General features: G+C 45.6%; 1 protein-coding gene and 1 long non-coding RNA gene across 12 annotated transcripts; both read left to right on the top strand.

Moving 5' to 3' along the window:
- Positions 1–20,511: 20,511 nt before the first annotated feature.
- Positions 20,512–27,940, top strand: LOC140642793 (uncharacterized). 3 transcript variants are annotated; one of them, XR_012039192.1, is made up of 5 exons: positions 20,512–21,262; positions 22,336–22,516; positions 26,544–26,647; positions 27,190–27,351; positions 27,605–27,940. It is a non-coding gene; the product is annotated as an uncharacterized lncRNA (long non-coding RNA). The 3 variants fall into 3 exon arrangements; XR_012039195.1 differs by lacking the exon at positions 22,336–22,516 and having other exon boundaries at positions 20,518–21,262; XR_012039193.1 differs by lacking the exons at positions 20,512–21,262; positions 22,336–22,516 and adding an exon at positions 25,815–26,382.
- A 17,814-nt stretch (positions 27,941–45,754) lies between these two features.
- Positions 45,755–51,878, top strand: LOC140642877 (leukocyte immunoglobulin-like receptor subfamily B member 3). 9 transcript variants are annotated; one of them, XM_072844115.1, is made up of 14 exons: positions 45,777–46,029; positions 46,184–46,219; positions 46,402–46,686; positions 46,819–47,121; positions 47,344–47,640; positions 47,848–48,150; positions 48,431–48,481; positions 49,369–49,497; positions 49,821–49,866; positions 49,945–49,982; positions 50,184–50,236; positions 50,994–51,020; positions 51,100–51,158; positions 51,238–51,878. In XM_072844115.1, exons 1-14 carry the CDS (start codon positions 45,996–45,998, stop codon positions 51,266–51,268), a joined length of 1,692 nt encoding a protein of 563 aa, XP_072700216.1. In that variant the 5' UTR covers positions 45,777–45,995; the 3' UTR covers positions 51,269–51,878. The 9 variants fall into 9 exon arrangements, with proteins under 9 accessions (XP_072700226.1, XP_072700178.1, XP_072700171.1 ...); XM_072844070.1 differs by having other exon boundaries at positions 45,773–46,029; positions 49,824–49,866; positions 50,994–51,158; XM_072844060.1 differs by having other exon boundaries at positions 45,775–46,029; positions 50,994–51,158.
- The last annotated feature ends 534 nt before the right edge of the window (positions 51,879–52,412 follow it).

Genomic DNA, 52,412 nt, shown 5'->3' with positions numbered 1-52,412 from the left:
GCAGAGCTGTGCCCCTTCCTTGGAACAACCTTCTTCTAAGCTCATTCGAGGTCTTGGCTGAATTCAGTGCCTTGTAGCCATAGGACCAAAGCCTTTGGCTCTTGCTAGCTGCTGGCTGGGGGCAGGTGTGTAGAAGCTATCTGAATCCTTCTTGTGCTTTCCATGCAGCTCCCCTCTCATGGTGGTGTGTTGAATCCTTCTGAGGCTTCAAATCTCTCTGATTTCCCATTCTGTTCCATCTCTCCTTTGCTTCTAGCCAGAGAAAGTTCTCTGCTTTTAAGGCCTCATGTGATTATATTGGGCCCACCTGGGTAACACAGGTGTATCAATCCGGATTCTCCAGGTAACCAGAACATGTCCCACTGTATATACATACACACATATTAAGATATATGTATTATTAAGATATATAATTTAGATATTTATATAGTTAAGGTCTATAAAATATTATTTTTTATTGATTACCAGGTAATCATATAGATATATGATTTATCACAAGGAATTGGATTTTGTGCTTGTAGGGGCTGGCAAGCCACAAATCCATAGGGCAGAGTGGAAATTGTCAGGCAGGAGCAGATGCTGCAGTCTTTTTATTATTAAATATTTTATTTATTTTTTTTAACACACACAGAGAGCGAGCATAAGCAGATGGAGGGGCAGAGGGAGAGAAGAGAAGCAGGCTTCTTGCTGAGTGTGGAGCCCAATGACAATAGGGGCCTCTATCCCAGGGCCCTGGGATCATGACCTGAACGAAAGGCAGGTGCCCAACCAACTGAGCCACCCAGGTGCCCCAGATGCTGCAGTCTTTTTTTAAATTTTTTTATTGGAGTTCAATTTGCCAACATATAGCATAACACCCAGTGCTCATCCTGCCAAGTGCCCCCCTCAGTGCCCATCACACAGTCACCCCAACCCCCTGCCCACTTCCCCTTCTACTACCCTTGTTCATTTCCCAGAGTTAGGTGTCTCTCATGTTTTGTCACCCTCACTGATATTTTCACTCATTTTCTCTCTTTTCCCTTTATTCCCTTTCACTAATTTTTATATTCCCCAAATGAATGAGACCATATAATGTTTGTCCTTTTCCAATGGACTTATTTCACAGTCTTAAAGCAGAATTTCTTCTTTCTCAGAGGAACCGTTGTTTTACCCAACTGATGGTATGAGGCCCACCCATGCTCTCAAGAATGACCTTTATTTAGAGTCAACTAATTTTAGGTATCAACCACATCTACAGAATGCTTCCACAGCAACACCTCGGTTAGTGTTTGAGTGAAAACCAGGCACTGTAGCCTGGCCAAGTGGACATATAAGATCCATCATCAGGAGCACCTGGGTGGCTCAGTGGTTGAGCATCTGCCTCTGGCTCAGGTTGTGATCCCAGGATCCTGGGATTGAGTCCCGCATCAGGCTCCCTTTGCATCTCCCTCTACCTATGTCTCTGCCTCTCCGTGTCTCTCATGAATAAATAAATAAAATCTTTATGAAAAACGATTCACCATCACACCAGGGTAATCTATTTTAAGGTCTGTAAGATAGTTTAATCATATCTGCAAAGTCCCTCTGCTATGTGATCAACATATTTATATGTTTAAGGCATTCATGCCTGGAGATCTTTAGAGGTACATTCTGTCTACCCCAACAACCCTCAGAGGACAGGTGTTGGGCAATGGTGGCGCTGCCATAAAGGTGAAGTACATGGGGTGGGAGGAGCAGGCCAGTGAGACAGACTGGGGATTATACCCAGGAGAATTGGAAGCATGGCTGGCTTTGTGGGCAAGTGGTCTACAGTTCCTTGTGGCCTCATGCTTAGAAGGGCTCTGCACTTGGTTTAATGATTTACTGTGACCATCTTGAAAATTTTTTTTTTAATTTTTATTTATTTATGATAGTTACAGAGAGAGAGAGAGGCAGAGACACAGGCAGAGGGAGAAGCAGGCTCCATGCACCGGGAGCCTGATGTGGGATTCGATCCCGGGTCTCCAGGATCGTGCCCTGGGCCAAAGGCAGGCGCCAAACCGCTGCGCCACCCAGGGATCCCCCATCTTGAAATTATTAGTAATTTTCAACTAAGGACCCTACATTTTCACTTGCAATACACCCCACTGATTGTGTAACCAGTTCTAGATTGAAGCACAGGAAGAGCAGAGATCTGAGACAAAGCATCTGAGAAGAGTGACACTGGTGGGACAGAGAGGAAAGGAAAGTGGACAAAGTTCTGGCAGTAACCAAAGAAAGAGAGGGAGAGAGATGGGCTCCAGATACTCAGGAAAGTCACACAATCCTTCCCTGCAGTCCCAAAGCAGGCCAACTATGATAACAAGATTCACTGGATTCAGTAACAACCCAGAGACAGCTGTGTCCTGGTTAAGCTACAAGGGGGCTGGCAGCGGAAGCCAGATTGTGGTGGTAGTGGGGGTGGGGTGGGAGAGAGGAGATGCAGACCCCAGGAGGAATCCAGCAGTGAAAGGAAGGAAGGAAAGATAAGGTATCTGGAAAGGTCAGAGAAAAGAGTTTTGTTTCTTTGGTTGGTTTGGATACATTTGGTACTATTTTGTTGGGTTTTTTAAAACGTAAGTTTTAGTTACACAATGCATGAGTACATCCTGTTTGTAAAGAGAGAGAGAGAAATAAACCTTGACTAGTAAGGTTTTGATGACCTCCTCCAATCCAATCTCCATTTCCGGTATCCCTTGAAATTAGTTTGGGGTGTACACCTCTGAAACAGGCTGAGTCCTTGCAAACATATAGACTGGCATTTTCCACCTCTGTGCCATTGCCATTTGGGGCCAGAGCATTCTTTGTCATGGATGGGCTGTCCTGTGCATGTAGGATGTTCAGCACATCACTGACCTTTACCCACTGGATGCAAGTAGCAACTGCCCTCCCCAGTGTGGACAACTAACAATGTTTCCAAATGTCTCCTGATGGTGGGATGCCTGGGTGGTTCAGTGGTTGGGCATCTGCCTTCAGCTCAGGGCATGATCCTGGGGTCCCGGGATCAAGTCCCATATCGGGCTCCTTGCATGGAGCCTGCTTCCCCTGTCTCTGCCTCTCTCTGTGTCTCTCGTGAATAAATAAATAAAATCTTTAAAAAAACAAATTATGAAACTGAGGGCTTCCTAATTAGGAAACAGAGAAGGGTCTTTTCAAAATTAATTTCAAAATTAATTTTAATTTTTAGATAACTTAGCTAAGCAGCTATTAAGGTGTGCAGGTGGGATTTGAATTCAGGCAGGCTGACCTTGACAGAGAAGGAGTGATAGGAGATACAGGAGAAGCTATGTTCTATAAGGGAGAGACCTCCCAGAGCAAGGAAGACAGGGATCTGTCTAACAGAACTTTCTGGAATGATGAGAATGTCCTATTATCTGCATTGTACATGTGGCTGCTGAGCCCTTAAAATGTGGCTAGCAGAACTGAAGAACTGAGATTTAAATTTTACTTAACATTAATTTTTTAAAAGATTTTATTTACTTATGAGAGAGAGAGAGAGAACAAGCAGGAACAGAGGGAGAAGGAGAAGCAGGCTCCCCACAGGACCCCAGGATCATGACCTGAGCTGAAGGCAGATGCTTAACCAACTGAGCCACCCAGGTGCCCCTAAATTTTACTTAATTCTTTTTTTTTTTTAATTTTACTTAATTCTAATTGATTGAGGAGGAAATAGCCAGTAGCGGCCAGTGGTCTGGTACTGGCTAGTCCAGGTCCAGAGCATATGAAGTGGGTTTAGCCCAGGGTAGGGGGGCTGCTTCTTGAAAGAGCATGTAGAAGGTGGAGGGATGACTGCAGCCTAGGCCATCTTATGTGGGGGTGGGGTAGGCGGTGGGTAGGTGCTAATGAGGCTCCCCCCACAGACCTGGGTCCAGGCACCAAGGAGGCTGGGGTGGGCAGACAAGGTGTTGGCTCAGCTGTGCTGGATAAGAAGAGGAAGCAGGCTCAGATCTGAGCCCCAGAACTGCAGGACAACATCTGTTGAGCTTTTGCTATGTGCTGGGCCCTGCTCTAAGCACTTCTCAAATATCATCTCATGTAGTCCCACATCAACCTATGGGGTAGGTACTATTATTACATCCATTGAGCAGATGAGGAAACAGAGGCCAGGAGAGTCAGAGGTCATAAGGATGCAGTGACCAATGCACAGGCTATGGGGATTTCTCCAGCAGTTCAGGGATGTGGGCAGGGGAGGATGACCCAGGGTCAGGTTTTGCCATCAGAAAGGATTTCCAACACCCAAAAGGACTTTGAAGCATCCCCATCTAGATTCAGAGGGAAAGGAGAAAGGCCCAGAGAGGACAGGGACACACACACACACACACACACACACACACACACACACACACAAACACAGCGAAAAAGAGAGAGATGGCAAGAGAAAGAGAAATCCCAGAAATATGGAGACAGAGAGAGAGAGAGAGAGGGAGGACCATGCCAGCAGAGGGAGCCCCAGGAGAACCATCGCACTGGGAGTGAATTGATCCACAGCCTCCCAGGACAGCTGTGGTCTGTCTCTGATCTCCCTCATGAGTTTCACCTCCTTCCACTGAGCTATCTCCTGATACCTCATGCAACTAAGACTGTCTACAATTCCTTCCTCCTCTGACCCCCAGTCCCACTAGGAAAAGTTCTCAGGAGCCTACTGCAGGTTCTGTGAAAGAAAGGAGCAACATTTCTGGTACAAGTGGCAAAGCTGAGGAAGGAGCGAAGGGCCAAAAGGCGTTGCAAACTCCTGGCCAAAGTACTATGAGCCTTGGTCTTTCCTCTGGGGTGGAGAAGGAGATTCCTAAGTTCCTTCCCTCCTTGATGGTAAATCTGGGCAGGTGGGATTGTGGCAAAATCCCATTCACTGGCATTGACAGGTTTGGCTTTGTGTCCCACTTCTACCAACTTTTGCCCATGTGGCCCCAGGCTAGTCACTTTCCACTCATAGCTCCAATGGCTTCATCTGTGTCAGCTCTCAGCAATCCTAACAGTAATCTATAAAAGCAGCTATCATTCCCAAACACAGGCAGTTTATCAGGCTGTGTCTAGGCATATAACCTCTAGGGTGATGATGATGATGATGATGATGATGATGGTAATAATGGTAGGAATGGCTCTCTTTTTTGCATGAGTGCTAACTATATGTGAGGCATTTTACTGCATGCATCACACATAGAAACTGTTCAGTTTCTTACCAAAACTCTACAAAGTAGGTTCTAGTATTATCCTCATTCTATAGATGACAACACAGAGGCATGAGGGTGATTTTCCCTAAGTCACATAGTTAATGGAACAGAACTACTATCAAATCCACGGCTGCCTGGCTCCAGATCCTGTCCTCATTGCTAAACTTTTTGCCTTTTGTGAAAGGCGGAGTATAATAATCTCTGGCCATCAATCTTCCAAACAGTCACCATTATCATTGCTATGTTACAGGAAAGAAAAGTGAACCTCCAAGAAGTGAAATGATATTCCCAAGGACACAGAGTTAGCAAGAGGCAGCTCTAGGTTTTGAAACCAGTTTGATGTGCCCCCACGTCTGTTATCTTTTGGTCATACCCAATAGCTGATGCCCTGAACCTGGTCTGGTAAGAGACATTCTGAGGTAGATAGGGAGAGCTGACATTATATGACACCACGGGCTGTTCCAGTGTCTAGCATGCTGTGTGGGGCCAACATCCTGAGCTTCTAAATTCTATCTCTGTACAGGATGCACAGATTGTGAAGGGAGTCTGAATTAATGTCAACCATTGCTGTCCCCCTGTATTTTTCCAACTTACTCTCAAGCTCTGATGGAATATTTTCTTTATTTATTTATTTATTTATTTATTTATTTATTTATTTATGATAGCCACAGAGAGAGAGAGAGAGAGGCGCAGAGACACAGGCAGAGGGAGAAGCAGGCTCCATGTACCGGGAGCCCGACGTGGGATTCGATCCTGGGTCTCCAGGATCGCGCCCTGGGCCAAAGGCAGGCGCCAAACCGCTGCGCCACCCAGGGATCCCTCTGATGGAATATTTTCTATTTGACTCCTGCATGGGGACTATATAGGAGGACCAAAGGTGAGGGCGAGGGCTTGATGAGGCAAATTTGCCAAACCAGATGTCAGACTATGGTAACTTTTTGCCCTCAAAGACTCTGGCCATGTTACTGAAATGGATCAAAAGCCAAGTCCCGATCGGCACCATGGACAGCAACCACGGAGCCCACCTGATGGGGGTTGGGTCCTGGGATGAAATAAGCAGGATGTCTATACACAGGTCCGGGGGTGTTGGGGACTCCCAAAGGAGATAGTTTTGCAGTAGGCAGAGAAACTCAACATGTAGATGAGGATGAGATTGACCACAGAACGCTGTCATCCAGGGAAACAATTTCTTTTCTACTGTACTCTGTGGCAGGTAGAGAGACAGCAAACATCAAAGCACCCTAGACTTGGTTTGGTCATAATGTGGTCCTTTCTGGATACAAGTGTACAGTCTAAGTGCGATTACAAATGCACCCATAAAATGTCAGGGCTATGCCGCCTGCTTTACAAACAAATATTACATCATTCATTGCTTCCCCCCAACCCATTGTAGTAAAGTTCAGATAATGTAAAAATTGACCATTCACTAATTTATAAGTATACAATTCAATGGCATCTGGCACATTCGCAGTCTTGTGCAACCATCACCTCTAACTAATTCCAGGGTATATTCATCATCCCACAAGGAAAACCTGTGCCCATTGTATCAGTCAGGGTTTGTTCCAGAAACAGAACCAAACAAGATGTGTGAATCTCTATCTCGATCTCTATCTGTATCTTTATCTCTATATCTCTATATCTATCTATCTATCATCTATCTATCTATCTATCTATCTATCTATCTATCTATCTATCATCTATCTATCAAGAGACTTCTTGTAAAGAATTGACTCATGCAATTATGGAGGCTGGCAAGTCCACAATTTGAAGGCTGTGCTGGCAAGCTGGAGACTCAGGGGTGCTGATGCTGCAATTCAAGTCCAAAGGCCATCTGCTGGTAGAATTCCTTGTTGCTCAGAGGAGATCAGTTTTTGTTCTATTCAGGCCTTCAATTGATTGGATGAGACCCACTCACATTATGGAGAACAATCTGCTTTACTCAAAGTTCAATAAATAAATAAATGTTAATCCCATCCAAAACACTCTCACAGAAACATACAGAGCAATGTTTTATGACACATCTGACCGTGGGCCCAGCCAAATTGACACATAAAATTAACCATCATAAGTCCACCTTTGTCAGCCTACCATCCATATGCTTCTTAAACAATATTTAATCTTCAGATAAATATGATGATGAGGTCATACTTCCAACTGACATGATACAATCATCCTGTATAACTGGAAATACACCAACCCTTTCCTCACAAGAGGAGGCAAAGTCCTTAGGTGATGTTCACTCTTTTTCTTGGTATCTCATAACTCATTACTATGGTATAAAGTTAACAATATTTAACTTTTCAAGTAATTTGTTTAATACTTGAACAAACTCAATAATATAAACTGACACATCTATCTTAGATGATAAGACAGGAGAGGGAAGAAAACAAAGATATAGATAGATAGATAGATAGATAGATAGATAGATAGTGATTAGCAACACATTGTTAACAAAATAAAGAGGAAATACTAATGATGATTACAGCCTTCATGTCTCTAACTGGTCACATGGTCACAGCTGGTATTTATAACTACCTTTTTCCCACCCATCATTCCATATTCTCTTTGCCTTCAGTAAGCACTTCAGTTGATTGTGGTTCTTAACCTGGTGTGATGATTCAAATCTACACTGCTGAGGGGTTTGGGTCATTAGTAGTCCTGCCTGGAATGGATTGTTGTGGTTTTTCATTTATCCTAACACAGGGCATGCCAGAGCTGAGAGATGTCCTAGGGGATCTCCTCTGTTGCAGACATGCCCTTCCTCACCTCTGTCACAACATACCGTGTCCAGTCTCCTCCCCTTACCGAATTCCTTGGTAATCAGTAATTCCTTTCTGTGCCTGTGGTTTCCAGGCAGGAGAACCTGAAGTGGCCTGGAGGAGTCAATAGAATCATTGTTCTGTCCCCCAGTAGAAGCATTTGAAATAAGAGCTCTAGGTCAGTAAATCAAAAGGTCACAGGGACAGGAAAAAACATTTTGCTAGTATGTCACTAGGAATATTAGTGAGTGGTGAGCCATCCCCTTTTCCAGCCCTCGATTGGTGGAGTCTTGAGTCCTGGCTATTGGAGGAACAGAACGATATATTAGATGCTGATTCAGAGCATATACAGCCTAGAAAATAATGCCCCAGTCCTATGAGGTATTGACATCTAGCTAATGCTGTAACTTAATCTTCAAAGGCCTTTCCACCATTCTATCAAGCCAAGTGCTTCAGGATGGTGAGGAACATGGAAGACCAGTGCATTCCTTGAGCGTGAGCCTACTGCCACACCTCTTTGCCTGTGCATTGAGTTCTTTGGTCAGATGGAATGTTGTGTGGAACACCATGATAGTAGTCATAGCATTCTGTAAGTGCACCCATGGTAGTTTTGGCAGAAGCATTATGTGCATGGAAGGCAAATTTGTATCCAGAGTAAGTGTCTGCTCAAATAAGGACAAAATGCTGCCCCTTCTATATGGAAGAAGTTCAATGTAATCATCCTGCCACCAGGTGGCTGGCTGATCCCACTGGAGAATGATGCCCTATCAGTGTTGGTCTCGGCTGCTGGCAGATTGGGCACTAGACAGTGACCATAACCAAGTCAGTCTTGTTGAGTGGAAGTCTATGTTCCTGACCCATGCACAACCTCCATTCCTGCCGTTCATGCACCCAATGACAGGAGTGATTGGAATCCACAGAACTGGGCCTCTTATCCACTTGATTATCAAAATTCTCCTTTGTTCAGGTCATCCTTTTGTGAGCATTCACAAACATCTTCATGTTTTTTGCCCATTCAGAGAGGTCTAGCCATATACTTCTTCCCCAGGCTCCTTGTCACCAATTTCCTAATCATGTTTTTTCCAAGTCCCTGACCATCCAGCCAAACCATTGGCCACAGCCCATGAACACCAGTATGATCTCATGTCTGGTCATTTCTCCTTCCAAGCACAGTGAACAACTATGTGCACTGCCCACTGTGAGGATTTCCCTTCACAACGTCCTTCAGGGATGTCCCAGGGAGGGGCTACAGTGTTGCAGTGTGTGCTTTCAGAGGCTGCCTGCATATCTACAAGACCATCATTTAACATGTCCAAGATTTCCCTTCCTCTATAAACTGATCATATGGAGCACCCCATGAGGCCATCAGGGAAGACTGTGAGAAAGAGGTAGGGTGGCAGGTGTGGTGACTGTGTAAATTTGGGCCACTTCTTCATGTAACTTGCTCCACCTGTGGGGTCTGTTTGACCATCCCTCTCTCTTTTCCCTTTCTCTCTCTCAATCCATCACTATCAATAGCCACTAACAGCTTTCAGTAATTTGAACATTTCGCAAATATTTTTCTGAGATCATGTCGAACTCCCATGGAGACACTATAACTGTATTTACAGATGAAGTGATAATCACTTCCTAGCAAGGAGGTGGCTGTACCAAACCTTTGTCTCAGGGATGAGATGCTCTCATTGCGCACCTTTACAGACTGTGATCATAGGAGCTATTGTCCTGGCAAGAAATCACATTTGGTAAGTGCATTTTCTTTTAGATAGAAAGACATATTCTTAGAGAAATAGAATGTGTCTTTGGAAACTTTACAAAAAAACATGATGTGGATGTACAGTTTCTTCTCTCCCTACATTTGAAACTAAACACAGAGAAATATTTCTCATTTTTTTGTCCTCAGAAATGCTTATCTGTACAATTTTCCTGCTTAGAAAACACATACTGCTTTCTTTAGCTGTTTACCTTGAATATTTAAAATGTTAATGACAGGGGAGGTGGGTGGGGGGATGGGGCAACTGGGTGATGAGCACTAAGAAGGGCACTTGATGGGATGAGCACTGGGTGTTATATTATATGTTGGCAAATTGAATTTAAATTAAAAAAATTACAGAATGGGTACCTACAGTAGGCCATCTGTTACATTACCAGTTACAAAGCTTTTAAAAAAAATTTTTTTTTTTTAAATTTTTATTTATTTATGATAGTCACACAGAGAGAGAGAGAGAGAGAGAGAGAGAGGCAGAGACACAGGCAGAGGGAGAAGCAGACTCCATGCACCAGGAGCCTGACGTGGGATTCGATCCCGGGTCTTCAGGATCGCGCCCTGGGCCAAAGGCAGGCGCCAAACCGCTGCGCCACCCAGGGACCCCTTAAAAAATTTTTTAAAGATTTTCTTTTATTTCTTTTTTTTTAAGATTTTATTTATTTATTCATGAGAGACACACAGAGAGAGAGGCAGAGACACAGGCAGGGGGAGAAACAGGCTCCATGCAGAAAGCCTGATGTGGGACTTGATCCTGGGATTCCAGGATCACGCCCCGGGCCAAAGGCAGGTGCTAAGGCAGGTGAGCTATCCAGGGATCCCCTCAGTTACAAAGCTTTATGTGGCATTTTATTCATAGGACTTATATGTATTTTAATAGCCCATAGTATCAACCCTCATTTTGAAGAAATTCAAATTTTGAACTTTTTGGAATTATTATTCATTCTGAAGACTTGGGAAATGCAGAGTTATATCTACCTTTTAGGTAAAATATACATTTTACAGCAATTTACAAAATTGGCTTTTGTTTATAAGCCTCAATTTGAATGATGTGTAAGTAGCCCTTTATATTTATATGACCATAAAATAGTAACTGTAATTTTCCTTTAAATTAGCTCACAGTTTATATGCCTAATGCCAGATTTGCTTCCTTTTTTTAAAAAAAAAAATTATTGGAGTTCAATTTGCCAACATATAGCATAACACCCAGTGCTCATCTCGCCAAGTGCCCCCCTCAGTGCCCATCACCCAGTCACCCCAACCCCCCGCCCACCTTTCCTTCCACTACCCCTTGTTCATTTCCCAGAGTTAGGTGTCTCTCATGTTTTGTCACCCTCACTGATATTTCCCATTCATTTTCTCTCCTTTCCCTTTATTCCCTTTCACTAATTTTTATATTCCCCAAATGAATGAGACCATGTAATGTTTGTTCTACGATTGACTTACTTCACTCAGCATAATACCCTCCAGTTCCATCCACGTTGAAGCAAATGGTGGGTATTTGTCGTTTCTAATGGCTGAGTAATATTCCATTGTACCAATTCTGTGAGTTAATCAATTTTCATTAGTTCTCTGCATGTCTTTCAAGTATCATGACTATAGCTATTTTCATACCTTTTAAAGGTTTTGTGATATTACTTTGATATATTTCTAGAGTTGTAGTCATGTTAATTGACTCCGAAGAATAGAGGATATCTTCTCTGAACAGTCAAGTTTTGGATTCTTGGTTGGGACCTGAGTCTGCTTTGATTCTCGCAAGGTGATTCAAAATTAAGCTATTGATCTTCAAATTGAGCTTCTTTTTGTATGACTAATTAAATAACTGTACTATAAACAAAGACTAAGTCAACTGAGTCAATCCTTAATATACTATGAAATATAACAAAAACTAAATGGCACAAGAATTGATAGGTTACATATATTTTTATTTTTATTTTTTTAATTTTTTAAAAGATTTTATTTATTTATTCATGAGAGACACACACAGAGAGAGGCAGAGACACAGGCAGAGGGAGAAGCAGGCTCCATGCAGGGAGCCCGATGTGGGACTTGATCCCGGGACTCCAGGATCACGCCCTGGGCTGCAGGCAGCGCTTAACCACTGAGCCACCCAAGGATCCCCTACATATATTTTTAATAAACTAGTATATCATAATAAAACAAAGAAAGTAACAGATTGCAAACAACTAAAACCTATGTCAAAGGTATTAACTTATAAAAAGTATTATTGACATAACAGTGAAATTTTAAAGTGCCAATTTATTGTTATCTGTTGTTCAATAATGGTACTTGTAATTTAAATAGATGACACATTATCAGGTGTCATAGTAAGTTAAAGTGTATTTTTAAAATAGGGGTGTTATTTTGAAAATAACTTCCTAAGCCATTGTTAACACTGTGTTTTTGAGAATTAAAGAGAATTTGGCCTAATGGTTGTTTAAACAAATTCCTGTGCTAATAGCATTCTACCACTGTAAATAGCGCTCATAATATTACATATTTCAGGAAAAGTGAAAAAATTAAAAAATGTTAATGACAATATCCTTTTTAAAATTTCAGTTTATGAAATATTTTCCAGTATTCTGAGCTTATCTTTATATTTTTGTGTCTTTCATGCCCTCCTTCCCCTTTCTGTTCTATCTGGGCCCTCAGGGGATGGAGGATACCCACCCAAATGGGGAGGGTGGATCTCTTCACTCAGGGACTGAATCAAATGCTCATCTTTCAGAAACCTACAGACTGACCCACGAGTTATATTTTCCCAGCTCTCTGGACATGCCTTAGCCCAGTTGGGTTGACCCCTAAAAATAACCATCACCGTCAGAATGGTTGTTTCTCCCTTAAAATCTGGCTTGTTCAACTCTGACCTGAGCCAGATTCCTTTTAATTTTTCTGTATACCTTTTTATTGGAGTTTGATTTGCCAACATATAGTATAACACCCTATGTTCATCCCATCAAGTGTCCCCCTAAATGCTAGAGGAGAACACAGGCAACACCCTTGTTGAACTTGGCCACAGCAATTTCTTGCAAGATAAATCCATGAAGGCAAGGGAAACAAAACCAAAAATGAACTCTTGGGACTTCTTCAAGTTAAAAAGATTCTGCACAGCAAAAGAAACAGTCAACAAACCTAAAAGACAAACTACGGAATGGGAGAAGATATTTGCAAATGACATAACAGATAAAGGGTTAGTATCCAAGATCTATAGAGAATTTATGAAACTCAACAGCAAAGAAACAAACAATCCAATCATGAAATGGGCAAAAGACATGAACAGAAATCTCACAGAGGAAGACATAGACATGGCCAACAAGCATATGAGAAAATGTTCCGCATCAATTACCATCAGGGAAATACAAATCAAAACCACAATTAAAATGGTGAAAATTAACAAGACAGGAAACAACAAATGTTGGAGGGGATGTGGAAAAAGGGGAACCCTCTTGCACTGTTGGTGGGAATGTGAACTGGTACAACCACTCTGGAAAACTGTATGGAGGTTCCTCAGAGTTAAAAATAGAGCTACCCTATGACCCAGCAATTGCACTACTGGAGATTTACCCCAAAGATACAGATGCAGTGAAACGCCGGATAACTTGCACCCCAATGTTTATAGCAGCAATGTCCACAATAGCCAAACTGTGAAAGGAACCTTGATGTTCATCAAAAGATGAATGGGTAAAGAAGATGTGGTGGTCTATATATACAATGGAGTATTACTCAGTGATTAGAAATGATGAATACCCACAATTTGCTTTGAGGTGGATAGAACCAGAGGGTATTATGCTGAGTGAAGTAAGTCAATTGAAGAAGGACAAACATCATATGGTTTCATTCATATGTGGAATATAAAAAATAGTGAAAGGGATTATTGGGGAAAGGAAGGAAAACAAATGGGAAATATCAGAGAGGGTGACAGAACATGAGAGACTCCTGACTCTGGCAGACGGGCACTGAGGCAGATTCTTAGCAAGGTAAGGGTAGAGAGCCTGGTGTTGGGAGACAGAGGACTCCTGAGTAGTCTACTCCTGCCAGAGGAAGAACGGCTGACCATGTCAGGCATCTGCTCTGGTGGAAAGGAGTTCCATGAGTCCAGGCAGTGAGACCACAGCGGGGAGCAGACACAGTTTAGGGGAAACTGGAAAATAAAAGCAAAATGAAGCTCAAGGCTCTTCCATCTTGGGGGCTTGGTAGGAAGAGGAGGAGAGAACCTTTCTGCTAGAAGCTGTGGACTAGTCTTTCCTTCTTGACCCTCCAGCCACGACATGTGGGTCAAGACTCAGGGACATTGGGGTAGGGACAGTCCCACAGGATGGATGTCCCTCATGCTCCGTGGCCTGGAGGGCGAGCCACATTTAGCATTCCTGGTGGGTCAGGGTCCCAGGCAGGGAGGGAGGATGTGTCTTGCCCTGGGACTGCCTCCAATTCCCCTGAGATGTGCGTAGGGGGGTGAACTCCAGGAGGCCCTGGTGAGCCCCTCATAGTGAGAGGAGAGATCCCCTGTGGGCCACATGGGGCAGAAGCAGGTGTCCACACACATCCACTGAACCCCTGGGATAAAAGGGACATTGAGATGACCAGAAGGGTCCCCAGGTCCGTAGGGAGCAGAGAAAGGCTGGACCCTGTGACCCCTGAGCATAGACATCAGCTGGGCCTCCAGCAAACCCCACAGATCCCAGTCAGCTCAAATCCAGAGACCAGCAGGAGGATGCAGAGCATCTCCTGGGACACCATCCTGGGAACAAGCATGGAGGTGGGCAAAAGATATGATATGGGAGTATTTGCAATGATTGGGAGGGACTGTGTGTGAGTGTAAGTGTGTGTGTGTGTGTGTGTGTGTGTGTGTTCCCTGCTTTAGTGAGGGCAGCTCCTGAGAGACCAAATCACTGAGGGACAATGACATTTTATTTTTTTCTGCTGAACTGCATTGCATCCTGCTCTGCCACACACAAACACACACACACATGTGCACACACATATGCAAGCACACAAGTGCACACACACATCCCCTAACACACCCATGGTACGTACACTGACACGCAGTACTCTGTAATTTCTCCAGGTTGGAATTTCCTAACGAACACCCTTGATGGAATAAAGCAGCCTCTGTGCTATTGTTACAAAGTGCTCCACAGTTTTCCGCATATATATCTATTTTTCTTTCCAGCATGGGTAATAATCTAGAGGCCCTCCTCCAACTGCTTTGTCACTTAAACCCAGCAGAGGCATGCTTGCACACGTCAGCTTCCACAGCACCCTCTCATGGCACAGAACACAGCACTGTGACTAAGGGAGGTGCTCCAGAGCTCCATCCCTGATGATGATGCTATGAGTCTGTGTCATGTTTTTTAAATATCTTATTTTTAAGTAATATCCACGCCTAATGTGGGGCCTGAATTATAACCCTGAGATCAGGAGTCACATGTTCTACTGACTGAGGCACCAGGCCGCCTAGAATGGGATGTTTGACAGCAGGAAAGTCCTCCTGTCCTGCATCTTCTTGCTGTCCTGCAGCCCCGTCAGTGCCCCCTAACCAGAGCCTAACCTGACCAGGTGGGAGGCAGGGGTGAGTGTGCAGAGCACAGCCCAGAGGCACAGGATGCAGAGGGGTGCAGAGGCGAGAGCATCGTACCTGAGCAGGAGCCAACAGACTGGAGGGCATGAGGAAGACCTGGCCTGAGTGTTCTTCTGATGTGCCACCTGCTTCTCTGTGCACCCTCTGCCCCCCAGAATGACATGAAGTCATCGGAGAATTTCAGATCCCCTTTTGCATTTGGGAAATGTATAGTTTGAGAATAGTCAGCCTGTTGGGACCAGAAGCAGAGCCGGAAACTTCCACCTTCTGTGTCCCACACCATCTCTGTAATGAGATATCTGTGTCGTATCTGTCATACGTGTGTGCATATCTACCATCATGTGTCCCTAGGTATCCGTTTATGCATCTGCTCATCCCCCGTGGATGCATCTGTCATTCTCCACCGTCCCATCATCTCCCTCTGTGCATTTGCCTATTTGTTACCTGCTACCCATCATCCTTATGTTTGTATCCATATACATGTACGTACGTATGTACCATCCATGACTTTATCATCATCTGTCTATCTCTTCTCTATCTACCTATCATTTCTCTGTCTCTATAATCACCCCTTAATACTAGGTGGGTTCCATGTGGGCACGGGTTCCACCTGGTTATGTAATACCTCACTAGAAATGCCTTTCAGAAACCAAGGCTTCTCTATGATCCAATGGAGGAGGGTACAGTTGAGCCTGAGCCCCTGCCCACTTCCTTCCTGTGAGACCACAGATAGGACCCTCCACTCTCCTTTCCTGCTCACTGCCTGACCCACAGGGCCTGTCCTGCCACCCTAGAACGAGGACAGAACAGACCTGGACAGGCCGGCCATGTCCCTTAATCCCACCTGTGTGCTGGGTCTTGGTGAGGAAGGAAGGTGGGGAACGGTGGGGGGAGACTCCAGTGGGGACCAGGCTTCTCTCAGGTAGCCCCTCTGAGGACCTGCGGGTCCCATGGGAGGACTCTCCTTGCAGGTCGTGAGGCTCTGTGCCTGGGGCCTAAGCCAACAGTTACAGGGACCAGAGCCTCTGACGTGTGTCCCAGAGGTTGGGATGGGGTGGGTCAGACATTAACAAGGCCATGAGGGGGGACGGTGACTGCTTGGAGTCACCTGGGAATGGTCCTGAACTGGCTACAGGGGAGGAACTGTGTCAGGGAGTTCACGTGGCTGAGGGGAGGTTTGCAGGCCCTCAGCACACTGACCCCCTGGAAGGAGCTGGGCAGCTTGTTTCTCACTGGGGCTTCTCCTGCAGTGCTCTGCCTGGGCCATGTGATCCCCACCCAGGAGGGTGAGTCCTCTGCACCTGCTTCCTGTTCCTCTCACCCCAGGGCAGCCCTGCACGGGAATCCTGTTTCTTCTGGGAGGGACCCAGACTCTGAGGTCCACAGAGGAGAGCCCCCCAACAGCTCCCGCAAACACCTGCAAATCCCTGAAGAGCTTCCAGCTGCTCAAGTCCCACAGAGACCGTGGACACAGACTCTCATCCCCTTGAACTGACCCCTCACTCCCCTCTCCTGGGAGCCACTGGCCAGGACCAGAGAACACAGTTGTCCTGGATTCTCGGAGCTCAAAGCCCTGTGGGTCCTGCCCTCATGTCTCAGGTCAGCCTGCACCTCCTGTGGGCTCCATCCATGCTAGACTGCTCCACAGTCAAAGTCCTGGTGTCTCTACCGTCCCCCCATCCCCACACTCCCCACACTCCCCACCATCCCCACCGTCCCCACCATCCCACCTGTCCCCACCGTGCCCACCGTCCCACCTGTCCCCACCATCCCCATCATCCCCACTGTCCCTCCTGTCCCCACCATCCTCACTGTCCCACCTGTCCCCACCATCCCCACCGTCCCCATACTCCCCACACTTGCACCGTCACCACCATCCCCACTGTCCCACCTGTCCCCACCATCCTACTTGTCCCCACCATCCCCACCGTCATCACCGTCCCCACACTCCCAACCATCCCCACCTGTCCCCACCATCCACACTGTCCCACCTGTCCCCACCATCCCCACACTCCCCACCATCCCCACACTCCCCACCGTCCCATCTGTCCCCACAGTCCTCAGCGATCCCACCATCCTCACAGTCCCTACCATTCCCACCATCCCACCTGTCCCCACAGTCCCCACCGTTCCACCTGTCCCTGCCTCTCCAGCAGCGTGGGGCACTGCAGGGGCTGCTGCACTTCTACTTCTCTTGTCTCTCCGGCCAGGATCTGCCCATCCTCCACTCTCTCCCTGCAGGTGGGTTTAGAGAACACCCATAGGATGGTTTTACCTCCCAGCCACGCCCCTCCAGACTGAATAAAGGTGCAGGGGATCCCATATCAAAATCTTTCATGACCACATCTATCTCTAATCTGCCCTGCTCTGTCCAACTCTCTTATCTCCAGACCCTTCGTTCTCTTTCTGTCTTTCAGACATGCCACACTCACCCTGCAGACAGTACCCTCTCCCATGCAGGGTCTCCACCTCCAGCACCCGGCTCCCTTGCCTGCCATGAGGTAATTTTTGCTCGTCTTTCAAACATCTTGTCCTCATCTGACACTGAGGAAGGTCTCTTTATAAAGAGTGCAGGGACCTCGCCATAGGTCTGTCTGGCATCCAGGCCTTTTCCCTTACTCCATGTCACCTCCCCAAACTGCTGCACCCGATAGAGAGTATTTTGGTGGTCTGTTTCTGTCTCACAGAAATGTGTTCTCTGTGGAGTCTGGTAGCAGTCTCATGGTGCTGTCAGTGGTCTTGCGGTGGCCCCAGCAGGTCACCAGGCCTGCAGGCTCCCTTCTCTGCTCCATAGCTTTGGTGCAGGGCCACCAGCACCGGAGTTACCTTTTGATGCAAGGTGGCTGCCAGAGCTCCAGCTATTGCATGTGCTTGCAGATTGGAAGGCAGAGAGAGGCAGAAATGAGGAAAAGGCCCTCCAGGCTTAACTGCCACCCTTTAAAGCTGCCTTCTCGGGAATTCCACCAACCAGGCTCCTCTGTGTCATTTCACAGACATGGTCACAGGGCTGCACAGAGCAGATCTGGAGTTCTCAGTATTAACCTGTGATGCTCTGTTGAACAGTGACAGAGAGCCCAGATGTTGAGGGCAGGAGCCGTCTGTATGACCTCCCTCCCACCTCCCAGGGAAGGACAGGCTGTCTTCAGAACGGACCCTGAGAGCCCAGTCGGCTTCCCTCCTAGGGGTCCTGCCCAGACCCTCCATCTGGGCCGAGCCGGGCTCTGAGATTCCCCGGGGGCAGCCGGTGACCATCGTGTGCCAGGGCCCTGCTAGGGCTGAGACACTCCACCTGGAGAAGGAGGGAAGTGCTCTACTTAATCTGTGAGCGACCCAGTGCTCGAGATGCAGGCCGGATTCCCCATCCCCATGGCACCTGCGGGGCTCTATCGCTGCCTCTATAAAAAAGACAGCGCCTGGTCTGACCGCAGCAAGGAACTGCAGCTGGTGGTGACCGGGGAGGACATCTCACCTCTGCCCTCAGGTTTGCCCCCAGCTCCCTGGACCCTGTTCCCTGCCGCATCCCCTGTTCACAGGCTCCTCTGCCCTCCTGGCCTCTTCAGGCCCTCTACTCCCTCTCTCCCTCTGCACGCCTGTCCCTCTGCCTTCCACCTGGTGGCGTTAGGTCCCCGGAGCCCTGGTCTCATCTGGACACATGAATGGCCTGGACGCTCAGTCCCAGCATTGGTCGGGGAGGCACAGAGCTTGGCATGGGGGCTGGGTGGGGAATGGGCTTCCAGAGACTGAGCCCTCTCACTAAGGATGGTGTTAAACTGTCCTTTCCTGGACGGGGCCAGGATCTGTGGGGCCCCAGGGCATGTGCCTTGCTTGCAGGCAGCCGTGGTCTGAGTGGGGCAGGGTGGACTTCCCCCAAGTGCATAGTGCCGAGTGCCGGGGCTCCCCATGTCCTCCCAGCTCCCACACCAACGGAGCTGAGGGGACTCTGTGCCAGGCACTGAGGTGGTGTGTCCTCCTGATAGGGACATGCACTGCTCCTCCGCCTTGTGGGGGAAGAAATGAGGTCGTGACTGTGAAAGGCCCCCTGGGCCCCGAGTAGGCAGCCCCAGACTCAGACTGTTGATCACCCATCCCTCCTGTCCCCGCTGAGTCTGCACACTCTGGCCCTAAACCCATGACCTGGGGAGTGAAAGTCAAGGGTGGTGTTGGTCATGAGGAGAAAGCTCAAATGCACCAAGTCAGGCCCAAGCATTCATCATTGCTTTCTGACTCCTAGCAGCCCCCCACCCACGGAAGGGGGTTCCAGACAGCTGAGTCACCTGGGAATGTGCCCAAGGGCATGCTGGGTGGGGTCAGGTCCTGGCACCCAGTCCCAGTGGTCCTGGGCTGGGTTGGGTCTTACCTACCTGTGAGTGACTCTCCTGCCCTTGTGCTTCCAGCAACCCCCTCCCCAAATTACACAAATTACACGGTGGGGAACTGTGTCCCCCTGAGCGTGGCTGGTATGGTCCTGCTGATCCTGGTGGTGATTCTGGCAGAAGCTTGGTACAGCCAGAGCAGGAGCCAACAGGGAGTACAGGGATGGAGCCAGGAGGTCTCCCACGGGGGCCTCAACCCCAGGGTCTCAGGGGGGACACTCCCAGGGCGCTGAGGTTCAGGCTGGAGTCCAAGGTGACCTGGCACTGCCCTCGGGCCATGCGCCCTCGGAGCCCATCCTGGGTAGTGAGTGCAGCGGTGCAGCGGCCATGCCTCCTGCCTCTCCAGCGTCTGCCCCTCCGTGTGTCCCAGCTCTGTCTCCAGGTCTGACCTGCACCATCAGGCCAGCCCTCCCACCCACTGCTTCCCGGGCACCCCTCCTCTCGGGGTTCCTAGGCTCCCTTCCCTCCAGCCCCTGCCTCCTCTTCCTTCTCCTCCCACCTGGTTCAGAGGCTCTGTGATGCTCAGCTCAGGCCAGTCCTCAGTGCTCACCTCTCCCTTGGGTGATACCAGCGTCTGGGGCTTCCCTTTCACATTTCAGTGGAGGGCTCCACGGTGGAATCTCCCTCCCCACCCCTCCTGGAGCCTGGCATCCCGGCTGCCCTCTGGGAACCAGGAACCGGCCACCTCAGACCCCAGGGGCTCACTGACTCCTGACACCTGCCTCACTCAGGGAGGCCCCAACTCTACCTGCCCTGGGGCTCCACACATCCTGTGTCTCCTCCTCCAGGATGGTCTCTGCCTTCTTCCCTCTGCAGGCTGCTCCTGGTGTTGCATCGGGAGTCCAGGGAAGGACATGCAAATCAAAGCCTTGGTGCCATAGCACCACACGCTCATTAGGACGGCTTCTATGTGTTTCACGTAGTCTCAGGGAAAGTCACAAGTGTCTGGAGGAAGTGGAGAGATTGGAACCCCGTGCAGGGGTGGAGGGTGTACTGGGGGGAAGTTCCTCAGAAAGTAGAGAATGTCTGTGTGACCCAGCAGTCCCGGGGCTCGGGGCGCCGGCGGGAGGAAGGGAAGCAGGGACCTGGCAGCCTGTGTGCTCATCCACACCAGGGCCGTGCACAGTCGCCGGGACAGTCACAGCCTCCTGAAATGTGGAAGATGGAAGCTGAACCATCAGGGCCAGCGCCAGGCACCCAGCAAGGACTCCACCGGCCAGTCGGGCGTCGAGGATGGAGGAAAGAGCCCCATGGCCAGGAAGGCGGGTACCCCAGGAACTAGAATCTGCAATGAACTGAGCTCTCCCCTTGAGGCTCCAGGAAGCGGGGGTGACCCCGCAGACGCCCCCTGGCGGCCCCCTGGTGACCCTGCGTCAGGCCTCTGGCCTCTAGAACTGACCTGTTGCTGTGGCTCCAGTTTGAGCTCACCTGTTGTGGCAGATGAGGAGCTCAGACCCCTGTATCTGACACTGTTCTCAGTGACTCCCAACCTTCTGGAGACGGATCCTGTCTGGCCTCATCCCCTGACATTTCATCCCAGACCTCTGAGCACCAGTGCCCGAAGCCCAGCCTGGCCACATTCTGGATGCATGGGCTTCACGTCTGAGGCTCTGCAGTGGCAGGTGAGTTTTTGGCAGCGCCCAGCCCCAGCTGCTCATGTCACACTTGTATCTCTGACATTGCAAACCCTGCTCCTAAGAGTCAATGTGACAGTTTTTCCATCTGCCCCGTGGCTCTGGTGTTAATCAGATGGAAGCTTACCTTGACTTTTATTTGTTTATATTCACACCAAGATGTGCTTTTCCCATATCTCATGGTATAACTGTGTTTCGGAATATGCAGAACACTCGTTGGTTTCAAAAGCTACCCCCCCGCCCCTGAAGTGGTGCGTTCGGGAATGATCCACCTCCTTCATCCCCTTCACCGAGTGCTCCCACACAATGCAGGTGACTATGTTTGTCAGATTCTGGTTTTCAGGATGAACAGTGATCCCTGGAAAGATAAGTCAGCAGACATGTCATGTTTCACTCCTTTCTTAGAAGAAAGTTAGCCCATTAATGTGAGTACTGTGCACCGTGCTTTCTACCCTTCCAGATTCCTACTGCTCCTGTAAGAAGCTCCCATACTCTCGGTGCTGGGAACAGTGTGCACTCATGCCCCTGTGGTTCTCTGGATGACTCAGACACAGTCCTGGGGGCTGCATGAAGGTGTCAGCAGGACTGTGTTTCTCACAGCAGCTACAGGGCAAATCGGTTGTCCTGCTTTCTTGGTGTCTACAGGGGGCCCGCCTTCCTCAGCTCCGTTTTCAACTACATGAATGGCAGGCAGGCCTGCGTCCTTCTGAAGCCACATCTCATGGACTCCCGTCTCCATCCACACATGTCTTTCTCTGACCCTTAGTCTTCTGTCTCCCTCTTCTAGTTTTGTGAATCCATTTGGCTTCCTGCATAATTTCAAGGTTCTGATTTACCACATCTGTGTTTTTTCTGCAGCTGAGTAAATGACTCCAAGACTGCAGAGATGGGGACATGGGATCTGAGGTGGGCATGGGTGGGCGAGATCCAGCCCACCACACTGTGCATCCTAGAGGCTATGGCACATCAGTTCATATAAATCCTCTTCACTACATCCATGGCTGCTAGCCCCAGTTGCCCCAGATACCCCCAGAATCTCCTTTCCTTTTTTTTTTTCACAGATAGAGTTTGGTGACAGACAATGCACAGAGGAGGCTCTGTCTCTGCCCCTAAACGTCTTCACCAGATTTCTGAGAGCATTTGCTGGGCTGGACGGAGTCTCACTGGTCATGTGACTCAGTAGATTTTGTGCAGTCAGCATCATCACCTTTCTGGACTCTGCCAGCCAGTATAGGGAAGAGGGTGAGTCTCTGCACAGGCCTTCTGGCCATGTTTGTGGTCAATGTTCAGAAATGCTCAATTTGATGTCTGAGCATGCAGATTTCACTGGACACTCTTATGATGAATTCAGAGAGCATCTGTTTTTATGATTACACATCATGTACATAGACTGGATACACTTCAGGTTAACATCTCAGTTTGCTTCAGATTTTGGTGTTGGTAACAGTTTGTGACATGATTCACACACCATGTAATTCACTCATTTTATTTTATTTTTTAAGATTTTATTTATTTTTCATGAGAGACACAGAGAGACAGAGACATAGGCAGAGAGAGAAGCAAGCTCTCCATGGTGACCCTGATGTGGGACTTGATCCCAGGATTCCAGAATCAAGACCTGAGCCAAGAGAAAAAAAAAAAAAGACCTGAGCCAAGGACAGACGCTCAACCACTGAGCCACCCAGGTGTCCCACAATTCAATTACTATTTTTTTATTTAAGTTTGATTTGCCAACATATAGTATAACACCCAGTGCTCATCCCATCAAGTGCCCTCCTCAGTGCTTGTCACCCAGTTACCCCATCCCCCACCCGCCTCCCCTTCCACTACCCTTTGTTTGTTTCCCAAAGTTAGGAGTCCCTCACATTTTGTCACCCTCTCTAAGTTTTCCCATTCACTTTCCCTCCTTTATACAATGGAATATTACTCAGTCATTCGAAAGGACGAATACCCCCCATTTGCTTTGATGTGGATGGAACTGGAGGGTATTATGCTGAGTGAAGTAAGTCAATTGGAGAAGGACAATCATCATATGGTTTCACTCATACAGGGAATTCACCCCTTTTAAAGTGTGCAATTCAGTGTGGATTTTTGGGCTATTTCACAGAGTTGAACAAGTACACCACTGTCAATTTTGGAACACTTTCATCACCCCCCAAAAAACTCCATGCCCCCTAGCAATCACTCCTGTCTCCCCAGCCCCAGTCAACAATATTTCTCTCCATAAATTTTTCTATTCTTGCATTTCATTTAAGTGTGAACCATACACCATGTGTCTTTTGTGATTGGCTTCTCTCACTCAGTATGTGAAGTATCACTTGAAACATAATGTCTTATGTTTTACCCGCCTTGTAGCATGAATCAGTACTTTATTCCTTTTTGTTGTCAAATAATATTCCACAGTCTGGATAGACCACATTTTATTTATCCATTCCTGTCTTGTGTCCATTATCTTTTTTTTTAAATTTTTATTTATTTATGATAGTCACAGAGAGAGAGAGAGGCAGAGACACAGGCAGAGGGAGAAGCAGGCTCCATGCACCGGGAGCCCGACGTGGGATTCAATCCCAGGTCTCCAGGATCGCGCCCTGGGCCAAAGGCAGGCGCCAAACCACTGTGCCACCCAGGGATCCTTTGTGTCCATTATCTTAAGAGACAATATGTTTTGTCCATTTTTTTTCATTTTTAACTTACTGTATTTGGGAAATTAACACTTTTATGCAATTGCCACTTTTATATAATGTATATGTATGTAGATGCACAAATGAATATATATAAGATATTGTGATTTGCATCATACAATATTATATATGTAGTATATATATTCTTTCTCTCTTTGCCTTGTTTTTCAAATTGGCTTATGAGTATTTTTTTTTTTTGCCTGCAAAAGTTTTTCTTTTCCTTTATTTAAAAAATGATTTTATTTATTTAAGAGAGAGAGAGAGAGGGATAAGCAGACTCCTCGCTGAGCAAGGAGACTGATGTGAAACTCGATCCCAGGACTCCAGGATCATGACCTGAGCCGAAGGCACACACCCAACTGACTGAGCCCCCCAGGTGCCCATTTTCCTTTTTTTTTTTTTAAATAAAAGAAACTCAAATTTATTCAAAGGTTTGCTTCATGGTTTAGAGCCTTTCCTCCTTCTCATTATGAAGAAGTTCTTCAATATTTTGTTCTAGTACTTACTTGATTTCATTTTATATACTTACACCTTTTAATTATTTGCTGTACACAATATGGAAGAGCAATCCAATTCAGTTTTCAGCAAACTATTTATTTTTTTATTTTTCACAAATATCGATAGCACCTTTATTCATAATAGCTCCATTCTTTTTTTTTTTTTTTTTAAAGATTTTATTTATTTATTCATGATAGTCACAGAGAGAGAGAGAGAGAGGCAGAGACACAGGCAGAGGGAGAAGCAGGCTCCATGCACCGGGAGCCCGATGTGGGATTCGATCCCGGGTCTCCAGGATCGCGCCCTGGGCCAAAGGCAGGCGCCAAACCGCTGCGCCACCCAGGGATTCCCCTCATAATAGCTCCAAACAGGAAACAGCTCCATAGAACAGATACACAAATTGCAAAAAATTCATACAATGGAAACCTATGCAGCAATGGGAAAAATTAACTTCGATTATGAATAACAACATGGATGAGTCTCATAGGTGTTACGTTGAGGGAAAAGAAACCAAATGCAGAAAGGTACACATTGTGTGGTGCCATTTACATGAAGCTCTAGCATAGATGACTGAAATCAGATGTGTGGTTGTCGGTGTTAGGACTGTGTGTGTGGAAGGGAGCTACTGAACGGAGAATGGAATGAAGGAACTCTCTGGGTGAAGGAAACATTTACTAGCTTTATTTTGATGCTATATACATGTGTATACATACGTACAAAACCTCCTTGAATATACACTTGAGATGTACACATTTCCTTTATGCAAATTACACCTCAATGCCGTGCTGTAAAAACAAGTTGCATTGCTTTATAGTTTATCAAGTACATTCTAACACAACACTGTTTTTCAAATATTCCTAAGCATTATAAGTCATTCTTTAAACAAACAAGCAAAAAAACCAATTAGGGGAGCAAAAGACACCACCAACCTAGTTGTCAGAGTTATTGAAACGACTGCAAAGGATCACCTGTGTACCATTTATTTTTTTAAATTCACCTTCCCCCTGATGATTTGTGATGCCACTTTCTCAATGCACTTTCTTTTTAAAAAATTTTTTTTTATTGGAGTTCAATTTGCCAACATATAGCATAACACCCAGTGCTCCTCCCACCAAGTGCTCCCCCCATTGCCCATCACCCAGTCACCCCAAGCCCCCGCCCACTTCCCCTTCCACACTACCCCTTGTTCATTTCCCAGAGTTAGGTGTCTCTCATGTTTTGTCACCCTCACTGATATTTTCACTCATTTTCTCTCCTTTCCCTTTATTCCCTTTCACTAATTTTTATATTCCCCAAATGAATGAGACCATATAATGTTTGTCCTTTTCCTATAGACTTATTTCAGTCAGCATAATACCCTCCAGGTCCCTCCACGTCAAAGCAAATAGTGGGTATTTGTCGTTTCTAGTGGCTGAGTAATATTCCATTGTATACATAAACCACATCTTCTTTATCCATTCATCTTGCGATGGACACTGAGGCTCCTTCCACAGTTTGGCTATTGTGGACATTGCTGCTATAAACATCGGGGTTCAGGTGTCCTGGCATTTCACTACATCTGTGTCTTTGGGGTAAATCCCCAGCAGAATGCACTAACTTTCTATAAGTAGTTGGATTCATCTCTTAGCTTGGTTGTTCTATTCATGTGCTTGCACTGGATGATTTTGTTAAAAAGTGTTTCTATTGTGTTGTAATATATGATTGATCTAGTCCTCCTTCACCTCTTTTATTTTTAAGTGTATTATTTAGCTACTACTATGATAAGTCTGCATAACAAATTTTACCAACACAGTGGCATAATGCAGTGACTACAGATTCTTACTCACCACTGTCAGTTGATTGGTGTTCAGCTATTCTAGGTTGTGCTTGACTGGGCTTGACTCCAGATCCACTCTGCACGTCATTCATCCTCTCTGGGTCATTGAGCTGGTGAGCATATGATCTCCTCATTGTGACAATGGCAGAAGCATAAGAAGGCATGCCCATCCATGCATGCACATTGCAAATTATTGTCTGCACAGCTGAGGAAAGTGTGAGGCAGCACCACCACTCTGACCCTAACCATGCTTCTCTGTCTCGTTGAACTTCAGAAAGAAGAGGAACAGCCCCAATATCTGGGATGAAGTCCCTCTCTGCATGCCCAGGCCTTTATCTCTGGACTCAGGAGCCCTCAGGAACCTCTGCACCACAGCAGGTAGGTCATAATTTGTCCAGAATCCAGGGTACTCAGGCTTCAAATACACAAGGACTCAAGGTCAAAGTCCAAACATGGAAATTCTCTGTGTCTGTGTGTGGGGAGGAGCAGGCATCTCACAGAGGACTCTCTTTCCAGGCTGTGCCTTGGCAGGAGGGTCCAAGCAAATCAGATGCATTCTTTCTCCAGACTTTCCAGTCTCAGCCTGTTGGATTAATACAAGATTGTCTTCTGGTTCTATTAGTTTCTATTGCTGCTGAAACAAATGATCATCAATATGGCAACCCAGAGTAACAAACATCTATCATCTCACAGTTCTGGAGGGTGGAAGTCCAGGAGGTTGGCAGCCCCCTTGATCTGGGTCTCATAGGACTGTAATCTGGGTTTTGGACATTTGGACTCTTCTCTGGAAGTTTTAGGAAGAATCTGTTTAGGCTCATTGAGGGTATTGGGTGTTGGTGAATTAAGCTCCTTGTGATCATTGTACTAAGGTCCCCATTTCCTTGACGTCCATTAACTGGGAGTCATTCTTGCTTCTACAGGCTGCTTGCACTCCCTGGCTTGTGGACTACTTCATCTTCAAAGCCAGTGATGGTGGAATGAGTCCTTCTCACTCCTTGAATTTCTCTGCTGATTCTCTTCTCCTCCAGACAGAAGAATTTCCTACTTTTAGGGGCTCATGCAATCATATTGGGCCCACCCAGGTAAGCCAGGATAATGCCCCGATTTTAAAGTTTGTGACCTTAATGGCATCCTTAAAATCCCTTTTGCCATGTGATGTAACAGATTCACAGATTCTGGGGGACTGGGGCGTGGACATATTCTGGAAGCTGCTCCACCTAGTGGAGTAGCAGGGTTTGGGGAGGGGGAACAGCAGCTCTGGGAAGATAGACATTCCTCTAGGACACCTGCGATTGTGCAGGATCCCTTGAAATTCCACCTCTGATTCTCCTCCAGGAGTACTTCACAAACCCACATTCTGGACTCGGCCAGGCTCCATGTCTACCTGTGATGAGTACCTAGCATCTCTAGGGCCTTTGCGGGGGGCGGGGGCCGGCGCTGATAAAGGGGATGAAGAGGGTGTTCCTGTGCCTTGGAATGGACAAATCCCAATGGAAACTAGGGAGTGCCAAGCTCTGTACTCAAGTCTGTGACAGCTTAATTTGGTTTTGTTGTTAATTTCCATATGAATATTAGCTATGTGTTATTCTCTTTCTGTGTGAGGTTTGAGCTCTTAAGAGAGAGAGTTGTGTATTATTTCTTTTTTTAAAAAAGATTTTATTTATTTATTTATTTATTTATTTATTTATTTATTTATTTATTTAGAAGAGAGTGCACAGTAGGGGGTGGGGCAGAAGGAGAGAGAAAGAGAATCTCACACAGACTCCCCACTGAGCACAGCATGACCTCATGACCCTAAGATCATGACCTGAGCTGAAATCAAGAGTCTGACACTCAACTGACTGAGCCACTCAAGCATGCCAAGAGAGTTGTGTATTATTTCTCAAAGCGTGTAAAGGGGCTGTTAAGAAGTTTATAATTGGAGGAGGGGCAAGATGGTGGAAGAGTAGAGATCCTCAACTCAACTAGCTCCACAAACTTACCTAGATAACTTACCTAGAAAACATCCTAAACACCTATAAATTCAACCTGAGATGTAAAGAGAGGATGACTGGAATACTACAGAGAGAAATTTTTTTGCTTCTAACAAGGTAGGAAGGTAGAAAAAAAAAAGAAAAAAGAATAAAATGGGGTAGGAGAACTGCAACTAGCAGAGCTAAAGCAGAGGGGCTAGCACCTCCAGGGGAGGAAAGCCCAGCCCTGGCGAACCAGGAACTCAAAAAATCCACACTGGAGGTTTCCCTGACGGAAGAGTGCTTAGCAGGGAAATTGATCAGAATCATAGGAGGAGCAGTGAAGGTTCAAGATTCCTGGAGTCACTATACGAGGAGGGTTGCCCAGGGGAAAGCTCACTGCAAACCATGGCCCAATATCTGTAAAGGTCTGGAGTGCTGCAGCCCTTGGGGCATTTGGGAGAAGACAGGTGGGTCAGCTCCAGAGCTGCCTTTACCCTAGAACCTGGCAACAGACGGAGGTGGTTGTGCCCCATTCCCTTTAGGAGAGGTGGTGCCTGGGAGCACAGGTCCAGTGGTACAGGGCCCAGATCCCAGGGTGCCCAAGTGGACAAAGTCAGAGATCCTCCATTCCCTCTGGGACTGACGGGAGCGGGTGGGGCACTCTCCATCCATTGGGTGCCCCACAAGCTGTGCAGATCAGTGTACCCATGCCTGCCCCCAGGAGCATCTAGGCCAGTGTGGACAGGGAGACTGTGTTTAGTTACTTCTGGGGAGCTGGACTACAGAGAGGGAAATCTGGCCGCCACCATTGTTTTTCCTCTTTGTTTCACCTTGTGCCTGGAAGAGGCGGGGCCTCTAGGGAACAAAGGCTTCACAGGATGAACAGCTCACACTGAGCTGGGCACCTGGCAAGGGGCGGGTCATCTCACCCAGGAGCAGACACCTAAGAATCAGCACAGCAGACCCTTCCCCCAGAAGAACTGCTGGAAGAACAACGGAAGACCAAGTTTATTGACCAAACAGCCCTGGAAAAATCCAGGACTGAGGGAAAATAATATATAGAACTAGAGGGTCTTTTTCTTTTCTTTTCTTTTCTTTTCTTTTCTTTTCTTTTCTTTTCTTTTCTTTTCTTTTCTTTTTATTGGAGTTCAATTTGCCAACATACAGCATAATACCCAGTGCTCATCCCATCAAGTGCCCCGCTCAGTGCCTGTCACCCAGTCACCCCGACCCCCCGCCCACCTCCCTTTCCACCACCCCCTGTTCATTTCCCAGAGTCTTTTTCTGTTATGACTCATTTGTTTATCAGACTAAAAACTTCCAATATTTTCTCTTTCTCACCTTAACTACAATATTTTACCAGCTCTCCATTTTTAAGTTTTTTCCTTTTTGACTTTCATATTTCTACAATTATATGTCTTAGATATATTTTTCACTTCTGACTTCCCTTCAATGTATTCAATTTAGTTTTGGTTGATATATAAGATATAGGTATTTGTTTTGGTTTTTTTCTGCCTCGTTTTGTTTTACAATGGTGGAAGGTAGTATCTTCTAAAACATGACCAACATACACCCAGAACTAGGTGGAACACCGTGTTGGTTCATTCTGTGAGATTATATTCTTTTTTCCTTCCCACTCTGCCCCCCACTTTTAACTTGTTTTGTTTTTGTGGTCAATCTTGGGGGCTTTATATAAGTATTGCTGGTTTATATAAATTTGGGATTGAGCATCATCTAACATACAGAACAAAGTACACTCAGAACCAAGAGGATCACCCACTAGGACCCCTCAGGGAGGGGGACCCCTCAGGGAGACTACATTCTCTCTCCACTACAACTTTGTAACCACCACCATCCATCTTCCCCTTTTTTCTCTTCTCTTTATCCTTTTTTTTTATAAATTTATTTTTTATTGGTGTTCAATTTGCCAACATACTGAATAACACCCAGTGCTCATCCCATCAAGTGCCCCCCTCAGTGCCTGTCACCCATTCACCCCCACCCCCACCCTCCTCCCCTTCCATCACCCCTAGTTCGTTTCCCAGAGTTAGGAGTCTTTATGTTCTGTCCTCTTTTCTTTAACTTTTCTTTCTTTTTTCTTCTTTCTTTTTGGTTTTTGGATTTTTATTTTTAATACTTCGTTTTAAAATTAGTTTTTCACTTTAGGGGTCCTTTTGTTTTATTTCATTCTGTTCTTGTTTTCTTTTATTTTCTAGTCTCTGGCCTCTTCAGAATCACTAGGATGTATTTTACTTAGGTTGTGGTTGATATTTTTGACTCAGTCCACTCATACAGTCACTTTGCACTGGACTAAATGACTAGAAGGAAGAATTCACCACAAAGGAAGAACTGGAAACATACTCTCTGCCACAGAGTTACAGAATTTAGATTTATGTACGATGTCAGAAATTTAATTCAGAAGTACAATTATAAAGTTACTGGTGGTTCTGGATAAAAGCGTAAAGGATTCTAGAGACTTCGTTACTGCAAAATCGAGATAAAATTAGGCCAAAACTAAAAATAGTTTAACTGAGATGCAATCCAAACTGGATATTCCGACTGCTAGAGTTAATGAGGTGGAAGAGAGACTGAGTGACATAGAAGACAAGGTAATGGTAATGAAGGAAGCTGAGAAAAAAAGAGAAAAACAAGTAAGAGGCCATGAGGAAAGGCTTAGTGAAATAAACCATAGGTTTAGAAGGATGAATACACGTCTAATTGGGGTCCAGAAGAGATTGAAAGAGAGAGAGACAGAGACAGAGACAGAGACACAGAGAGACACAGAGAGACACACACACACAGAGAACCACAAAGTGTATTTGAACAAATCATAGCTGAGAACTTCCCAAATCTGGGGAAGGAAACAGGCATTCAGATCCAATAAATGGTTTTATTGTTTTTCCCCCCAAAAACAATAAAACCATTTAACACCTCGACATTTAATAGTGAAACTTGCAAATTTCAAAGATAAAGAGAAAATTCTTTAAGTAGTGCAAGACAAGAGATTCTTAACTAATATGGGGGGAAATATCAGATTAACAGGAGACCTCTTACTCCTTACTCTGGGAAACTAACAAGGGGTGGTGGAAAGGGAGGTGGGCGGGGGGTGGGGGTGACTGGGTGATGGGCACTGAGGGGAGCACTTGATGGGATGAGCACTGGGTGTTATGCTATACGTTGGCAAATTGAACTCCAATAAAAAAATAAATTAATTAAAAAAAAAAACCAGGAGACCTCTTCACAGAGACCTGGCAGGCCAGAAAGGGCTGGCATGATACATTCAGGGTACTAAATGAGAAAAACATGCAGCCAAGAATGCTTTATCCAGCAGGGCTGTCATTCGGAATAGAAGGAGAGATAAAGAGATTCCAGGATAGAGAGAAACTGAAAGAATATTTGACTACCCAACCAGCTCTGCAATAGATATTAAGGGGAACCTTGTGAAAGAAAGAGGGAGCCCAAAGAAACAATACACAAAAACAGGGACTGTATAGGTAATACGATGACTAAAATCATCGTATGATTAGTATGAATACTAAATTCATATCTTTCAATAGTTACTATGAACACAAATGGGCTAAATGATCCCATCAAGAGATGAAGGGTATTTGACTGAATATAAAAGAAAAACCCATCTCTATCTTGCCTACAAGAGACTCATTTTAGACCTTAGGACACCTCCAGCCTGAAAATGAAGGGTTGAAAAACCATTTACAAACAATTACCATTCAAATGGTCCTCAAAAGAAAGCAGGGTAGCAATCCTCATATCAGATAAATTAAAGTTTATCCCAAAGACTGTAGTAAGAGATGAAAAGGGACACTATATCATACTTAAAGGATCTATCCAACAAGAAGACCTAACAATCATGAATATTTATAGCCCTATTGTGGGAGCTGCCAAAGTATATCAATCAATTAATAACCAAAGTAAAGACATACTTAGATAATAATACACTAATGGTAGGAGACTTCAACATGGCACTTTCTGCAAATGACAGATATTCTAAGCACAACATCACCAAAGAAACAAGAGCCTTAAATGATACACTGGACCAGATAGGTTTCACAGATATATACTGAACATTCCATCTGAACGCAACTGAATACACATTCTTCTCAAGTGCACATGGAACTTTCTCCAGAATAGACTACATACTGGGTCACAAATCAGGTCTCAACTGATACCAAAAGATTGCGATTGTATCTTCCATATTTTCAGACCACAATGCTTTGAAACTAGAGCTCAATCATAAGAAGAAATTTGGAAGAAACTCAAACACATGGAGGTTAAAGAGCATCTATTTGAAAGATAAATGGATCAACCAAGAAATTAGAGAAGAATTAAAAAGATTCATGGAGGGGATCCGTGGATGGCGCAGCGGTTTAGCGCCTGCCTTTGGTCCAGGGTGTGATCCTGGAGTCCCAGGATCAAGTCCCGTGTGGGGCTCCCTTCATGGAGTCTGCTTCTCCCTCTGCCTGTGTCTCTGCCTCTCTCTCTCTCATAAATAAATAAAATCTTAAAAAAAAGATTCATGAAAACTAATGAAAATGAAGATACAACCGTTCAAAATCGTTGGGATATGGCAAAAGTGGTCCTGAGAAGGAAATACATCACAATACAAGCCTCCCTCAAAAAATTGGAAAAAACTCAACTACACAAGCTAATCTCGCACCTAAAGGAATTGGAGAAAGAACAGCAAGTAAAGCCTACACCAAGCAGAAGAGAGATAATAAAAATTAGAGCAGAATTCAATGAAATAGAGATAAGAGGAACTGTAGAACAGTTTAACAAAACCAGGAATTGGTTCTTTGAAAGAATTAATAAGATAGATAAACCACTAGCCAGCCTTAGTTTTTTAAAGATTTTTATTTATTTATTCATGAGAGTACAGAGTACAGAGAGAGAGAGAGAGAGAGAGAAAGAGATTGGCAGAGACACAGGCAGAGGGAGAAGCAGGCTCCACGCAGGGAACCTGATGCAGGACTCAATCCCAGGTCTCCAGGATCAGGCCCTGGGCTGAAGGCAGCGTTAAACTGCTGAGCCACTTGGGCTGCCCCACTAGCCAGCCTTATTAAAAAGAAAAGACTCAAATTAATAATATAATGAGTGAAAGAGGAGAGATCACAACCAATACCAAGGAAATGCAAACGATTTTAAAATACCCACTAGAGGGTATTGTGCTGAGTGAAATAAGTCAATCAGAAAAGGACAAACATTATATGGTCTCATTTATTTGGGGAATATAAAAATTAGTGAAAGGGAATAAAGGGAAAGGAGAGAAAATGAGTGAAAATATCAGCGAGTGTGACAAAACATGAGAGACACCTAACTCTGGGAAATGAACAAGGGGTAGTGGAAGGGGAAGTGGGCAGGGGGTGGGGTGACTGGGTGATGGGCACTGAGGGGGGCACTTGGCGGGATGAGCACTGGGTGTTATGCTATATATTGGCAAATTTAGTTCCAATTTAAAAAATTAAAAAAATCTTAATCTGAAAAAATATATTATGTTTTTAATATAAGTTAAGAGCAGCAATATGCCAACAAGTTAGGCAATCTGGAAGAAATGGATGCATTTCTGGAAAGCCACAAATTACCAAAACTGAAACAGGAAGAAATAGAAAGCCTGAACAGGCCAATAACCACGGAGGAAATTGAAGCAATCATCAAAAACCTCCCAAGGCACAAAAGTCCAGGGCCAGATGGCTTCTCAAGGGAATTCTATCAAACGTTTAAAGAAGAAACAATACCCTTTTTTTGCAGTGGGTTTGCCGCCAGAACACAGGTGTCATGAAAACCACCACTAAACCTACACCAAAATGGGAAAGACTCACATCAACATCATCGTCATTGGACACATAGATTCGGGCAAGTCTACCACTACTGGCCATCTGATCTACAAATGTGGTGGAATCGACAAAAGAACTATCAAAAAATTTGAGGAGGCTGTTGAGATGGGAAAAGACCCTTTCAAGTATGCCTGGGTCTTGGATAAACTGAAAGCTGAATGTGAACATGGTATCACCATTGATATCTCCCTGTGGAAATTCGAGACCAGCAAGTATTATGTGACCATCTCTGATGCCCCAGGACACAGAGACTTTATCAAAAACATGATTACAGGTACATCTCAGGCTTACTATGCTGTCCTGATCGTTGTTGCTGGTGTTGGTGAATTTGAAGCAGGTATCTCCAAGAATGTGCAGACCCGTGAGCATGCCCTTCTGGCTTACACACTGGGTGTAAAACAACTAATTGTTGGTGTTAACAAATTGGATTCCACTGAACCACCCTACAGCCAGAAGAGATACAAGGAAATCATTAAGGAAGTCAGCACCTACATTAAGAAAATTGGCTACAACCCCGACACAGTAGTATTTGTGCCAGTTTCTGGTTGGAATGGTGACAACATGCTGGAGCCAAGTGCTAACATGCCTTGGTTCAAGGGATGGAAAGTCACCCGTAAAGATGGGAATGCCACTGGAACCACACTGTTTGAAGCTCTGGATTGCATTCTGCCACCAACTCATCCAACTAATAAGACCTTGCATCTGCCTCTCCAGGACGTCTACAAAATTGGTGGTATTGGTGCTGTCCCAGTGGGTCGAGTGGAGACTGGTGTTCTTAAGCCTGGCATGGTGGTCACCTTTGCTCTGGTCAATGTTACAACTGAAGTAAAGTCTGTTGAAATGCACCATGAAGCTTTGAGTGAGGCTCTTTCTGGGGACAATGTGGGCTTCAATGTCAAGAAGGTATCTGTCAAAGATGTTCGTTGTGACAATGTGGCTGGTGACAGCAAAAATGACGCACCAATGGAAGCAGCTGGCTTCATGGCTCAGGTGATATCCTGAACCATCCAGGCCAAATCAGTGCTGGATATGCATCTGTGCTGGATTGTCACACAGCTCACATTGCTTGCAAGTTTGCTGAGCTGAAGGAGAAGATAGATCATCGTTCTGGAAAAAAGCTGGAAGATGGTCCCAAGTTCTTGAAATCTGGGGATGCTGCCATTGTTGATATGGTTCCTGGCAAACCTATGTGCGTTGAGAGCTTCTCTGACTATCCTCCTCATGGCTGTTTTGCTGTTTGTGACAGGAGACAGACAGTTGCTGTGGGTGTCATCAAGGCAGTGGACAGGAAGGCAGCTGGAGCTGGCAAAGTTACCAAGTCTTCCCAGAAATCTCAGAAGGCTAAATGAATATTATCCCCAATACCTGCTACCCCAGTCTTAATCGGTGGCGGAAGAATGGTCTCAGAACTGTTTGTGTCAATTGGCCATTTAAGTTTAATAGTAAAAGAGTGGTTAATGATAACAAAGCATCATAAAACCTTCAGAAGGAAAGGAGAATGTTTTGTGGATCATTTGTTTTTTGTGTGTGCATGTGTGGCAGTTTTAAGTTATTAGTTTTTAAAATCAGTACTTTTTAATGGAAATAACTTGACCAAAAATCTGTCACAGAATTTTGAGACCCATTAAAACAAAAGTTTAATGAGAAAAAAAGAAGAAACAATACTTAGTCTACTAAAGCTGTTTTGAAGGATAGAAAGGGAGGGAATACTTCCAAACTCATTTTATGAGTTAAGCATTACCTTGATCCCAAAACCAAACACTCCAACAAAAAGGAGAATTATCAACCAATATCCCTGATGAACACGGATGCAATAATTTTCAACAAGATGCTAGCCAATAGGATCCAGCAGCACATTAAGAAGATTATTCACCATGACTGAGTAGGATTTATCCCTGGGTGGTTCAACGCTCGTAAAATAATCAACGTGATAGATCACATCAACAAGAGAAAAAACAAGAAACATATGATCCTCTCAGTAGATGCAGAGAAAGCACTTGACAAAATACAGCATCCATTCCTGATTAAAACTCTTCGAAGTGTAGGTTTAGAGGGAACATTCCTTAACATCTTAAAGCCATTTATGAAAAACCCACAGCGAATATCATTCTCAATGGGAAAACACTCAGAACCTTCCCCCTAAGATCAGGAATACCACAAGGATGTCCACTCTCACCACTGCTATTCAACATAGTATTAGAAGTCCTAGCCTCAGCAATCAGACAACAAAAAGAAATCAAAGGCATTCAAATTGGCAAAGAAGAAGTCAAACTCTCCCTCTTCACAGATGGCATGATACTACATAGAAAACCCAAAAGACTCCACCCCAAGATTGCTATATCTCATATAGCAATTCGGCAATGTGGCAGGATACAAAATCAATGCCCAGAAATCGGTGGCATTTCTCTACACTAACAATGAGATTGAGGAAAGAGGAGTTAAGGAGTCAATCCCATTTACAATTGCACCCAAAAGCATAAGATAGATCCCTAGGAATAAACCTAACCAAAGAGATAAAGGATCTATACCCTAAAAACTACAGAACACTTCTGAAAGAAAATGAGGAAGATGTAAAGAGATGGAAAAACATTCCATACTCATGGATTGGAACAGTTAATATTGTGAAAATGACAATGCTACCCAGGGCAATTTACACGTTTAATGCAATCCCTATCAAAATACCATGGACTTTCTTCAGAGAGTTGGAACAAATCATCTTAAGATTTGTGTGGAACCACTGCTGGTGGGAATGTGAACTGGTGCAGCCACTCTGGAAAACTGAGTGGAGGTTCCTCAAAGAGTTAAAAATATGCTCAATGAGTTAAAAACTGAGTGGAGGTTCCTCAAAGAGTTAAAAATTGCTCAATGACCCAGCAATTGCTCTGCTGGGGATTTACCCCAAAGATACAGATGTAATGAAACGCTGGAACACCTGCACCCCAATGTTTATAGCAGCAACGTCCACAATAGCCAAACTGTGGAAGGAGCCTCGATGTCCATCGAAAGATGAATGGATAAAGATGTGGTTTATGTATACAATGGAATATTCCTCAGCCATTAGAAACGACAAATACCCACCATTTGCTTCGATGTGGATGGAACTGGAGGGTATTATGCTGAGTGAAATAAGTCAATCGGAGGACAAACATTATATGGTTTCATTCATTTCGGGAATATAAAAAATAGTGAAAGGGAATAAAGGGGAAAGGAGAAAAAATGAGTGGGACATATCAGAAAGGGAGACAGAACATGAGAGACTCCTAACTCTGGGAAACGAACAAGGGGTGGTGGAAAGGGAGGGGGGGGGTGGGGGTGACTGGGTGATGGGCACCGAGGGGGGCACTTGGCGGGATGAGCACTGGGTGTTATGCAAATGGAACTCCAATAAAAAATTTAAACAAAGAAATAACTCAGTTATCTGCTAATTATACCTCAATAAAGCTGGGGGAAAATATAAAAAATAAATGTTTCTCTTAATATAATTAGAGGGGCACCTGGGTGGCTCAGTTGGTGAAAGTGAAGCATCTGCTTTCAGTTCAGGTTATGATCCCAGAGTCCTGGGATCAACAGGAAAAAATTTTTAAAGATTTATTTATTTATTTATGATAGACAGATTGAGAGGGAGAGAGAGAGAGAGGCAGAGACACAGGTAGAGGAAGAAGCAGGCTCCATGTCGGGAACCCGACGCGGGACTCGACAAGGGACTCGATCCCCGGTCTCCAGGATCGTGCACTGGGCCAAAGGCAGGCCCTAAACCGCTGAGCCACCCAGGGATACCTTCAATAGGAAATTTTTAAAAAGATTAAAATGACACTTGTGAAGATCATGTCACTGTATTGTGCTGTGTACAATATTGTACACCTGCAACCAATATAACACTATGTTGACAATTATAAAATGTTTTTTAAAAACCTAAAACATAAAAACATAAAAAATTAAAAATGATCAAAAAATAAATATCCAGAATATTTTTACCCTACAATTACAAAAGGAATAATCCAATACATGTTTTTCACAATATGCTCTATTTTTTCCAAACTAATTTTAATATTTTCCAATAAAAAAAATAGAATGGCACTTTAACGCGTGAAAATCCGTTCAGATTTACTTCTACTTAAGTAAATGCAAATTTAAACTAAACTGAAATGTTATTTTTTCTATTTGGCAAAAAAAAAAAAGAAGCTTTCCAACTTGCTCTTACAAATTTGAGAATAAACAGAAATGCTCTTATATTGTTGATAGGAATGCAAAATTGGAACATGGTCACATGAAAAGCTGGCATGTGTCAAAAGCACTGTTGCATTTTAGATAGTAAATTAAAATTTCTAGTCTAATTCTAGTATTTATCAAAATACATAGCCACCCAGACCCTCAAAGTTCTATACCTTTGGGAAATACCAATTTCCTTAAAATAAAAGACTTGCTCTTTTGTGTAAAAAAAAAAATTGGACAATTCACATTTAGGAGAATTATCATTATTTACCAAACAACATGTGGAAATTATGCTTTTGCTTCAGGAAATTCCTGCCAAAAATGTGAAAAGATATATCTCAAGGCTACTAATTGAAGTATTATTTGTACTTGTGAAATATTGGGAAATTGGGCTAAGCAAACTCAAGTTCATCTCAACATGGAGCTGTTTACCACTGTACAGAACAAGAGACATTTATATTCTTTTTTATTTTTTTAAAGATTTTATTTATTTATTCATAGAGTCAGAGAGAGAGAAAGAGGCAGAGACATAGGCAGAGGGAGAAGCAGGCATCATACAGAGAGCCCGATGTGGGACTCGATCCAGGGTCTCCAGGATCACGCCCTGGGCTGTAGGCGGCGCTAAACCGCTGCGCTACCGGGGCTGCCCTATATTCTTTTTTTAATTGGAGTATAGCTGACATACAATATTACATTAATGTCAGGTGCACAACAAAGCGATTCAACTTCTCTGTACGTTAGGCTGTGCTCACCCTAAGTGTAGCTACCATCTGTCATCACACAACGTTATCACAGTATCATTAACCATATTCCCTGTACTAAGCCTTTAATTTCAATGACTTACTAATTTCATAACTGGAAGCCTGTACCTCCCCCCACTCCCTTTCACCCTTTCAGCCCATCCCCCTGCATTCAGCTCCCCTCTGGCAACCATCTATTTGTTCTCTGTATTTAAAGATATGATTCTGCTTTTTGTTTGTTTATTAATTTGTTTTGGTTTTTAGATTCTGCATATGAGTGAAATCATGACATTTGTCTTTCTCTATCTGACTTATTTTACTTAGCGTGATACCCTCTAGGTCCATCCATGCTGTCACAAATGGCAAGATCTCATCCTTTTCAAGCCTGGGTAATATTCCATTATGTGTATATGTACATGTACATCACATTTTCTTCATCCACACTTGAGTTCCTTCCATATCTTGACTATTGTAAATAATGCTGCTGTAAACATATGGGTGAATATGTTTTTTTAAGATTTATTTTATGTATTTTAGAGAAGGAGAGTGAGAACAAGCAGGCAGAGAGAGGGGCAGAAGGAGAGGGAGAGAGAAAGAATCTCAAGCAGAAACCTCACTGAGCTTGGAGCCTGAACTGTGGCTTGATCTCATGACTCCAAGATCATGCCCTGAACTGAAATCCAGAGTTGGCCACTTAATGAACTGAGCCACTCAGATGCCCCAGGAATGATATGTCTCTTCAAATTAGTGTTTTTGTTTTCTTTGGGTAAATACTCAGTAGTGGAATTATTGGATCCTATGGTATTATATTTTAATTTTTTGAGAAACCTCCTTACTGTTTTCCAGAGTGGCTGCACCAGTTTGCAATCACACCAGCAATGTAGGAGGGTTCCTTTTTCTCCACATTCCTCAGCAACTCTTGTTGTTTCTTGTCTTTTTCACTCTAGCCATTCTGGCAGATGTAAAGTGATATTTCACTGTGGTTTTGATTGACATTTCCCTAATGATGAGTGATGTTGCACATATATTCATATGTCTGGTGGCCTCCTGGTTGTCTTTGTTTGTTTTTAAGATTTTGTTTATTTGGGGATCCCTGGGTGGCTCAGCAGTTTAGTGCCTGCCTTCCGTCCAGGGTGTGGTCCTGAAATCCTGGGATTGAGTCCCACATTGGGCTCCCTGCACAGGGCGCCTGCTTCTCCTTCTGCCTGTGTCTCTGCCTCTCTCTCTCTCTGTGTGTGTGTTGCTCATGAATAATATTTATTTATTTATTTATTTATTTATTTATTTATTTATTTGAGAGAGAACAAGCAGGGGGAATAGCACAAGGAGAAGGAGAAGCAGGCTCCCCGCTAAGGAGGGGACCTGATATGAGACTCAATCCCAGAAGCCTGGGATCATGACCTGAACCGAAGGCAGATACTTAACTTACTAAGCCACCCTAGAGCCCCTGGATGTCTTCTTTGAAAAAGCCTATTCAGGTTCTCTGCCCATTTTAATTGGATTATTTGTAATTTTTTTTTTGGTGTTGAGTTGTAGAAGTTCTTTATATATTTTGGATATTAACCCCTTATCAAATATGCCATTTGCAAATATTGTTTCCCATCTCATAAGTTGCCTTTTTATTTCATTTTATTTATTTTTTGTTATTTACTTATTTATTTTAAAAGATTTCATTTATTTATTCATAAGAGACACACAGAGAGAGGCAGAGACATTGACAGAGGGAGAAAGGCTCCCTGGGGGTATCATGATGAAGGACTCGATCCCAGGACCCCAGGATCATGACCTGAGTCACAGGCAGATGCTCAACCACTGAACCACCCAGGTGCCCCTGCCTTTTTATTTTTGATGATTTTCTTTGCTATGCACAAAGTTTTTATTTTGATGTAGTCCCAGTAGTTTAATTTTGCTTTTGTTTCTTTTGCCTGAGGACACATATCTAGAAAAATGTTGCTATGTCCAATTTCAGAATAATTACTGCCTGTGTTGTCTTCTAGGATTTTTATGGTTTCAGGTCTCACATCAAGGTCTTTAATCAATTTTAGGTGTATTTTTGTGTATGGTGTTAAACAGGGGTCTAGTTTCTTTTCTTTTTCTTTTCTTTTTTTTTTTTTTTTGCAAAAAAGCTATCTTTATATACAGTGAATTTTAGGGTGGAATTTTAAATGAAAAGAGGAAATAGTAAAGGGAAGAAAAAATGGTGCTGGAAGAACACCAGATGTCAATATGGAGACGTAGGGAAATCAGAAAGCTTAGATGGTTTCGCTTATTATGGGAGAAATACAAGAAGCATCAGCCATGTTTCCCAAGTACGTAAAAGCAGTGAGATGCCATTAACGGTATTATTTTTATAGCAAATAATTCACTTGGGGGAAAGAGAAGGTGTTTGCTTTAGCATAATGGTCAGTGGCTGATAGAATTATCTAAGTGGAAGTTTAATGGGCAGCATGATATGTACACACTCAAAGTATCTCTCCATGAATCGATTATCAATTACAAAAGACAAATGGGAACTTTATTGTGAAGAAACGTGAGGAATGGAAAATTAACCAAGTTATGAAAGCAAAAATCACCCATAAGGAAAAATATGGACAATGTCGCTGGAGAGGTATTCCACCCCAAAACACACAGCCTGAATCTAAGCGTGAGGTATCCTTGGACAAAGCTCTTCTGTATGCATCATGGTTTCTTTCTCTGCCGAGACTCCCCCTTTCCAGCCCTGGGTCATCTCCACTCACCACTCTAGCCATAACCAACAGCTGTAAGAAAGGCACCCAAGGTGCACTTGTGTTAAACTTCATTAATACAGATTGGATTCCATGCTCTGGTGATGCACACAAACCACACAAGTGTGGGGAGAAGTGGTGACCTGGGCATGACCCACAAATCTTCTGAATGTCCAGCTCTGAACCAGGCACTGGTCACTTTTCTTTCACTCGATGGCACATTTGGACATTTCCTGAAATGCAGAACTGTGCACTTATGACAGGTAGAAATGGTTTTCTGAAAAAGGAGAAGTCCACATCTTATTTGGGACCAGTACAGAGTTGACAAATGAGGAAGTAGCTGTTCTGCTTCTGGTAAAGTGTCAGTGTTGAAATGTGGCTGGGCTGAGAGATTAATGGATGCCTACTCATGCATCCTGTTGCTCAGTGTGGTCTTCCAGGCTCTGTTTCCCCCCACCCCCCACCTCTCCGTACAGTTGGGACAGGCAGGAAAGTCACTGAGGTTGCAAAACTCACCACCCTGCTCTGCTTTACATTGCAGGGAAGGAAAGTGAGTCATGTCTTTATGATATCATTTTGTACTTTTAGAATGAGCCTTGAATTCCTCTTTAAAATTCCCCTCAAATTATCTTCTCAGTGGTATGTTATCAATTTACTCTTCATTAATAAATACTCTTAAATTAAGCACTGGTGATCAATTAAGCAATTATTAAAACCAATCATTAATAATGTAGTTATTTGCTTGTAAATGTTCGTTTATTGTGTTTTACATGCTGGAGCACAGTGTGAAGTGTGCTCATGATTCAGCAATGAGAAGATGTGGCTTAGAATTCCATGGGAATTATTGCTTAAGTTATTGCCTAACTCCTGCTTGTCTACGGAATCATTATAACAAATTCTCAGATACACCCCTTACCCTATCAGGGATAATTATTTATGAGGCAGGGAGAGACAGTGAATGTGTAACTAGCATAAAATCAGTTTGAAATGCAAAGGTAGTCACTTCCATGAAGGTCCTAGACACCAGCTGAGATTATGTTGGATGTGTAGGTGAAGGGGAGCCTTGGGTGGCAATTCAGGAGAGATGGGAGTGCAGATAACAAGAAAGGCAGATTCAGATCTGGTATCCACTCTAAAATGGGAAGTCATAGAGTATGAACTTCTGAGTAGGAGAAATGGCCATAAGGAGTTCTTTCCAATAGAGTCTGTTTCTCCAGAGAGGAAGATGTATGAGCTGTGCCTCATGCACATTCCACATTCAGTTTTTGGAAAGTGTGTAGGAAGTTGAAAGTGGGCAGAGCCACTGTTCCCTGCACACAGGCTTTTCAGCACTTTGCTCCCCTCATTTAAAACCAATGCCAAAAATAAATAAATAAATAAATAAACAAAACCAATGCCATTGCCTTCTTTATTAGTGAAATAGTAATCTATTGTCTCCTATGGATTTTTCTTTTCTTTTCTTTTTTAACTAAAATGTGCATTGTTGATCTTACCATTTTGTTAAATATTCAATTATTTCTGGAGACCCCCAAACCACTGATGTCTGAGCAGGCCAGTGAGAGTTGAGGCATAAGGAGGAGGTGTGGTTAGTGGCTCCTTGGACCTTTCTTGTAGTCATTTCTCTAGTTTTGGGATCCTTAGACCATACAAACATCCTCAACAGCGAGCACTGGTTTTCTGACCTGTGATGTAAGAGATTCAGTGAAGGAAAGGCCAGGTGGAAAGTGCTGGAAATGCCTCTTACCAAAATAGTGAAACAAAAGTAATTCTCACCCTTGCAGATATTGCACAGATTCATACCACCAACAATAACTCAGAACTGAGTGTTATATACTATATGTTGGAAAATCGAACTCCAATAAAAAATATACAAAAATAAATAAATAAATAAATAAATAAATAAATAAATAAATAAATAAAAATAACTCAGATCACAATAGCCAAACTGTGGAAGGAGCCTCGGTGTCCATCGGAAGATGAATGGATAAAGAAGATGTGGTTTATGTATACAATGGAATATTACTCAGCCATTAGAAACGACAAATACCCACCATTTGCTTCAACATGGATGGAAATGAGGGTATTATGCTAAGTGAAGTAAGTCAATCGGAGAAGGAAAAACATTATATGTTCTCATTCATTTGGGGAATATAAATAATAGTGAAAGGGAATATAAGGGAAGGGAGAAGAAATGTGTGGGAAATATCAGAAAGGGATACAGAACATAAAGACTCCTAACTCTGGGAAATGAACTAGGGAGGGCGGGGAGTAGGGGTGAATGGGTGATGGACACTGAGGGGGGGCACTTGACGGGATGAGCACTGGGTGTTATTCTGTATGTTGGTAAATTGAACACCAATAAAAAATAAATTTATTAAAAAAATAAAAATAAAAAAATAAAAATAAATAACTCCGATCAATACAGAGGCAGTGATGTTTTCCACTCTCCATTCAACTTGCCTACCTCTTTTGCACAGAAGACAGAAGGACCTTGGAGAATTGGATTCTTGTGCACCAGGTGATTCCAATGTCCATTTCTGCTCCAGCTGAAGACCCACAGAGAAACCCATCTTTCTCCTGGCACCTGGTATGCAACTGTTGATTAATGGGTTTATTTTCCTGAGTCTGTAAATGCCATTAGGTTTGGTCTATAGTTAGTTCTCAGGCTCAGCTATACACTGTCACTGTCCACATTTGTTCAGGTCTGTGGCATGTCTCCAGCCCTGCCCACGTCTCCAGTCCTGCACACATCTCCAGCCCTGAGCATGTCTTCAGCTCTGAGCATGTCTTCAGCCCTGTGTCACATCTCAAGCCCTGACCACATCGCCAGCCCTGTACCACATCTCTAGCTCTGTGTCACATCTCCAGCCCTGTGTTATCCAGGCTGTGTGGACCATGACTGTCCTTCCATTGAATAGGACATCACACAGATCCAGTACACACCATGTGGATTATATCTGTGAAACAAGAAGTAGCAACTATTCTAGGTGATTTGTAAGACTATGGGAAATAAATCTCTCCAAACTTCAGTTTCTTGCTACCTCTGTGAAATTTCTAGGCATCCAGCTGCCTGAGGCATGTTGAGATACCCCATCCTAGCTTAACACTCATGGCTCCATCTAATCCTCCTACTAATGAGACAAAAGTTCAATTCCTAGTGAGGCAGCTTTGGAACATGGAGACAATATAGAGCTCCCTGAGTTGAGGAGCTGTTGGTTTTGAGCCCAGAACAAGAGAAGTCTTTGCAATGGGCCCAAACTTCAGAAAGCCTGATTTGTATGACCTAAAAACTCCAATGGTGTTTGGAGTTTCTGTGGCAGATGAGCTCAACGTCCTTTGGCAGGGAACCATATAGATGACGTACAATGTAGATATTAAAGATTTTGAAGCCACACTATGCCATTTCTGCAGAGAACTACTCTCCTTTTGTGAAGCAGCTCTGGGTTGCTCCTAGGCTCTAGTAGAGACAGAATGCTTGGCAATGAGTCATCACAAAGGTCCTCATGAGTAAGGAGTGGGCCAGAGGGGCAGGGTCAGAACCAAAGAAGAGACTCCAGAGCAGCTGGAGCAACGTGATGCTGGCCCTGGAGATGGAAGGGGACCCCAAGGCATATGGGCAGGAGTAGCAGCTTGCAAAGGCAAGGGAATGGATTCATCCCCAGGAACTCTAGAACAGCTAGATTATACCTTGACTTTAACTCAGGGATGTCCATGTTGCAATTCTGTCCTCAAAAAGGTAAGATAATAAATCTGTGCTGCTTTAACCCACTAGCTTGTAGTGATTGATTATAGCAGCAACACAACAGGAAAATTATACACCAGATACACCTACTTTTAATTGTGTGCCTTTTTCTTTAGTTTTTTGTTTTGTGAATTTGAGCTTTACAAAGTAGTTTGAATCAGTCTAGTTCAGAGATGTATTTCTGGGACAGAGACATTGCAAACACTCAATAATACATATTGAAGTTTGTGTCACAAGGGGGTATCAGGCCAGGGAGACAGCAGTTTCTGGGTCAGGTGAGGCCTCAATTGTGATCAGAAACAACTGCAAAGCCTGCTGCCTGCCTGAGCCTCAGCCCTTGGGAAATGACAGCTAGGCTGTTCCCCTTCCTGTGGGGTGGCTGACGTGAAAACCCCGTGACAAGGAGGACTGGTCTCCGAGTGCCTGTGCTCCGTGCATCTGTCTGATCTATGGACACCAAGGTCCCTCCATCTGTATAGCTGGGACAGAGACAGGAGACATCATGACCCCCATCCTCACGGCCTTGCTCTGTCTAGGTGAGATCTGAGGAGGGGAGGAGACACCATAGTCTGAGTGGGACCCACCCCACAGTCAGGCCCTGGTCTGTCAGAGACCCCAGGGTCAGGAGGCTCACTGGGAGGCCCTCAGCTCAGAATTCAGGGCAAACCTCTCATAGGGACTCTCTTCCAGGGCTGAGTGTGGGCTCCAGGACCCAAGTGCAGGCAGGTGAGTCTGTCCCCAGGGGTCCCAGTACCACCTCCTCACTGGGGACAGGGAATACCCACCAGGCAGGGGGGATGGAGATCAGCAGCTCTGGGTTGACAGAGGGGGGACATCTGGGTGTTTGGGGCTGAGTTGGGAACTGAGGGTGGAGAGGACCTTGTGACCCAGCCTCTGTTTCCTTCCAGGGACCCTCCCCAAACCCACCATCTGGGCTGAGCCAGGCTCTGTGATCCCCATGGAGACATCAGTGACCCTCTGGTGTAAGGGGAGCCTGAAAGCCCAGAAGTACATCCTGTATAAAGATGGATACCCAGGGATCTGGGAGGCGCAGAAGCCACTGGAGCCGAAGGACAAGGCCAAGTTCCCCATCACAGACATGACAAGTGTATATGCAGGACGGTATCGCTGTTACTATGAAAGCCCCACTGGCTGGTCGGAGCCCAGTGACCAGCTGGAGCTGGTGGTGACAGGTGCGAAGCCTACTCAGGTCTTGCCCTCAGGAAGAAGGTCTGCTCTCAGGGTGTCACCCTTTTACAGCCCATCCCTAGGGATCATGTGGGGGAATCTGAGCCCCACTTAACACAGCCCCTCCCCTCTCCTAGGGATGCACAGCAAACCCAGCCTCTCAGTTCTGCCCAGCCCTATCGTGCCCTCAGGAGGGAACGTGACCCTCCAGTGTGGTTCATGGAGAGGATTTAACAGGTTTATTCTGATGAGGGAAGTAGAAGGCCAGCCCTCCTGGACCCGGGACTCCCAGCGAGCCCCCAGTGGAGAGTTCCAGGCCCTGTTCCCTGTGGGCCCCGTGATCCCCAGCCTCATGTGGACGTTCAGATGCCATGGTTTTTACAGCAACACCCCCCAGGTGTGGTCACTCCCCAGTGACCCTCTGGAGCTGCTGGTCTCAGGTGAGAAAGTCTGATTTTTGCCTCATCTGTGGTTTGAGGCACCAGACAAGTTATTGCAGATCTGCTCCCAGGAGACCTTCAGACATAACAGTGGGGTGAGGGGACCATGGGGTCACAGGTCAGAAACTGAGAGGGTGAGGGACAGTGAGACCCAGGAGTCAGGATGGGAGAAGGGAGGATTGGGGAGAATCAGCCTACAATCCATGGCTGGTCTTCTCCCAGGTGTGTTGGGGAAGCCCTCCCTCTTGACCCAGCAGGGCCCTGTTGTGACCTCTGGACAGAACCTGACCCTCCAGTGTCTCTCTGATGTCAGCTACGACAGATTCGCTCTGTTCAAGGAAGGGACAAGTGACCTCCTTCAGCTTCATGGCCGGCAGACTCAGGCTGGGTTCTCTGGGGCAGACTTCTCCCTGAGCCCAGTGAAATCCTCCCACGGGGGCCAGTACACATGCTACGGTGGACACAGCCTCTCCTCCCAGTGGTCAGCCCCCAGTGACCCCCTAGACATCCTGGTCACAGGTGAGGAGCCATGGGTACAGTCAGGACCCAGACTGCACAGGTCCCTGAGGGGAACCCCAGGTAGTGGCCGCCAGGACCAAGGGTGTGGGGTCCACAGGGAGGGAGAGAGACAGAGAAACCGGGGATAAAGATGGGAGAGACTCAGAGGACACAGACTCAGGTCAAGACAAGGCTGGACCAACCCTTACCTACCCTTCCTCTCTCTAGGACAGCTCTCCTATACACCCTCCTTATGGGTGCATCCAGGACCCACGGTGGCCCCAGGAGAGAATGTGACCCTGCTGTGTCAGTCACTGAGCAATGTGGACACATTCCTTCTGTCCAAGGATGGGGCAGCTGATGCCTCCTTGCGTCTTAGATCGAAGTACCGAGCTGGGAAGTACGAGGCTGAATTCTCCATGAGTCCTGTGACCCCAGCCCATGGGGGGACCTACAGGTGCTACGGCTCTATCAAAACCTTCCCCTACCTGTTGTCATACCCCAGTGTCCTCGTGGAGATCCTGGTCTCAGGTGAGTAGCCCTTGCCCCTGTCCCCTCCATGTGCTAACATTGTTCTCAGGGCCCTGTGCCCACAAAAGCACAGGGCTGGGATGGGAGAGGGGGGCTCTGAGGGGTCCACCCCTCACACTGCCCTCCTACCCCTGGTTCTTCTCTCGACCCCGTCACCAGAATTCTCCAGGTGGAGGAGGAGGAGTACCTGGGGACCTCAGGGTAAATAAGGAGGAGGAGTGTGAGCATAGGCAGGGTCTCTGTGGGAAGCTCTAGCCTCCTCTCCTGACTTTTTTCCCAGGATCCTTTGGACACCATGGCCCCCCACCCACAATGTCCAGCCCAACAGCTGGTGAGTCACAGGGGCGTCCATCCAGGGCCTTTGGTTCCAGTCTCTCAGAGATGACAGGGGGCCGACGGGCACCAGGGATCTTGGCTGGTGGAGGAGGCTGGGTGTTCATGGGATAGGGAGGGGTGGGGACCCATCTGGGGGAGGGGCAGCAGGTGCAGTGGAAGCACACAGGCCCTCCCCTGACCCTCTACTGACCCCAGGAGGCTCTGAGGGTAAGTGAGGGTCTCTGTCAGGAGGTGATGGGTGGGTCGTGGGGAGCAGAGGCTGAGTTACACCCTCACTTCATGACCCCTTCATTCCCTATCTTGGACATGCCCCTCCCCTGTGTGGGCCTCAGTTTCCCCAAGTGTAAAGGAGAGAGTCATGGCCCAGATTAGATTTGTCCTCGGTTCTGACCATGGCTCTGACCTCCTGGGTGAGGAGGGCTCATGGGGAGGTTCCCCAAGTCATGATTCTAGGGGGGTGCCTGTCCCTCTGCAGCAGTGACAGTGACATTGTAGGGGGAGGGGAGGGAAGTTGATGGCTGGGGGGTGTTGAGGTCTGGAAGGACTCTCAGCTCAGGATGAAGATGCTGGGACAGATCCTGCCCCAAATGAGGAGCCCAGAGCCTCGGAGTGGTGACCTCACAGGGGAGGCATGAGTAGAGCACAGGGAACCTTCATCCCAACTTCCTGTCCCAGCCCTGCCACCTCCATGCTGAGCAACCTGAGACACGTGATTGATTGCTCTGTGCCTCAGTTTCCAGTCTGTGGAGCAGGTGGGAGGGACGACAATCCCCTGCTGCATGATCGTTGTCAGAGTCACAGGTGCAAGCACGGAGCCCAACAGGTGCCTGGCACACAGTAGGCGCTCAGTAAAATGGAATCACTCTCTCATTCATGGTATAGCTCCTGCCCAAGGTCCTAGCTGGTACCTGTATGTCCTCATTGGGGCCTCGGTGGCCTTCATCCTGATGCTCTGCCTCCTTATCCTCCTCCTGGTCCGACAGCAACGTCGGGGCAAATGCAGGAAGTCGAGTAAGAAGGGGCTGAGGCACCCCAGGGGTGGTGGTGCTCTGTGGGCTGACCCAGGGTGGGCTCAGGGCAGCGGCCAGAGGGAACCCAGAGAGGTGGGAAAGGCCGATGTAGGACACTTCCACAGAATCTCAAGTCAGAGAGTCTAGACAGAAAACACCCAGGTTGGCTCCCATGTGCCAATAGAAGGTGCTCCCCTCTTTTCAATCTTGGGAGATGGAGAAACACACAGGCAATGCGGGTGAAGGGCTCCTTTCCCTGGAATCACATGGAGCGGGGAGGTTGTAACCTTCCATCCCAGAGGAATGATGATTCCTAATGTCCAGCAGGGGATGCAGACCCAGAGCCCAAGGACAGAGGCCTTCAGGACAGGTAACTCCTGCCCACAGACCCCCACACTCCCACCCGCTCGCCCCCTGCATGCCCTCTGACACCATGTCTCCTCCCCAGCTCCAGGCCAGCTGCTGTCGCCCAGGAGGAAACCCTCTGTGAGAGGAAGGGGCCACCCTGGGGGTGGGCTGGGAAGGTTTGGGAAGGGGTGAGGACCCAATTCCCCCATGCATGACCTCAGCACCTCACCCCTGGATCCCCTGGGTCACAGCCGCCCCATCTGGGAGCAGGTCAGGGTCTGCAGCCCTGAGGGAGCTCAGGGGACTTTGCCACGACATACACCCCGTTCTACCCCACAGATGCTGCTGTGCAAGACTCATGGCCTGAGGATGGGGTCAAGCTGGACCACTGGGTGAGACCCCCACTCCCATCCAGACCCCAGGGCCCTCTTGGTGCCAAACTTAATCCAATGCATGATTCTCTGTCTTCACACCACCCAGTCTCAGCTCTGTTCCACTGATGACCTCTCCACCCTTGGGCACCTGGGACATCCCGCTGTGACCTCTTGGCCCCTCCTCCAGGCTCTCCTTGCCTGGCTCCCCATCCATTGTCTGACTTAGGGTTATTGGAGTGCATACCCAGATCTCAACAGGGTGCATGAAGAAGTGAATCACCCTAAGGTCTCTGGACCTCCTTCATTCATTCACTCAGCAAAGATAACTGGGAGTCCAATATTTACCTAATCCCACTTAGTGTTCCAGGTTTAGCAGTGAACATAATTGACCCCCACTGAACGAGCTCTCCTTGTGGGTGTCAGACAATATGCAAGGAAGTCACAGCGTCCTCGGGTGCAAAGTGTGGCTAAGGAAATAAAACAAGATATGAGAGTAGCAAGTGCAAAGGTCCTGAGGCAGCAACATGGTACTTCAGGAACACGGGTCATGTGGCTGGAGCCAAATGGGCAAGAAACAGTGTCAGGAATAGAATCAGCTGTTTTAAGACAGCATCACATGCTCCAAGGCTCAGGAAGTCCCTGCAGAGTCCAGCAGGAAAGTGACCTAATCTACCCGAAACTTTGAAAGCATTACTCTGGCCACAGTGTGATAAATTGACTGGGGGGATTGAGTGGGTTCAAGGAGATAAATATCCTTCTCACTGTCTGTCTGCAGCAGAACACACAGGATGAAGATCCCCAGGTAGTGACGTACGCCCAGGTGAGCCACTCAGTGTCAAGTCTCAAGTGGGTCCTGGCCACTCCTCTATCCTCCCTTTCAGGAGGATTACAGGACTCAGAGGACAGACAAGCAGAGGAAGATAGGTGGATGGACAGTCAGGTGGGCCCTGTCTTCTCTGATCACCCTGGCTTCCCCCCACCCCAACACCAACCTCCCCTCTCACTCTCCCCTGCTGCAGGCTACTGCATCTGACGCCCCCCCAGATGTGACCTACGCTCAGCTGAACCACTTGACCCTCAGACAGAAGACAAGTGCATCCTCTCCCTCCCAGTCAGGGGAGCCCCCAGCAGAGCCCAGTGTGTATGCTGCTCTGGCCATTCACTAGCCCAGAAAGGACCCAGACCCCATACTCCAGGGAGAGGGACCCCACGGACCCTAGGAAGGCACAGGACCTGCCCACAGTGGGTGCTACCTGGTTGTGGACTTCTCATAGAGACCAGTTGGAACTCCTGGGGTCCTCTCAGAGTCACTCGATTCTTCCCTCAAAGATACTCCCGCACTTTGGAAATTAAAGAAATGGACTTCTCAATAATCCAGGAGTGAAATGAGAAAACCAAAATGGAAATGAGAGAATGTTTACACTGAAGGATTATGTAAAACGTTACACATAAAACCTGAAATGGGAAATTAAGAACCAAGAACAAAATGTTTAGGAAGGAAAAAGCCTAAAAAAAATGAATGACATATTCTATCATATCAAGAATTTAGAGAAAGAATAGCAAAAGATTCCAAATGAAGGTAAAGGAGGAAAATAATGAGAAGAGTAGCTAAGAATAAGGACAAAAAATTTTTTTAAATCAATAAAGCCAAAAATGTTCATTTTTGTGAACATTGTTTAATTTTATAAATCTTAGCAACAACCACTAAGAAAAGAGATAGAAAAGGGCGGGCACATGTCGCCATTATCAGGACACCATCACATCCTACAGACTATAAATTGATAACAGAATATTAGAACAGTTTTATTCTGATATATGAAAAAATGTAGATGAAACCGTCAAAATCCTCAAAACAGAAGCTACCAAAATGATGGAGAGGTAGAAAATGTGTGTCACCTTATGTGTATATAAAATGCAATGACATGTGATCAAAAACTGCTCCCCAACTGAAGTATGTGGAGAGTGAGAGAAACAGCAGAGTGGTGACTGCCAGGGCTGGGGTTGTGGAAATGGAGAGGCCCTGGTCAGGGTGATAGGTAGTTGATGAACAAGCTCTACATGGTTACAAGAGCACAAGTTCGAGGGATCTGATGTACAGCATGGTGACCACAGCTCATAACACTTTATCATATTTTTGAAAGTTGCAATGAAAGGAGATCTTAAATGTTCTCATCACATACAAGAAAGGTAACTA

This window comes from Canis lupus, chromosome 1 (assembly GCF_048164855.1).
Source record: "Canis lupus baileyi chromosome 1, mCanLup2.hap1, whole genome shotgun sequence".
NCBI lineage: Eukaryota > Metazoa > Chordata > Mammalia > Carnivora > Canidae > Canis > Canis lupus.
The sequence above is the reverse complement of the archived record's forward strand: the minus strand, read 5'-3'. Positions and strand labels throughout refer to the sequence as shown.

What these genes read in the sequence shown, in the direction of transcription:
- LOC140642877 (XM_072844060.1), top strand. Translation starts at nt 45,996, where the DNA reads ATGACCCCCATCCTCACGGCCTTGCTCTGTCTAG. An exon ending in CACGGCCTTGCTCTGTCTAG is followed by an intron (nt 46,030 to 46,183) that starts GTGAGATCTGAG and finishes ACTCTCTTCCAG; the next exon opens with GGCTGAGTGTGGGCTCCAGG. An exon ending in TCTGGAGCTGCTGGTCTCAG is followed by an intron (nt 47,122 to 47,343) that starts GTGAGAAAGTCT and finishes GTCTTCTCCCAG; the next exon opens with GTGTGTTGGGGAAGCCCTCC.